Genomic DNA, 64,226 nt, shown 5'->3' with positions numbered 1-64,226 from the left:
GTAGCAGCCACCGCAACACCACCGAGGCAGCCGCGACCGGCGGCCAAGCAGCATCAGCGTAACGCTCCAGCAACAGCAACAACGGTAGCGCCCCGACGGCGTTTGCAGCCCTACATATCGACGAGCATCGGCCACACTTATTTTGTAAGCTTGTTCAATAGTTATTAGTTTTCTTGTAATAAAGTCTTGTGTGTAAATCTCACTTGAGCGTTATACACTTTATTTCATGATCCTTCCCCACTCAGACACAACAGAAAGTAATATTTAATATTCAAATAATAAAGTTATTACCCCGTATAAAAGGGGTATATAACACTTGGTACCCAAGCTAAATCTATTCAGCACACCAAAAAACCTATAAAGAGCTTCGGTTACCTCATGGACTTGAAAATGCGTACTCGACCCATAGCTCGCGCCCGGACTAAAAGTATCAGAACAAAGATTACAACTCCAACTACCATTAGACATTAGTGAGCATCGCATTTTTTAGCATAGTTGAAAGTTCTTTAAAGGAACACATAAACCTAAAATTGAAATTTGTTTAATAGCTTTTTAAGTAGGATTTTCCCTTCCCTTTTTATTGCATTATTCGAAACTCCAAAATGTGTATTTTACACTGAGTTACAGCTTAATACGAGAGAGTTTTTCGTATCCTTTACGTATTAAATTTTTTCTTTTGCGTTTTCTGGAAAGTTATGTTTTTGGTCATCTGTCGTAATTTTAATACATAATATGAGTTTTCTTACTTAAAATGATGGCATTATTAAAAAAAAAAAAAAATTGAAAAACATTTTTTTAAATTTCTTTATTTGAATAATATAAATGTTTGCAACTTAAAATAATACTGATCATAATAGCTACATTTAATATTTTTATTGCCATCACGAACTTTGTCTTTGATCTGCCAAGCAAATATGATATAAATCCTTCTTCTTCAGTTCTTCAAGGACCATATCGCAGCAAAGAAGCGGCAATCGGTAGTGTATAAGTTTCATGAAAGGTTCTATTGTCCAGTCCAGGAAAAATCTTCTCGACATCACCTCGCACAGATGCAACTGACAAGCCTCGCGATATTTAACGGGGAATTTCAATTTATTCGTCCGCGCGATCTCGAAATAATCGTTATACGTGAGTCGCCTCGCCGCCTCTTGGGGTCGCAACTTGATAAGGTCGTAGAGCGACAGACTCGGAGTTATCATCTTATTTTTGGCTCTGCTCGCGAACTTCTCCTCCTCGTACCAAAATTCGTCAACGACCGCTGACGTCTCCAACACCTTCTCCAGAAAGAATTTCATGATCTTATGAGCGTCGGTTCGGTTCAATTCGTATCCTCTTTTCTCGAGACGTTCGATCGTGATCATAGCACTAGATGCGAGTCTCAATTTAAAATTTTGCCGGTTTTCCTGATACTGCGGATTCAATGTCTCGGCGAGGTCATCCGGAAAAATGAAGGTAGACAAATCGGCGCCGTTATCCAAGAGTACGTCGACTACATCCGGCTTGAGACTCGACACAGCGAATTGCAGCGGCGTCCGGCCCTCGTTGTCTCGGGCGTCGACCAGAACCAGCTGATTGACTTCAGCGTTGATCTCGAAGAAGGGCTTCAGCAATTTACCGTCGAAAGTTTCCCGACAAATGATATGAAGAGGTGTAAATCCATTCTCTTTGGGCAAATTTGGATCTGCGCCGTTTCTCAGCAGCAATTCGACCAATTCGCGTTTTCCCTCGAACAGAGCCAAGTGCAACGGTGTACGACCCTCATCGTCCCGGGCGTTGACCTGGACAATCCGACCAACTTCGTTGCATACTTCGAATAGCAACTTTGCCAAGTCACACGAACGTTCATAATCCTCGAAATAATCATAAAAGCAAATGATATGAAGAGGAGTCGATCCATTCTTGTTAGCAATGTTCGGATCGGCGCCATTTCTAAGCAACGATTCGGTCACCCCCTTGAGGTTGTGGGTCACAGCCAAGTGTAACGGCAAGTCATCTGATTTTCCCCCCGTCGAATTGGGATCTTGCCCAAGCGCGATGAATTTCTCGACGGCTTCGACGCAGCCACACGCGCAGGCCACATGAAAATGGGACCTACCGAACTGATCGTCGATGTAATTCAAGTCAAATCTGTTGTAGATATCAAAAAGACGGGCCATGATATTGGCTTTGGCCCAGTATGCGCGATGCACGACTGTGGTACGACGCAACACCGGCTTTCCGTCTGCGTCCACTTTGGGCTCGTCCCTGTAGCCGGTGCGAGCCACGAAGTCGATGAAATTGACCGTACGATAGTGATACGCGGAACGGTAGAGAAGTTCTTCGATTTCATCGGGTTGAAAAATGTCCCGGAGGTTTGGAAGCGAGCCCTCCCAATTGTTGATCACGGGAAGAATTTGATTGAGAAGTTTGTATCCCTTTTTTTCAATGCTGCCGTTGAAATTTTTTCGCAGCAATTTCAATTGCTTCAAACAGTTTTGGTCGTCTTGGGCCATTGTTCACTGCACTGATCACACACGACGCACAAAAGTTTATAGTTTTAAATAATTAATTTTTGTTCACTTTTAATCACTTGTTGTCTAGTGGATGGGATCTTGCTCTGCTGCTTACACTGCGGAGTCGTGGCGTGTACTGAGACGAAACATGTGCTACGGTATCTATTTTATATAGAGTCTAAAAAGAACATGTGCTCGAGCTTCGTTTCATTTGATGTAAAGCAAGTCGCGTCAAGTTTGGACATGCACATGATCGAAAAAGAGAAAGCTGAGATACAAGCTACGCTACAGACCAATTTCGGATCTGGTGTGCATCGACCGCATAACTAAAAAACTGTAATCGATGTGAAAAATTTCATGAAAAAACAAAAGGATCATTTCGGACGTATCTATGTTTATTTAAAAATACCAAAGTTATTTTCCAATTTTTTAACGATTTTCAATCTTTACGATAAGTATCGGGGGAAAAAAAATAAAAACATTTCGATTTAGAATTTCCCAAGGAACTCAACGATATATTTCATTTTGCAAAAAAATAATTGTTTGGTAATAGCAATTTTTTGATAATTTAATTTAAAAAAAATGTATTGACATCAATGGATTGTACTGGGCTAATTATTTTTTTAAGGTACTTACAAATATCTATAGATTATCTTTTTTCTATTCAAATACAATTTTATATGGCAGTGGAGTTTTAAATTATTTACTAGATCTAGAAAAAGCGACAATTATTGAAAATCGACCGAAATTGGGAAACAGTTTGTTTGCGATTGTAGACGATGGCCAAGCCCTTGAAAAGCTCCAAACCGTAATCTAGTGATCCAATAATGTGAAGCAAGAGATTTTTCAATTTGAGAAATATATGGCACCATATACATTTTCTATTCTAAGAGTACCTTTACTGGGTCAAAAAATTAAAAATTAATTAATTAAACAAAAACATTGTTTTTTGTTTACTTTGACGTGAAAAATCATGATTTTGTGAAGCGTAAGCCATATAAATAATTATACCATTGAATTCAGCATTATTTGATCAAAAAATGTTGGAAGAACCTCCTTAAAAACATTTTTTCGATCACTCAAGCAGCCGGCCCCACGCAGATTCACGTTCAGCATCGACTTTTACATAGAAATTCCATGAAATAATTGACGCAACTCTTAATCGGACTTCTCAAGTTTTAGTTCTCTTATAGACAGAATTGCCAAAAATTAATATTATTAGTAACTGATATGTAAGTAATCCAATTAATACATTGTTTTTAACATTTGATTTTTTACTGCGTTAGAATCTGTATTAAAAAAAGGTTGTTGTCAAGCTTGTTATCATGCTGCAGCTCAAAATTGTATTGAAAGTAAATTATAACAAGCAAGAATTTTTTTTTGTATATCACATTCCAACTTGTACAGCTTTGCAGCACCAACTTTCGCCCAGAATTGAAAAAAAAACTGAGGCGTTAAGTTTCATGTATTATCGTTTTGCGACGTTTGGGAAACATTATTCAGCGACAATTATGTAATTCAATAAATAATTGGATTAATCTATTCAACAATAATACATGAGTTGAAATATTTAGTTTACATATTTCTAAGTGAAAGCCATACTCTAACTAAATTCTATACTAAAGCCTTACTCTATACTAAATTCTTGACAGATCGTATGATATTTTGCTCCTTAGAGGACTGAGTTAATAGTAATCTAACTGTGACACAAACTGGAATAAAAGCTCTAAACATTTCTAACTTTGGCAGACTTCTAGCTTTAGAATTTTTTTTGTTTTTGATGTACATTCACAAATGTATTGAGTAATTGGGACTGTAAAAAAATGTAAAAACATTCATCTTGATCCACAGTAATTTGATTAAAATAAATGAGACAAGAGATTTTCAATTGACTTAACGGAGAACTTTTTTTTCATTTTAACAAGTGTCAATTAATAAAATTATATTTCTGCTTTTATACAATAGACTATTTTTGAAAGAAACCTACAGAATTTCAACCATATAAATAAACAAATTTATTCACATATATAATTAAAGACTTTCACTTTCATGTAAATACATCAGTATTAGTTATGACTGAGGGTGAATCAATAATGAACTCAATAAAATATTCAATCAATAACAAATTTTTATTGATAATTTACTTAAACATATGATTCTGGGAACTCGAATGTTACATTACGGCCTGTGAGTTTCTTATAAGCAGCAGCAAAAGTATCAACCTATAAAAAATAAATATTTATTATGAGGATGAGTAAAAAAAATCAAAGCACTTTTCAATTATGAATTGAATAACTGATCATACCTTATGGTCAATATTGGTTTGTTCATTTTTATCCAAATGAACTTTGATGAGCTGTGAGCCATCAAGCTTTACACGTGTCCTCTTGCCAACAATCTCTACTGGGTAAACTAGGTCTTCCAACAGAGCATCATATACTGCTGTCAGGGTACGACTGCAAAAAGTAAAAATAGTTAATAAGCTGCAGAATGAATAATATTCAATAGGAATAAAATAAATGAAAAAATATCTTTCGATTTTAATATGCCATTTTAAATTTAAGAAAGGTACTGCATTAATAAATAGAAAGACTTACTTTCTTGGGCGTTTTTGCTTGTTTGCACTGCGCGTCTTCCTAGTTTGCTTTGGTAAAATGCGTCTGTCTCCAAGAAACATAACATGTCTGTTGTTAAATTTCTTTTCCAACTCACGAACCAGCCTAGTTTGAATTTTTTGTACTTGTTTCAGCTTGGGAACTGGTACATAGATGATTATGCACTATAAGATAATGAAATAATTTGCAAGAATTAATAAAGCTCAATAACTTAATTGATACTAAATAATAAAAATTATAAATATTCACTTTTTTGGTTCCAAGCTCAAGTTCTCTAGCCTTCGTGATGTAGATTTCACGTAGTTGATGTTTCAAATCAGAGTTGGCTTCCAATTCCACAAGAGCTTGAGAAACACTCTTCTCAAACTCATCGGGTTCAGCACCGCCGCTCTTGATGATTTTTGTATTTGTTGCAAGCATCTAAAAATATGCAACAAGTAAGTAAAATTGTCAAACAAGTATATGTCATTTTGAGTTAAGCAGAATATTTTAAGCAGTCTTCACTTCAGTTTGGCAGTGGAGGTTAGGATATAGAATAACATTTTTAAACTCATTGTAAACATTTTAATGGATAATTGTAAGTTTCAACAAAACACAGAACCAAACTTTGAAACTTATTTTGCACTGTAAAATTCAAATAATTGATAACAAGTAATAAACATTTGCTAGGTATGGGTTAGGAAGCACGTGGTGTCGTCGGCTAAAACATAATGAAGTACACAAAACAGTAATCCTTGGCACAATTTCCAATTTCGTTGCGTAATGCAATAAAGAGATATTTTGCAAATTTTCGCACCACTTCCATGTTAAATTTATTTAATAAAAGTTTCATTATCGTATTACCTTTGATGTTTGTTTGAAAGAGAAGCAAGAAAAGAATTTCGGGTAACGCGAGATTACCGAAGTTCAAGTTGTGACAGTATGACCGCTCAGTAACGTGTGGCGCGCGTAAGCGTAGAGAATTCGATTAAAAAAAAATAATTTCTAAAATTAAATGTTGCTGACTAGGAAATGATGGAAAAGTATCTAAAAATCAAATCATCACACCTGCTGCTTTGAGGTTCTTGAGTTGCTATAATGCATGTTAGCAATAAGAGTGACAGAGTCATAGTGAAATTTCACGATTTTCCAAACAAAACAAAACAAATTTTCCAACAACCAAGCTTTAATTTAAAATCGTAAACTTTAGGATTCATCACTTATTTTAAAAATTACATCGTGAAGAAAAAAAAGGTTATTGTCTTTATTTTTTGGAAATTTTAATTTCTCCTATAGAATTGTATTTTTTTTTATTTATTGTTTTTTAATTTGAGATGTGATTTTGAAAGGTACGTATAGGCAAGCTTGAATTCTAGATTAAAAACTTTAGGATTCCTAAATTATTCTAAAAATTACATCGTAAAGAAGACATTTTATTGTTTTTCACAAGATTTAAATATAAATCCTAAAATTGCTCGTATAATACACGCGAAAAAAGTACCCCAATCTTACTTTCTCTTCAATGATTCAAAATAATCATTCTAAAGCCCATTTACTTGATTTTTTGGATAATTCGGTTTAACTCATGTCATTATCGTCTGATCGATTTGAGTATTGTGATTTTCATTATAACGCTGTTCTTTCTGAAAAATATTGAGATAGTTTCAATTATTTATAAAGAATTTTTTTTAAATAATAAATTCTTTTAAAATGTTTCTTGCTGATGAGAATCTGGTAGCTATAACGGAACGTGAACAAAATGAACGCGTTCGAAATTTTATCGGAATAACATTTATTTTAATCATCACGATTCTGCTGGAGTAAAGCAATGTATGCACATTATTTTAGACTGTCCGTTATTTTCCGAATTGCTAAAATCCTCGCTCTCGCCTCTTGAGAGCTCATCTTTTGCGTCCCAGTTGAAGAAAATCACTGTCCAATCTGGATAAGTTAACTCTAGATTACTGGTAGACCCATTCAGTAACCAATACTTATGAGATCCCTCCCAGCGATTGTGCGCACATGATATGCTTAGAAAATCAAGGAAAAACGCATATTAGCATTGTTTGGCTGTGTTTTTCGATATTTTACAGCAAAGATAAGCGTTAACGATCATCTTAGATATGGCGATGGTAAAGTAAAGATTAAGACCTTTAATTTGGTAGTACTAAAATCTATCTTCGTTCATTAGAACCAAAGTTACAGGTGTTTAAAGTTTGATTGAAATATCAAGTATCGAATATTCGATATTCTTATGTCTACACTATCTAGAGTTGATTTATCGAGATCGGAAAGTGATATTCTTTTATTGTAACGCAAAAGATGATCTTTAAAGAGGTGAGAGCGAGGATTTGAGCAATTCGGGAAATAACGGACAGTCTAATGCACAATTTTCGTAGAAAAAAAATATGATGATGCAGCATTGCTTCGTGACCATAAAACGTGTCGAATTGTTACTTTTCCATGTAAGAAATGACTTTTTCGTGCAAGCGATCGGCTTAAAAACAATGAAATCTGAATTTTTTTACCACTCATGAAATTTTGGGCAAGTAGCACTGCAAAAAAAATATTTTTAATTTCAATTTCATACAACGTATTGTGAAAGATATTATCATGCGACTTTTGTCCATTTTTTCGACGTTATTGCTGAATTTAATCAGTCACCAACTTGTACATACCTTAACGCAGAGTAAATTGGATGAAGAAATATTGACGGGCTTTTTGAGGGGCCAAGAGGAATTTGACGAACTTGAAAAAAATAGTGATTTACATCAAGAACTGATACTGCTCATGGGAAATTCAAAAGCGAGGGAGGACTTTTTCAATGATCACGCCTCCGAAATCGTTGATTTGACCGTCAACGTAACAATTCTACCGCACTTGATGCTGAACACTCGAACAAAAACCGAATTTTTGGATTTTTTCATCATGGAGGAGGAAATTGAATCAGTCCAGCATATTCCGAGAGTTTATTTTACTAGAAAGATTGTCAACCTGGTAAGCGCAGTAAAGTTGCTCCTTCTCGTTGATTTTCCTTCATTCGATAAACAGATTGACGCTCTCTTGCAAAAAGCCGCTGAATCTTTTAGGGACGTGAGAAAATTCCTAAACGGCATCGGTCTCATAGTGACGCAAGTTCAAAACGAGCAGCAAATTCAAAAGGTGAAGGACAATTTGAAAAACCTCGTCAAGTCGCCTGAAAGATCCAACAAAATTGCCTCGATCATCGATGCTTTACACGTTAAAAACGAGGGAATGGAGGATTGGAATAGATTGGGATTTGTCGAGAGTCCAAGCAGTAGCTCGTTGGAGATTTATAAAATAAAAAATCTGGAACGCATGATCTACAAGTCGATTGTTTTTACGAGCCATAATAGCAATGATATAATCTACACGCCATGCCAGAACAAGCCAAGAATTTGCGACATTCTGCTCGATCTACTGAGACGAAAATTGTCCGAGGGAATCATTCAGATCGGACAAGATATGCTCAATGTTCACGCATTGGTCGAAAAACAACTGCACGACTTGCAAAAATCTCTAGTGTACTTCTCGCACGCACTGGACAGTTACCACACTTTTTTTAGAACTGAAGAACTATCGAGAAAAGGGATAAAAAATCCTGGACAAGTGATCGAACGAATTGTCGAATACTCAAGAGCTGTGACTGCAGATTTATCCAACAAAAATCTCCAATTATCCGCCGACTATGCGAAATACTTAGTTTTTCTCAAAGGACCCAATGGGCCAGATGACAATTCATGGATTCTCGATCAGTTACTTCCTGTGCACAACTACTTAGAGACATCCAAACAGTGGTACCAATTTTTATTAAATTTAGATAAAAAAATTCTATCCGATTGGATGGTACAGAAAGATATTAGCCCATACAAGAATGTAACGTCGCAGCTGCTCGAAGAAATTGAAAAAGTCAAGCATAAAAAAGATTATGACATTACCGTGAGTTTGAACAATTTATTGAGCTCATTGCCGGAACAACAGGGCACCCAAAAATTTGAAAGCTCGAAAGTGACTCAGTTAGAAGTACCGAAATTAGTAGTATTAAAAAAATTACTGTCCGAGACGTTGATGCATAACGGCCCGAGCGTAAAGTGTGATACCGAATCGAAAAAATTAACAATCAGCGGTTCGTATGTCAAATTGAGCGACGTATCAAAATCCAACTGCGACAAGGCAAAATTCATCGAAGTCTTCGCTTTGAATAAGATATTTATCGATAAAAATTTGATCGAAGACGATATAAAAGTACATTTGGTGATTATCGCCCCATATTGGGATGTAATCGGCCAGGATCGATTAATATTTCTGTTCGGCGAAGAAGTAAATGAAAAACCAGGCCGACCAGCTGGCCATTTTTTGGGTATTGGTAGAATTTTTACGAATTCTTCAGATCTCCTCGTATCTGCAGAAGGTCAAGTTGAAAAATCAGGTACTGTAACAATAATTGGATTGGAGAAATCGAATCCAAACATAAATGTTATGGATCCAGAAGGGCGGATCAGCAATACCAGCATCGCTAGTTCGGAGAAGACCCCAAAATCATTCGGTCGATCCATAAACAGCTATCAATTATTTCTCAGAGGGCATCTGATGGGAAATATACGAGAGTCCCGTTTGGAAAGATTCTCCTGGCTTTTAGCTGATAGCGAAGCCATCATCGATTTGTACGATGTCCCAGGATTAATAGATGAATTTCGACAACTCGAGGATCAATTTTGGCAGCAGAGTCCCAAGATGTCTCTATTGCCATTTCATCGTTCCTTGTTAAATCAAATCAAAGGGTATGCGAAAAAACTTAAGGATTACAAGCAACTGACCCACGATAAAGTAAATGTACTTCGGTTCTTGTACACTGCTGCATTGAGTATAATCGTAAATTTGGAAAATAATGTCGACGCTTATTTGGTCGTTGACTTGGATACCTTTTTAAATTCGATCAAGCATGACGTTGACTCGGTACTAAAATTGAAAAATGCTCAGATTATCTATGGATATACAAGAAATTATCTTCAAGAATTTGAGATAAAAATTAAAGAAGCTCAGCATTATGTTACCGAGGTCATTTCCCCGGAAATACATAATACTATTATGAAATTGGACGAAGCAGTGGTCAAGTTAGTCGATGAAACTGTTGCGTTACAAGAAGCTGCTAAAAAGGAAAAGGAAGAATTAATCAAGAAACAAGAAAGTTTAACAAGTTCCATGATCTTGACCGCGGTATTCGGTGTAATAAAAGTGGCGAGTTTGTTTTTAAACTTCTTAGGTCCAATTGGAATGGCAGTGAGTATGGGCATTATTACACTCACTTCAATGTCCGAATCTTTGCTCGTCGATTCTTCAGGTGTCGATGAAAATGCTTTACTCAAGTTGCCCGGTGCGCTAAAAGAATCTCTGAAGCCAATGACATTCTATCTCAACAACAAGAAGGATCTACTCAACCAACAACTGACTGATGCCCGAAGTATGTTTAATGCCTTATCAGAACAAGAAAAGACCGATATCAAAGGCATCGAAAGGGAAATCAAAAATGCTCAAAATGAATTAATGCATGAAATCGGCCAAGGCAAGACACTCGATCCAGCCTCCGTTGAAAAAATGAATAACTTGAGGAAAAAGATTAAAGATTTATGCTCAGATAAAATAACAGAATTGGAGAAAAAAAAGCCACAAGTCGATTCCAAGGTGTCAAAACAATTAAAACTTGTCGGTCAGGTTCAGAATGCATTGAGCATTGTTGAAACGTCAGTAGACACCTATCAAAAAATCAAATCGCAGCAGAATAAAATCGACGCGGTCGGCGACCTAATTCGTAGAGCTGATCAGAAAATCGAACAACTGAAGCAATACGAGCAAAACATTTACGACATCATCGTTCCCGTTTGTAAAAATGTCGAAGCCAGTATCGATCGGGTGCAGGAACAGCTGGAGGGTAAATCCTCGGGAGCTCTTGTCATTAGCAAGTGGAAGATCCAGGGCGCCTTGAAAGGCGTTATGAATGAGATCAAAAAAATGACAGAAGGTTTCCAAGTGCAAGGAGAGTTTTTGGACATTTTCAATAAGGTCGAAGAAGGTATAAACGTCATGGTCGAGTTGTACAATATCATGGACGAGTACCAATACAAGGCCGAGCTCGGCAAGTTCATCGCCAACATCAACACTCATGCTTCCGCGGCAGTCGTTACGAACAATTACGAACTTAACGAGGCACTCAATGATTTGATGCTTGTGATCCAGAATAATGTCGTAATGCAGAATTACAAAGTAGCCGCCGAGGCTGTTAAGCGTAATGTCTTTCCATTCGCTCATGCCTTTTTCGCGTATTATAATTTGCCGGAGATTCTGAAGACTAACAAGACCGATGTTATAGTGACCTATGTTTTGAGCGAACTCGAACAACTGAAATATGAGCTTTTGAAATCTGACGCCAGGATCGACAAGTACGATCGTTTCGTGCATCAAAATATCGTTTTCAATGGTAGAAAGGGACGATCAAAGCCATTCTATACGTGGAAATACAACGAGCACAAAAATAATATCGGAAAATTATTACACGGACATAGAGTGACGCTAAAAGCTGATATAAAGCACGGATTCAAAGGCAACGCCGTAAAATTCAATAAAATCGGTATCAATTTTTCATCGCCAAATAAAACGATCAATCTGAAATTACGCAAATTGTTGCGAGGCTTCAGTATTACCATGATCCATTTAGGTCACTCATTTTATAGATGTGACGATAGAATATACATGATTCCGAGTGCCAATCAGACTATTGATTACTCGATGATCAAACCTCGTGGAAGCAACGTCCCAGCTACCACCAACAAAGTTTACGACAAAATAGCAAAAAATGAGCCTGTCCTCAGTCCTTATGCCACGTGGCAGATACAATTGAATGGCGCTAAGGATCGTTTCGATGAACTATCAAAGTACGGGGGCGAAACGATCGATTTGGTGCTCGAAGGTACAGGACAATACGTCGACTTGAATCTACCGGAAGTGTGCAACGAACAGCTCGATCGATACTACACACGGTGTAACAATCAAAAGGACGGCATTCAAGTCTACGAAAAAACTCCAGAGTTTAATTTGAAAAGTGTGCAGGGATTGATGGATGATTTCTGGATGCGAAGATGAAATGTTTCTAAAATCCTGCAAATAAATTGATTTTTCGATGCGCTGTTTGTATCTTTTTCATCAATTATTATACTTACAATTGTAAATATTTATTAATAAAAATACGAATTTTTAATTGTATTTTCTTATACTAAATACTTATACTAAATGAAAATTGAATTATTTATACAAATGAACCAATTACCATGAAAGGCCAAAATCCTCTCGACATTATCTAGCATAGATGCACAACGCAAGGCTCGATGGACCTTTTGGAAAGTTTGCGCAATTTATGAGAGATCCAGAAATTGAAGTAGTCCAGATATGCAAGTTGTTTATCTTCTTGTTCGGGTTTCATTTAAACCAAATCGTAGAACGACATACTCGGAATTATGAATGTACAATTCAAACCCAAGCCAAATTTTTCCATTTCACTTCTTCAATCGGTCGTCGAAGTAAGTCTCGGTGGGAAAAACAAAGTTGGACAGATCAGTTCCACGATTCAAGAGTTGATCGACATTTTTCGCCATGATATTCGATACGGCCATTGTCAGTGGCTTCCGACCCCACTCGTCCTTCGCATCGATCTGTATACCATCGATCGGCTTTCTGTCCTCGCAGATCTCGAAAAACTCATCCACCGAGTATAACCTGAAGCTAAACTCGTCGCATACAACGTGCAGAGCGCTTCTTCCTTTCCGATATATATCTCGTTCGTCGATGCAATTCACAACGAACCTCTTGTATATTTAAAAAAGTCAAGTTGCTTTATAGGAGTTACCGAGTTCAAACACTTGATGCAGTGGTGTGGTGCGACGCAACAGTGGCTTTCTCTCTTCGTCAGCTTTGGGCTCGACTTTGTAGCGGCTGCAAGCTACAAACCCAATGAATGGATCTTTAGAACGATTACAGGAATCCGAGAGAATCCGCTCCATTTACTCATTTCGAAAGAGGTATTGGAGATCAGGAATTCCTTTCTGCTATTGTAAGATGATAGGTGCAATTTCTCTGAGAAAATTGAATCGCTGCTCTTCAATCTCCAAATTCAAAATTTTCAGCACGTTTTGAAAAAACGAGAACTTCGTAACGTACATTTTCTCACAAAACACAGTGACTAATAAAATGAACTGTTTTTTTCACTTTCAATAATTTGTTGTCTACGGTCAGCATTAGCTTGAAATTTGAAGGAAATTTGAAGATTGAAGTAAATCGAGACTAATTTGTTAATTTTGTCTCCGAGTAGTAACCATATTTTTCAATACACATTTGTTTAAACAAATTTTGAAAAAATTTAAAAATTGTCTCTTGTGATTAACTCTTTACAATGCATAGTTTCGAGTTCTTCATTTAATTGCGTAAAACAACGCGGAAAGACGATACTTCCAGTGTTGCTAGTGTTTTTCTCATTAATGTTCAGACATTCTCTAATCAAATCTGGTAACTTTTTTCCAAGATTTGTAAGGACAATGAAATTTAATAAATCTTAAGGATTAAGGAATCTTAAGCTTTTTACTATTTCTTACTTATTACACTACATTTTACAATATTTTTGTACATTAAAAACATTTTTTGTAATACCGTTTTTTATGTTATGGGTGCTGGGACGACCGCTCAAAGCCAATAACAGCTCACGATCACTGAAGCATCCGAGATGGTCTTCAAAATTGAAGCAAAATTGTTATTATGACGTTATCTATTCAGTACGATCATTGAAAATCTTCAAAATGTTGATTCCTATAATTAACAAGTACTATAGTTATATGATATTATAATATTGAAGTTCTCAAGGATACTAAGATTGTAAGCCCGATTGAAGTACCATCCAAAATACCGAAAGAACTCGTAGTTCACGCGCCGTCTGCCGTTTAGCCGATGTGTGTATTTGACAGCATTTATACCAACGGAGCATCGCAAAAATACATCCACAAATCACGGCAAAAACGTCAAGTCGATGGCGCTCGAAGTTGCGAGTCGCGCACCGAACAAAAGAATATCATTTGGGAAAACCTGCGAGTTTTATGTCCGCATTTCAGCGGTCTGGTGCGGCATTGATAATACAAGTTGTAGCAAGTGTTGGATATCCGACTGAGTGTACTTGGATATTGTTACAATTCATCGTTCTTGATAAGGTACGATTAAAGTTAAATAATTCTCAAGTTTTTGTTGTTCGTGTGTTTTATCGCTTATTAATGAATTTAGATCAATTTCGTATGATGGAAGCCGAACGTAAAACCATAATTGACGCTTTGTCATCACCCGAAATGAGAGATTTTGCGTTTCGCTTGAACTTGAAATATGAAATAAAAAATGCAGAAGAATCTATAAAAGCCCGGAAAGAAGGAAATGATTTGTACGTCAAGAAAAAGCACACAGACGAAGACCATAAGATGATTCTGTATTTGTATAACAGGAGCATAGCTTACGCTCCTAATGAATCTGAAGAGTTAATGTATGCTTATAGTAATAGAGCATATTTATTAATGCATGTCAAAAAATATAATGAGGCTATTGATAGTATAAATAAAGCCTTGCCATTGGCCGATTCAACCAAGATGAAATTGAAACTACATTGCCAAAAAGTGAAATGTCTTGTGGCTCTTGACTCTTCGATGAAAGATAATGTAATGAAAGAAATTGATGAAATGTTTCAGAATTCTAAATTATCCATAGAGGATACAATTCTCGTATCAAATATCATTAAGAAAACAAAATCTGCAGTTGCATCGATGAAGCAGTACGAACCTAGTAATCAAAAGTTCTTAAAGCAAAAAAAGCAGTGTGATAAAATTGTTGTTGATAGAGAAAAAGTTGATCCATTTGATTTTGTTGAAATAAAACAAACTGAAAATACGGGCAGAGGACTATATGCCAAAACTGATTTTAAAGCAGGAGATTTAGTGTTAGTTGAAAAACCTTGCCTTATTATGCCACATTTTTTCAATCAATATATATTCTGCTCTCACTGTTTAGCAGTTGCATGGACTGGAATCCCATGCGAAACATGTCATGATTATATATTTTGTTCATTAAAATGTAAAAACACAGCCAGGGAAGAATATCATCGCATTGAATGCTCAATCACACCGTATCTTATTCTATGTGACCCAGACATTACCATATGGAATCACATGAGTCTAAAATTTATAATGTCATTAATGAACGAATATGGAACAATTGGAAAGCTGAAGTCCAAACTAAGATTTTCCAAAAATCATAACGGTAAATATGACTGCTAGATATATTTAAATTTTCTGAACTAATTCAATTCATCTGGTTTTTATCATCATCTTTTACAGTTGAAACAAAAAATGAAAAATCTGATGAAAAAATTCATTTATTCAATAAGCTCATGAATTTAACTCATAATCTACCCATGCATCGAAATGTTATTTCAATTAACCATACCGTTAAAACATTGATTTGTATGGCAAAGTATACATCTTTTTTCTCTGAACAATTCAAAGATGTGCATTACGATGATTTTTCAAAGATTGAAGATGTTATTTTTATTGGATCTTTACTTTTAAGATTGACAAAAATTAGTGCTGTTAATGGTCATGAGGTGAGGAACAATTTTTTTCAAGTTTGATTCTTTAAATCTGATAAATCAATCTAGCTTTGCATTTTTTTTCTAATCATTAGATATCGGATATAATTGAAATAAGTAGTGCTCAACTTCATAATCTCTTAACTGGAAAAAGCATTAGAACTAGAGGATTTTGTATGGGACTTATCAGCAGTGTTATCAATCACAGTTGTGCACCGAATATTAAACTATGTTTTTCAGATAATATGAAGTATGTTTATTATGCCTTGGAACCAATTGCTAGGGGAACTCAGGTATGCATTAATATTCATTAATTAAAATATTTTTGAAAGTAGCTTCATATATCAATTATATTGTTATAGCTTTTAGATTCATACTTCAACCCCTTTTATGAATCTGCATCAATGGAAAGAAAAGAAAAAATAGAAAATTTTGTGTGCCAATGCATTGCTTGTAAAGAAGATTGGCCTGCAGTTTTATTACCACATGTACAGAAAGAGTTCATTACTTATAAAATGAAATTTGAGCCAATAATACATTTTACCGAAGTAGGTTTCATAAAAAAAATCTGTTCATTAGCGGATAGAATTGAAGAATGGAGAAAATATAAAATTGATAAAAATTTAATTCAAACTGTTGTTAAAACGATGAACAGAGCAGCTAATATGCTACCACAACCTAGTTTAGCAAGATGTATGTTAATTCAAATTCTATCAAGGATTTATGAACATCTCTACGGTCTTACTGTGCCTTTTGAAAACTTTTGTTCATCGTAAGAATGATTTTGTATGAAACAAAATAATATAATTCTCAAACTTAATTTGGATAATTATAAGCTAAATTTATAAGATTGAATGTAAAACATTCAGATTTTTGTATTCTGTTTAGATACCTAAAGGTTTTTAATTTTATTATGATATTCAAGTAATATTTATATCATTTGAATAGTTCAAATCTGATGTTTTTATAATGACTTATTAAATGTCTTACTTTTTAATGCGCAACTTTTCTGTATGTTGAAAATATTATTGATAGAATAATTAAAATTGTTGTAATTTCAATTTCTAATTCCCAAGTATTACACTTAAATCGTTAATCTCTGATTTTAATTATTTGTAATATATTTCAAAAATGTGGCACCCATGTGCATAAAATGAAATCATTATTATACTTGTAATTGGAATTAATCTTGACTAGCTATAACAATAATTTAACGAACACCCAAAATAGGCAGTTTTACTTTTTATTGTGCTCATCTGCTGAAGTGACAGCATAATGCAGCAATACACGTTTGAATCCATCGATAAAGTAGAACAAGCAGCTGACTTGGCAGTCGTGCCACATGGTCATGGCATTAATGTGTCACAACACTGACCTGTATGTCTGCGTGCATCTGAATGTTTAAAGGTTTGTTTTTCAAAATTAACTTTTATTCATCGCTTTAACTGTTGGGATTGTTGGAACAATTGCTTAAATCTTGAGTTTTAATTACAAAAAAGTGAGTTGCAATACAGTTAGCGCTAGGTACGATGTTTCTTGCTACAAAGCAATTGTCAAGTGTTGTTACTGCATTATTGCAGGCGGTGAAAGTGAAACACGTGTCGACTAGTGAAGTCTTTGTATACATTTTAACGTAAAATTTTCTAATATTTATAAAGTTTTTGACAAATAGAAAACTAGTGAGTATAATAATTTAAAAACAAGTTTCTACTTCGCTTCATAATACAATACTCATAGAAACAAAAATTGTCATTGCTTATCATACGTTTATTTATTGTTTATTATTAAGTATTTTGTAACTACTCTGAAATACAAGTGGTGAGCCTTTTATCGCTGCACTCGGTGACACGAGATATTAGAAAAATATCCAAAACCTCGTAGAACTAAGAACTCACACATGCGTAAACATAAATTACACACATACGCAAACACACTAGCAGAGCACTGCGTGAGCTGTCAACTTCGAGCGTCAGTCAATGAGGCCCCTCACGAACTCCGAAATGTTCACCCTCCCAAATTCCTGCAACTCTTAAACCATGATGCAATTTTCATCAATTATTTTGTCGCCGTTCACAGATGGCTTTGACGAACAAAATAAAAATCGTGAACGTCCAGCCGGACCAGTTCGAGCGGGGTATCTCGCAGGCGCTCGCCGAGCTGCAGGCCAGCAGCGAGCTAAAAACGTCGCTTCGCGATTTGTACATCACGAAAGCTAAGGAGTTCGATCTGGGCACTAAAAAGGTGAGGGTTCAAACCCCTCGTCGAGCTCTGTAATTTCGAGACGCGATAGATTCTTTTTTCTTCGTGTACTTATTTTACTTGTCGATTCTTGAACTCTCGGCGCTTTCGATACTTTCCTTTTACTCATTTTCGTGGCTTTTTCCAGGCGATCATTGTGTACGTGCCGATGCCGAAACTCGAGGAGTTTCGGCGCATCCACCCCCGACTCGTGAGAGAGCTGGATAAGAGGTACTCCGGTAGACACGTCGTGATCGTTGGGGAGCGCAGGATCTTACCGAAACAGACGAGAAAGACGAGCAGTGCCAACAAGCAGAAGAGGCCAAGGAGGTAAATCATACTTTGATTCAATAATTATTTTTTATTTACAAGTTAGAAAATAGTATCTTGTACATTAAAACGATACATCTCTTGTACATTAAAACGATACATCTTGCTGATTGTGCTTACGAAGACTATAAGTAAAATTAATCATTCAGTCAACTTGACTGAACACTCGAATATGACAGATACAATTTATAGTTGAACATTAATTTTTTTTTATCGAACGCATAAAAGTAGTCTAAATAGTTATCGAATCTTTATCAACTCGAAAAAATTTTAATTTTCACAGCCGAACGCTCACCGCCGTCTACGACGCAATCCTCGAGGATCTTGTTCACCCCGCGGAGATCGTGGGCAAAAGGAACCGCGTCAAGCTCGACGGCTCGCAACTCATCAAAGTGTACTTGGACAAGAGGCAGCAAACCAACGTTGAACACAAAGTAAGAGTCATTTCCAACACTTTTATCAATCATTGATCGTTCGAATCGTATTGACTTTGATTCTTTGTATTGTTACAGGTCGATACGTATGCTTCGGTGTACAAAAAGTTGACCGGACAAAATGTCTCTTTTGAATTCCCAGAATCTCATTAGATGTTTCTGTCAATAAATTATTTATAATAAATTTTCTGTGTATCATCATTTTATTGGTACTCATAAAGAAACACTCGGACACGACATTTTTGAAGAGATAGTAATGTTTTTACGGACGATTGATACAATACTCGAATCATCCCTTTTTCTCTCCATCATTTATCGTTGAAACAAGACGAGCGAAAGAAACTAAATTTAGAACCAAGATAATCGAGCGATCCAAAGTTTGAGCAAAATCTCGAATAACGGCGAGTAAGGAATGCGCGTCGCGGTGCAGGTGTCGGCGCGAAAAAATTTCTCGCCCGCGTGCGGGCGCATTGAACGCCGCCGCGGCGGATGAAAAAAAACTCGCCTCGCCGGTTTCTCCCGTTCGGCTGTGTGCCGCGCCAAAACGCGCGATCGCGAGAGTGAGATCCGAGACCGCGAGAGAAAAAGAAATCCAAACGCATATTTCACTTAAAAAGTGGCATGTAAGTACGTGTATATATATAATACAACGCCGCATTCACCGAAACGCAGACACGCACACACAAGCGGGTAATGCAAGTCGCGCGCGACGCATTTACGCACACGCGCACACTCAACATCACTCACTGCATCGCCGGTGAGCCGCGAGAGTATTTTATAGGAGACGGTGCACACCATGCACGCACGCACACACACACACACACACACACATATTTTGCCGCTGCATCGTTTATAAACTTTCGCGCGGTTGCCGATCGTCGTGCGTACAGAGGCGCGAGAGGCCTGCGCCAGTACGAAACGGCGTGTACTTGTGCTCGGTTCGTCATTATCATCATCATCATTGTCGTCGTCGTGGTCGTTAAATGTGCATATGATTTTTGTGTGTGTGCCCTGTGTGTGACGCTAACTCGGTGTGACAGTGCGGCGAGCAATTTCATTTTTAATTTGTAATAAAAAAAAAAAAAAAAAACTCGGAACGACGACGTAAATCGTTGGTAATTTTTTCGAGTGATTAATTTATCGCGTAATTTATAATAAAGTGCGAGTGACTCCGACCGCTCAGCCAGGTAGGTGTTTCGTTAAGTATTCATTAGCTATGATTTACGCGGTTCATTGTTATTAACGACGATTATTTTACTCTTAAAAATCGGTAAAATCGGTATGTTCGTCGTTCGAGTTTCTCGAGTAAAATCGCGCGCGGCACACCTCGCTCTCGGTAAACGTATACATATGTACACAAGATCCACACGCGTATACACACGTACGTGCTGTATTTTCGATCCCGCGCACCGGTTTAACGACCGGTGAAAGCCTCTCTGTTTGCGCTGCACCAAAGCACAGCACAGCACAGCACAAACAAACATAATGTAACGATCACTTTGTCGCGGAGAAGTGCATCGAATTATATTCTCGCGAAATTTCGCTACCTACATATACTTTTTATTATTCTCGCGACGAAAGAGGCGCTTGCACAATAATAGCTCTGCGCTGGAGGCGGCGGCGGCGGCAGCGTCGCAGGATGTCGATATTATTACCTTACAGCCGCCTGCTATTACCAATGCACACGAATCCAGAATGATCACGAACGTCGCGGTTTTCCTTTTTTTTTTCTTTTCTCGTTTCGTCTCGTCTCCTCGTCGCGTGCGTAAGTACATTACGGCCGCATTAGTAGATGGAAATCGGCAATGTCAGACGAAATCGCAATGGGAAGGTGTACCAGCGATTACGTAATCGCAGTTATAAGTGCGCATAAAACGTAATGGGATATAAAACGAAAGCGCGTCGACGACGTTTTGTATCCCATCGAATAACGGCGACAAACGACGCGTACGAGAGCGCGACAATTGCTTAACGGCGCGTAAATCAATTTCGCCTAATTACAAAGATATACACGCGCGCGTGAATCGAAGTATATTAGATCCGCGCGCGCGCACACGCGATCGGCTTAATTGCGACACGTGTTTGTAATGATTCGTGCGTGTGAGTATATACGCGAAAACTCGTCGCGCTTTCCACGCGGCTCGATTAATACAATGCACGATGACGATAAAAAAAAAGTTCTAAAAAAGCCGGGCTAAACGCGCCTGTCGATTTTCACTGGCGCGCTCGACCGTTTCAACGCGCGCGCGCGCGAGTTTGGCAATAATAAAATTAATGATAAACGGCGTAATAGTAGCGCCGTGAGCCGAGCGCGTTCTAATCGCGGGCGTGACCGACGACCCGACTTTGTTTTTTTAATGGACGCGATAAAACAAAGTAAGAGCAACAACAACAAAAATGACATGATGTCATCGATTTTATGCCCCGTTGAGATTCTACATCTATACTGAAAAGTGGAGTAAATGCAAAATTGTGATTATTATCAAACGATATTATCAAACCCACAACAAACTTTCATGCGCATTACTTTTTTCGCTTAAAAGCGCGCGCGCGCGCGTGGCGAATTAGCCGTAATACGCATTACCTTTAAAATGCATTTCAAAAGTATCGTGTCCCGCGCGGCGTGTTTGTCGAGCTCTGTGCGCGCGCCCGCAAAACTCGGTCGTGAATTAGACGTGTATAGATATGGCTGCAGCTCTGCCGCCACCGAGACAGGAATTCAACTATTCACGTGCGCGCGCGTGACCCGAATTTCGCAAATTCCTGCTGTTTTTTTTTGTCATTATGTAACGATCGCATGGCTCCCCCGTTTATAAACAGACATACACACATTTTATTATCGTTAAAACGTGTGCATTAGGTCACGCTAAATCGCAATAGCGCAGTATCGTATCGGAGATATTCCTTTATTTTCTATAAGGTATATTATATACGTTTGGAATTGAAATTGAGGCCGATCGCGACAAAATTCGAGATTATTCATATCAAGTTCACTCTCTCGCCGCGTGCGTCAAATGTATAATGGTTTTATGCTTAAAATCGGTTGCATCATCCTGTATAACGAGTCCCTGCAAACACGCACGCGATCGATCGGTATGACGTTTTTAACTGCGTGCGTAAATGTGCGACACGATACAAAAAGAAAAAAAAGAGGAATCAGGATGTAATGTACAAAAGTCGGCCGGGTTCGTGCTATACCGGTCGTCGTCGCGAATCGGATGTAAAAATCGAGTTCGCTTACATCCCGCGTCAATCCCGAGTCAATGTCCTTCCCGTTCGGTTACGTAATTATGTACGATAATTATATCGTGTATCGCACCGAATGCGACAGGCGGGCTCTTTGCGAAATTTCGCGCCGGCATCTTCTCGGTGCACTTTCGACGCGCTGTATACGTTCGAAAATCCGTCTAAATATTAACGACGCTCTCTGTTTTTCTTTCATTTAGCCGATTTCGCACGATGTATACATTTATTTTTCTGCAGGCCACACGACGACGACGACGAGGCGATGGAGCAGCGGCAGTCGCCGCCGTAAAGTGAGAGCTACTATCCATTACTATACTGCACGAGGTCGTCGTCGCGACGAGTCGCGCAAATACATATATACACACACGCACAAACACGTTGTTGCACCCGACTGCCTATATACGTACAATAATATACCTAGCGCACGATCGACGCGAAAGAAAAAGTAAACATTATGCAGCAGTCTCTGTAATAAAATAATAGCGCAATTGTGCGCGCGATGGCTAAATAAATTCCGCGAATAATGCACGCGAGGAGACGCGTATAATATTTTCAAGTAACGAAAATGCCATAAATATGTATAATTTGAGAATGCGCTCGAGTGCTAAAATGCCCTGGATGTTTATGCGGGGGGACGGTAAAACAAAAAAAAAAGATTGACTCACGCAGACACGCGTTTTACATGTGTTGCAGCGCAGTCCATTCCAATCCATCGCGGTCATCGTCGGGCGCGACGAAAGTATATACAGAAGCGAAGGAAGAAGAAGGAAGAAGACGTGCTATATACATACCACGAGCGAGAGGGAGATTATATTTTGTATAGATAAAATATTTTTTTAAACCACGCGCTTATACAAATAAAGATACATCGTAATCACGGTCTGCGCGCGTGGCGGCGGGCCCCCGCGTTTATAATCTTGGAGCAGCTCGCGGATCCTGGATCCAAGCGAGGCTCGTCGCTCGGCTGCTGCGGCAATAGTCGCGGGGTCAAGAACGGCCAACATGCGCCGCTCGCTCGTGCTCCTCTCGATTCTTCTGTCCGTCGGTAGCATCCGGCACAATGGTGAGTTTCGATCGATCGTTGCACGCGAAATTCATTCGACTCGACGATTTTGCTCTTTTTCTATAATAATTTTCGTAATAATTTACAGTGCGACTGCAGCCGGAGCGAAGGAATCGCATGCTCACGATGCACCGACGATTGGGCAATCTCAACGAGATCGGCCAGAGAGTTTGCTTTGGTGAGTGTATACAGTATGCGTTATTTAACAGGGTAGCTTTAGAATAAACGAATGGGGAAGGTTTATGCAAAAGGTTGCTTATATCTGTCACTTCAGGAGATGAATACACTTGAAAAGATAAATTTTTTTTTCCTTCTTCAAGTTACAATATAAATGAGAAAAGTGACAAATTTCCATTTTAATTTTCATTTCCAAGATGTGGTACGGTACACCCCAAGCGTAATAACGTTCATAGATTTTATTTATTAAGTATATCACATCGACCAGTGGCATCGAAATCGATTCGTTATTTTGGAAACTACGAGAAGACGAGTTTTGATGCACAAACTACTAATGTTTTTGCGTATTCGTCCAAGTATTATTATAGTTCGCATTTGTATCAAATTATATTTTAATATTTTAAACCAATCCATACAACATTTTGAAAGTATATATTACAAATAATTGAAATCATAGTTTAAAAATTTAAAACTAATACTCAGACATAAGAAACTGAAATCACATTAATTTTAATTGATTCATTGAAAATGTTTTTAACAAACGAAGAATAATTAAAATTATTAATAAGTATAACTTTTATTATTAAAACATCAAAGTTTGAAATTTTCAAGTAAGCTACATGTTACTTTTTTACACTAATAAAATTGAAAATTTATAAGTTTCTAAACATTATACAAAAATTAAAATGTTTTATACTTAAGCTTATAAATTAAACTTATAAGGTTTTAGACTTATTTAAAAGTATTGAATTGTTTAAAGCTTAACTGACAAAGGTTGGTAGCAGTATTGGAACGTATATGTTTTTGTATTATAAAAATACATTTTTACGTTGAACAACAATTTTCAAAGGGCATCATAAGATTATACTGTCTCGAATAGATCTCTTCGAGAGTTTTTTGTAACATACATCTAACAACACTAGGGTGGGGTAGTACATCAGCTGCTTTATCTATCATGTTGAGAACATCTTGAAGTAAATCTTTATCAATTCTATTTTTTGCAAAATGAGTTTTTTTTACTAATTGAAAGACTTTATCTATAAAACCTACTTCTGTAAAATATGTTTTTGGATCCAATTTCATTTTATTAGTAATGTATGCTATTTGTGCGTCTGGTAAGAAAAGAGGAGGCCAATCTTCTTTACAAGCATTGCATTGGCAGACAAATTTTGATAGGTGTTTTTTTCTATTCGTTGATGAAGTATCATAAAAAGTTTCAAAATATGAATCTAGAAGCTGTAAAAGTATATATAATATAATATAAATCTAAATTGAAAAATATTCATAACAATGAATGTTAAAAGGTACCTGAGTTCCACTAGCAATTGGTTCCACAGCATAATAAACACACTTCATATCTTCTGATAAACATCTTCTAATATTTGGTGCACAACTATGATTGATAAAACTACTGATATATGCTATGCACAATCCTCTATTTTTTGTGCTGTTTCCATCTAAGATATCATCAAGTTGAGTACTACTTACTCCAATTGAATCCGATATCTAATGATTAGAAACAAAAATGTAAAACTAGATTGATTGCTATAATAGATTTTAAAAATGTTAATTTGATATTCTTTATTTCTTACCTGATAAGCATTAGAAATATATATTCTTGATAATCTCAAAAGTAAAGATCCAATAAAAATAAAATCTTCAATCTTTGAAAAATCATCGTATTGCACATCTTTGAATTGTTCAGAGAAAAAAGATGTATACTTTGCCATACAAATCAATGTTTTAACGGTACAGTTGAGTGAATTATTATTTTGATACGTCAGTAAGTTACAAGACAAACTCATGAGTTTATTGAATAAATCAATTTTTTTATCAGTTTTGTCATTTTTTGTTACAGCTGTAAAACATAATGATGAAAATCAGATGAATGGAAGAAGTTCAAAAAATTTAAATGATTATAAAAGCCATGTTTACCTTCATGATTTTTCGAAATTTTTAGTTTGGACTTAAGCTCTCCAATTGTTCCATATTCGTTCATTAATGATATTATAAATTTTAGACTCATGTGATTCCATATGGTAATGTCTGGGTCACATAGAATAAGATACGGTGTTATTGAGCATTCAATGTGATGATATTCTTCCCAGGCAGTGTTTTTACACTTTAATGAACAAAATATATAATCATGACATGTTTCGCATGGAATTCCAGTCCATGCAACTGCTAAGCAGTGAGAGCAATATATATATTGATTTGAAAAACGTGGCCAAATAAAAACAGGTTTTTCAACTAGAACGATATCTCCTGTTTTAAAATTGGTTTTGGCATATAAACCTCTGCCGATATTTTCTGTTTGTTTTATTTCAACCAAATCAAATGGATCAACTTTTTCTTTATCTGCAATAATTTTTTGGTACTGTTCCTTCTCTTTTAAGAACTTTTGATTACTAGGTTCGTACTGCTTCATCGATGCAACTGCAGATTTTGTTTTCTCAATGATATTTGACACTAGAATTGTATCTTCTATAGATAATTTAGAATTCTGAAACATTTCATCAATTTCTTTCATTACATTATCTTTCATCGAAGAGTCAAGAGCCACAAGACATTTCACTTTTTGGCAATGTAGTTTCAATTTCATCTTGGTTGAATCGGCCAATGGCAAGGCTTTATCTAAACTATCAATAGCCTCATTATATTTGTTGACATGCATTAAGAAATATGCTCTATTACTGTAACCATACATCAACTCTTGAGATTCGCTGGGAGCATAAGCTATGCTCCTGTTATACAAATACAGAATCATCTTATGTTCTTCGTCCGTGTGCTCTTTCTTGACGTACAAATCATTTCCTTCTTTCCGGGCTTTTATAGATTCTTCTACATTTTTTATGTCATATTTCAAGTTCAAGCGAAACGCATAATCTTTTATTTCGGGTTTTGACAACATGTCAATTATGGCTTTACGTTCGGCTTCCATCATACGAAATTGATCTAAATTCATTAATAAGCAATAAAATACACGAACAACTTGAGAATTATTTAACTTTAATCGTACCTTATCAAGAACGATGAATCGTAACAATATCCAAGTACACTCAATGGGATGTCCAACACTTGCTACAACTTGTCGGGCTATGATCGTTATTATCGATGCCGCACCGTATAAACTCGCGCTGAACACACAGTGATCTACTAAACTCGCAGCCACAGGTTTTCCAGACGAGATTCTTTTGTTCTCGCTGCGCGACTCGCAACTTCGAGCGCCAACGACTTGACGTTTTTGCCGCGATTTGTGGATGTGCTTTTGCGATGCTTCCGTTGGTATAAATGCTGTCGAATACACACATCGGCTAAACAGCAGACAGCGCGTGAACTACGAGTTCTTTCGATATTTTGGATGGTATTTAATGTTAAATTGATATCACACCATACTTGTTAATTATATAGGAATCAACATTTCGAGTATTTTCATTGATCGCCTCGAATAAACAATGTCATATAATTAACAATTTTGCTTAAATTTGGCAGACCATCTCGGCTGCTTCAGCGATCGTCAGCCGCTGGCGCTGAAGCGGCCGCCCCAGCACCCGAGCGTCATCAAGACCGAGTTCTATCTGTACACGCGGGCGAATCGCCACGAGCCCGACCAGCTCGAGTACGGCGACAAGCTGCAGTCCATGAAGCAGACGCGCTTCAACGCCAGCAAGCCCCTCAAGGTCGTCATACACGGCTACAAGGGCAGCGGCAAGAACGCCGGCGTCGACGCCTTCCTCGATCTCGAGGACGCCAACGTGATCGTGGTCAATTGGGCCCGGGGCGCCGGCTCGAGCTACGGCCTCGCCGTGTCCAATACCGAGCTCGTCGGCCGCCAGCTCGGCCTAATTCTCGCCGACGCCGTTGACATGGGCGTGCCCCCCAGCCGCATGCACCTCGTCGGCTTCAGTCTCGGCGCCCACGTGGCCGGCTGCGCCTCCGAGGTGCTGAAGAAGCGCGGCCACCTGCCGGGCCGCATCACAGGCCTCGATCCGGCCTCGCCCTTCTTCCGCCACCATCTGTTTCGCGACAAGTCGCGCAAGCTGGACGCCTCGGACGCGCGCCTCGTCGACGTCGTCCACACGGACGGCTCGTCCGACTTCTCCGACGGCTTCGGACTGCTCAAGCCCATCGGCCACATCGACTTCTTTCCCAACGGCGGCAGACAGCAGCCCGGCTGCAAGGACATCAAGCACTCGGTCGTCGTCAGCCATCTCAACGGTAATAATAATATATAAGGCAATTTTTCATCGACGAAAGTAAAGAACGACATCGCTAAAAATGTTGTGAATGTAGGACAATATTGTGGATTGTAATAAGAAGTAAAGAGCTAACTAAACTTTTATTATTGATGAATTCGTTATAAATCTTCAATTGAAGATGATAAAAAGAGATTGTGCTAAGAGTACATTGCCTTTTGAGTCTACGCTCACAAAAGGGTAAAAAATTTAAGATTTCTAACTATTTCGGACTCATGGTATGTTTTTCTACACTTCATCACTATAGCCCAATTGAAGTAATGCGTTTAAATTAAAATGAATTTAAAGAATTAATAGGTACAATTTTAAATGAATGAAAAAACAAAATAAATTGCTATACCAATTTGCAGTTGTTATTTTTTAATCAAGGGCATAAAATTATCAAAGTCTGTACCTGGATTTATACAATTATTTTGACTTAGACACTTGCAGATTTATAGCAAAAAGTTACAGGCCATCTAGTGGCAGAAGCTTCAAGTAGCATTGCACAAAGTAATTAAGAAGAAGTCAATATTTTTTTGACAACTATATTATCATTCAAGTCATTTAAAATGTGCTTCTGCATTTGTATAATAATTATAACATTAGTATCCCCCAAAATAAGCAAATTAATAGTCTTATACGAATTAATATTACGAATACATTCTTAATCAAGTGAAAACCACAGAGAAAATTAATATTTCTTCTTGAAAATTCATTCAGAGGTGTTTCTGGGTGTGTTCTTTCGGAATCTGGTATTAATTTTACTTTATAAATACTATTTTGAAATCAAATTTCTACCTTTTCCTGTGTTCGGAGAGCCCATATAACATCTAAAAAAACATTGGGAATTTTGCAATTCGATTAGGTTTTATAAAATTTAAAATGTTTATAAAAGAATCCAAAAAATTTACACGTATATTCTGAATAATTTCGAACATTCTTTATTCCATAGATTTTGTTCATAACGTTGATAGTAGTCGAGTAAAAAATTCACGAATTTTTATGCTGCAGCTCGGTCTTTGTTCACCATTTTGAAATTGTAAGAACTATAAGATAAAAATTGCCACAGCGAAAGTTCCTTGAAGCTTTATGTTAAAATCTCTCAGTGTTATATCAGCCCTCCGAACCCAGAAAAAGGTAATAAATTGACTTTGAAATAAAATTTCAAGTTGAGAAATCACGTTTTTTATTGGATCTATGCAAAATAATATTGATAATGTTCATCTATGGTTTTCACGTGATTGTAAATTTACTCGCAAAATTAAAATTGTGGGCGTTTAAGGGTTATTCCATTATGGGGCTGTCCAAAGTCTTAAGGTTTTTTACACATTTTTACACTTCTTTACAGTCCTCATACTTAATACGATAGTTTTATACTTTATTTTCATTCATGTCGTACATTTATCGTCTCGCGCGCTCAGAGGACAGCCTGGACATCAACATAGCCTGCAGCCACGTGCGCTCGTGGTTCCTGTTCGAGGAGAGCCTCGTCAGCCAGAAGACGAGCAGCAACAAACACGATCAGGGCTGCAAATTTCACAGCTGGCCGTGCAAGCGGCGCTACGGCAGCTTCCAGGCGGGCTCGTGCTTCCCGCCCGAGGATGCGATCGCGGCGCCCGAGCTCGGCTACGCCGCGGACCGCGGGCCCCAGGGCCTGTACTACCTGGCGACGCGCTCCGAGCCGCCCTACTGCGGACTGCCGCTGCGCGCCGCGGTGAAGATCGCCGACAGCGAGCCGCCGCGGCCCAGGGGCGTGGTCACGCTCGCCCTCGTCAACAACGCCACGAGGACCGTCTTCAAAATCATATGCGAGTGAGTGATAACTCTCGTCTAATTTTTGACGAAAAAAAAGTACATCGATACATGTATCGTCATAAATTGTAAGTTCGGAGTTTCTATCAATGAAAACAATGATTGCTTTCAAATTTTACTTGAAAAAAATCAAGTTGTGATTACGGCTATTACAAATAGTAACTTCATTTAGTTTCAGGGAATATGATTAAAAATTCTTCACGAGCATAATAAAAATTACTATTTTGCTACTATTGCCGAGTGACAAAATTACCTATGTAATGTCCAAGTACTCCATAACATAACATCCGTGTAAAATCAAGGCTCTTGTAATATTTGCAGGCGCCTAATTAAATATCGAAATGTTCACTGTCACTAATTTGATAGTAATTTTTTTTTGAAGAGTAATTCTTTTCGTTAAAAAAAATTGTATCGTTTATCGTCTCGGCAGGCAAAAACATGGAGTTATTGTTTTGGCCATAATTTTCAAACGTCATTGTTTCAGCTATGTGTTGAGTAATTGTTTTCGTATAGGCAACGGCGTTATGATCTCAAAAATTAAAAAAAAATAAAATAAAATATAATAACGAACAACTTTTTTCAACGAGCGACTGCTATAAATAGCTTGTACTTATGTCTCATCGTTCTTATTATTTATTTTTTTTCATCTCCAGCCAATCGACGTTACCGCCACTTTCGAGCCTGAACAATCGCAACGTCGCCCAGCCGACGTTCTACGACATCAAGGCCGCGGATTACGAGGGCTTCTCGACGCTGCTCGATCGGCTCGAGGCCACCGTCAAATTCGACGTGACCGTCGTGGCCGAGGACGAGGCGGCGGCTGCGGGGGCGGCGTTGCCACCCGTCGACGAGGCGATCTACGTCGACCGCATCGCCGTGGAGGATCGTCGTGGCAACAGGTGAGAGACATCCTATATATATGTAATACATAGAAGAAAACAGCACAAAGCGACGAGGATTTTTTTAACTTACTCTTGCGTGACTTTTTTGCAGTTGGAGATTTTGCGGTGAGAATTTGGCCATCGGCAAGAAGGAGCAGACGTTGACTCTGACAAATAGCGCCTGCTAGCCATACAGCCGGCGCATACACGCGCGTATATTTATATATACACCTACGATTATAAGCTTTACACAATTACATGCGTATAAGTAAGAGATGTTATATACGGCGTTTCGACACGCGCACACATATTGTACAGTTACTTTTTTTTCTCTGTTTTCTTTTTCTAAGATAAAGAATTTTTTATTTTTATTTTTTGTACAAATTATATTTTGTGTGTTTTCTTTTGTTTTCTACATAAAAATCTCACTCTTGGACTCGCGCGCCCCATCCTCGACAAAAGAAAAGAAAAAACCGATTACAAGGATTCCACGTTTGTGTAATAGATATACAATAGTAAAATAGTATAGCCAATAAATAAGATTTATAAGATTAAGATTTCATCTTAACGATTCGATCGAACTTTTACAAAGTTGCACATCGTGAATGATACAATTTTAATTTTTTCGTTGTAAAAATTAAAAAAAAAAATAAATAAAGAAGATAATACAATAAATAAAATAACATGAACGTATAAGCCTAAGATACACGATACACCGTACGAGCGCTCGTGTATATTTTTTTCATAAGAATTTCTATAATGGTAATAATAATAAACGTGAAACAATTTCCTAAATTCCACCTCACGATCGTATATATAAAAAAGAACAGTAGAAGGAATTCCTTAAAAATTCGAATATCGCTCGAACGAAGAAAAAAATAAACATAAGAAGATAAAAGACAATACGTAAAACATGCAGAGCAAACTTTGCACGATGTATAAATTCCTAGTACAACATTGACAAAAAAAAAAAACATAAGAAGAATGAAAATTTGCATTGTTTCTGCATACAAGTAACTCCACGCAGCTATATTTACATCTTAGTTATTTATATAACAAGTTTCGTTAAATAAAGAACAAACAAAAAAAAAAAGAAGAACGATTACGCAAAATTACGAAAAACAAGAGAGAGAGAGAGAAAAGAATTAGGGATATATCTGACTATGCGCGTGCTGTTTTTTTTCTCTCTCTCTCTCTTACTCCGCGCGACGACAATATTACATATATCAGAGAGAGAGATAAAGAGAGAAGATCAAGACGAACGCGAACGAATTTAAAAAAATCCAAGAGCGTAAAAGTTCATCGGTTTTATACTCATGAATAATAAATTATAACGTCGCCTCTTTAAATATATAACGAAAAATCTTCTTTTTTCCCCTTCTCCTCTTTTCCCCAATCGCTCTCTGCCTCTCCACCTCCGCTCCCCGTTAATTAATCGCGGCGACTTTCGAGCCTGGGAATTTTTTCCCATTTTTCTATCCACAATTATACATAATTCTCTCTCTCTCTCTCTCTTTTTTATCTCTCATCATTCATGCCTCTTCGCTCATTCGCAACGAGCGTGATTATTACGATCCTGGCTGCTGGTGCAATGCGTGCCGTCGCCGCGATTCTCGATGGTCTTGGCGATCAGCTGCTCGCTAGGCTCCTTGAGATCGTAGGCCCAGCCGAGCTTGGCGAACAGATCGATGATGGTCGTGGTGGAGTTGAAACGGCCGCCGCCGATCTCAGCCGCCCTGTAGTCCTGCGGAAAGGTGTGATGATAGTTGTGCCAGCCCTCGCCGAAGGTCACGTACGAGACGAAGCCGTTCTCCACGGGGCCGATGTTGCGATCGTAGGGCTTGTTGCCGAAGAAGTGGGCGAAGCTGTTGACGCTCCAGGTGGCGTTGAGCACGTAGACGTAGCGACAGAGCTGGAACATGGTGGCGTGATACCAGTCCTCGTCCCAGCAGTAGACCGGCAGGCAGATCGGCACGACGAAGCAGACCATCAGTTTCAGCAGCGTAAAGTGCCTGAGTGTGCGTAAAAAAAGGAAAAAAAAAGATCGTCGTGGTTTATATACGAGAGTTGCGTAACGTCGCGAAAGAGAAAGAGCGACGATTCAGTAAACTGGATTCGACTAGTTTCCGCGTGCGTTAGTTGTTCGCAAAAAAAAAGAAAGAAAGAAAAAGCGCGTTACCTCTCGCAAAAAGCGGCAACGGGATCGGCCTCGATGTCGCTCATGTCGATCAGTTTTCCCTTGCTGATGACGTCGGGATGCTTCTTCATCATGAGCCAGCCGACGTGCGAGAAGAAGAAGCCGCGCTTGCTGTTGTGCGGATCGGCGTCCGTCTCCGAGAACTTGTGATGCACCCGATGGTCCCTCACCCATTCGTGGATCGAGTTCTTGTTACGACGAAAAGAAAAAAAAAGAAGAAGATGTAGCGCAAGGACGACGATGTTTGCTCGTCGTTAGCTCGATATATATATTTTTTTCATGTACATATATTTGTTTGCCAATTATTTTATTTATGTATTATACCTGGCCAGCCGCGACGAAGCAGAACATGAGGATGATTCTGAGAAACGTGTTGGCTTTGTAAGCCTTGTGACTCCAGAAGCGGTGAATGCCACCGGTTATGCCGAAAGCCGCCGCCATGCCGATGAGAAACGCTGCAACGGAGTGAAAAATAAGAAAAAACGCGTCCTCGGATAAGGAAGAAAAATCGGTTTGCGCAATATAACCGATCGTGTACACGTACCCCAGATGAAGGTTTTCCAGTGGGTGAGATAGGGCGCCGTGAGGAAGCCGTAGACGGCGATCATGTGGAAGACGCTGATGAGGATCACGTTGCGCCACTTGATGTCGTCCCGGCGCAGAAACGTCCACCAGTCCTGCTGGCGGCCGTCGACGTATTTCTTCTTCGCTTCGACGCTCTTGTCCACATTCTCGTTCACGTCTGTACTCGGAATTGTCGTCGTCGTGGTTGTCGTCGTCGAAGGACTCGAACGATGGTGATTTTTCTTCAGGTCGTGGGCGATCTCTTTGCGCCTGTTGCAGGACTTTTCCTCCTCGGCAACGATCACGTTGTTCGGTGCCATATTTTTATTATATATACGGTAAAGATCTGCAACGACGTGTGAATTTTTTGCGGGGTATATTAGCGGTCAACGTGCTACGACGAAATGACGAGGAAAGAAAAAAAAAAGAACCGGAGGCGACGACCGCTGACGAGTGAGCGGCGATCAGCGCAAAAAAAATCCGCGACTTTGCACACCTTGGACGACGTAAAAATTCGTTTCGTATGTACTGGTGTCTGTGTGTGTGTGTATGTGTGTAGGTACGCAAATATTTAAGTGTGTGCGTGCACACGAGCGAGTTGTGCCTGTGGCGAAGCTCTCCGATCGAGTGTCGCGTGTCGTCTTGCTGCTTACTCAAATATAATAACAAATATTTTCATGTATCATCAAAATTGCTCAATTTTATTTTCTCGCTCGCGCGCGCTCGCACACTTACACACGGACGAAAAGTTGGCGCAAGAATTATAATATCGCAAAAGTCGCGTATGTCGAGGCGAAAAAAAATTGTTGCACCGCGTACATACGGCGCACGTGGATCCGCGCGTTACAAGCACAGACAGACACAGAGAGAAAGAGAGAGAGATTATAATTTTAACTCAATGTACGAGGAGTCTATATTTAGCCCTACATCGGGAGATATCGAATCGATTAAAAATTATGTTTACCTTGCAACGATATTTCTTTCCACTGGATTTATCGCCGTTCCTTATAAACCCGAACAACGATGCTACTGCTATCACTGTATAAAAAACAATCGAACTTTTTTTACTTTCCACTGCGTTATCACACAATGCGCGAGTACACTTTTTCACTCCTTTTTTTTTTTGCGCGCGTGTACAGGTCGATTGCAGACACACGGACGACAGCGACGACGAGCGATGATGAGCACGCAGGCCACAGCTTAGATCACGCGCGCACTTTCTATCTTGTGTATTATACAGATATATTAAGGAATCAGGCGCCGCTCTCGGGCTCGCACCGATTTCAAATCCCCGGCAACGACTGCTTGTGTAATTAAATATATATGTATACTGCCTCAGTCGAAATCCTCGCTTTAAATTTATATACTACTATAACTACTACTACTACTACTCCTGATTCTCCGCTATTTCTTGTGCGTGTGTATACGAGAGCGCGGATGAGCAGTGTGGTCGTCGTCCAGCGCGTCGAACCACAAGAATCGAAATGTACCGAGGATCGGGCTCGCTGCGACACCTTATTGAAAAATATGCGCTAAATTTTTCCTACTTTTTTTTTCCTCTCTCTCTCTCTCACTCTCTCGCACGATTTTTTGGCAATAAGCCTCGCTCGTGTGTGTGCGTATAGTGTGTACCGAGCCTGCGCGCGCGCGACCTCACGCGTCCTGCGAAAGAGAGAGATGGAAGAGCTTTATAATCGGCAGCTCCGTTAGCGGCGCGCACGTAACACACGACCCCTCCTTCTCGATCCTCTAAATTTTTTTTTCTCGCGTATAGAAATAATAAAAAAAAAAATATTCATAATTTTTTTCTTCTCCTCTCCTGCGCGCGCCTCTTGGCCGCCGGGTATAACGCGCGTGTGACATCGAGCGAATCCGCACCGGGGCTACGTGCTGCCGGCCATGCGTGCACACACGCGGGACTCGATCGGCGACGACGACGACGACGACTCGACCACGAGAACGATCATAATATATTATCACGTATATAACGAAAGATGCCGCGTATCCCGATCATCGTGGTGTTGTCATCGTCGCGTATCTCATATATATAATATGTACTTGTATACGTGCGCCTGCAAAGTTGTCAACAACGAAAAATTTGGTACGGGTGTCCGCGCGCGCGATAAGTACAATACGATTATACGCTATTTACCGCATCGAGTCCAGGCCCCGACTATATTGTATGGGTATCCTTTGTTGTTCTTGCCAATTAGATCTGACTTTTGACGTTTTTGCTAAATAGTACAAAAGTGCGCGGTACGTCGTGTAAAATTGCTTGCGAGTAATCTCCGGACCAACCGACAATGAGCTCCCATTATTGTTAAACGGCTCTGCCGAGTGTAGAAAGAGACGGACTACGCGGACGCGATCGTAAAAAAATTAACTCTTATTTCACAACGTTGCACACGCCTGTGTATAGCTATTATACATAAACGATCCGTTCGTTCGCTCTGTTTTGTTCAATGTTAAAAGTCTCAATCAGATCTGTACTGTGGATCAATAAACGATGATCTCTCTCTCTCGCAGTGGTCCAGCAAAAAAAGATGAGTCAATTTGTGGCCGCAGCTCGCGAAAAATTTAATGCCCGAAAGGTAACGAGCCATTCACGTGATCGTTTACTCATACACGCACAGAGAGTTTTGCACGGCTGCGCGCTTTATTTTTAACGGGTGTATATGTACACTGTACCGCGTGGACTCCTTTTTGGAATAGAGAGTCTCTCGATAGCCGCGTGCGTGTGTGCGAAAAAAAAGAAAGAGGAGCCTTTATAGACATAAATTGACTTCCTAGTCGTCACGTAGGTTTTCTTGTTAACGCAAGGTCATCGCTGCTGCTGTTCGGCGCATCGTGTTATAATAATGCGCGCATGGTGATCGTAGAATAAAAAAATAAAAAATAACCATCACACGTGGCCAGGCGCTGGATTTTTTTTTGCTTTTTTTTTTTAAATATATTTGTATGATGTAAGCCTGAATTAGCATGGGACAGAGAGATATCCTTGCCGCGACGACGATGACTAGCGAATAAAACGTTTATTTATTGTTTTTTTGGGAAAAATTTTGTAAATTTTTTTTTTTTTTTGCCAATTCTCGAGTGTCGGAGTATATAATACGTTTTCGGGTCCTCGAACTTTGGTACACCCATTTGAATTTTCATAGAATGTAACGCGATTATCGAACCGGACCCACACAGTTAAAATTCAAATAAAATCGGCGTTACGCAAATGCGACATTCTAATTATAATCGGCGAGAGACGAAAAAAAAAAAGAAGAAGAAGGAAGAAATCAGCTAGTGTTGCGAAGCGAATTGGAAAGTTATGGGCCGACGTTTGGCAACAACAGGTGATCGTCGTCGTTTAAAATATAATAAGAAAGAAAAAGAAAAAAAAAAACTAAAATAAAGCGTCAAACTCGAAGAAAAGATGTAAGGCGCCAAATTGCCCAACTACGTTTAAGCGTCTTTTCCTCCTTAGATAATAATGGCATTGCGATACGCGCGTATTTATAGATTTTCACGTTACGTCGCGCGAAATACAATGAAACAATTTTTATATACGAGGCCACAATCCCATCTGGTTATGACCAAAAATTAAAATTATAATAACTGTGTAACTTTCGTCGAGCCGCGATGGCGTTCATTTGAATGTACAATTAGGTGAAATCAATTATTGACTCCGATATTACCTGTACTTTTAATTGCGTAACGTCTAACGCCAAAAAATTAAGCAACAACGATACGATTATACTTGAATTTTCTCAATTTTCTTTCTTTCTTGTTTTTTTCTTTTTTTTATGTTTTTTGCATTAAAATTATAATTATTATACAACATCAATCTTTGTGCTGATGCTGCTTGGACTCGTGGGTGCCGTCGCCCCGCCTCTCTATGACCCTCTCGATGACCGATCTCGCGGGCTCCTTGCGATCGTAGGCCCAGCCTAACTTGGCGAAGCCGTCGATCAGCAGCGTGGTCAGATTGAAGCGGCCCCCGCCGATCTCCGCCGCTCTGTAGTCCCAGGGAAAGGTGTGATGGTAGTTGTGCCAGCCCTCGCCCATCGACCAGTACGACACCCAGCGGCTCTCCACCGGAGCGATTTCCCTGCCGATCGATTAAATACCGATTTTTTTTCATTTCATTCCCCGCATTTCGATATCGCGTAAATTCTCGCGTACTTGTCGTAGGGCTTGTTGCCGAACATGTGGGCCCAGCTGTTGACGCTCCAGGTGGCGTTGAGCGACAGCACGTGGCGCACCACCTGGGCCATGGTCGCGTGGTACCAGTCCTCGTTCCAGCAGTAGACCGGCACCAGGATCGGCACCAAGAAGCAGGCCAGAGTCTTCAGCGGCAGGAAGTATTTCTCGCCGAAACGCACCACCGGATCCGCGAGGATGTCGCTCATGTCGATCTTCTGGCCCTTGGCCAGCACCTCCGGGTGCTTTTTCAGCATGAGCCAGCCGACGTGCGAGAAGAAGAAGCCCCGACGACTGTTGTGCGGATCCGCGTCCGTCTCCGAGAACTTGTGGTGCACCCGATGGTCGCGCACCCATTGATAGATGGAATTCTGCGGACGACGAGCGGGGTCGTTTCGTTTACAAGAAAAAATGGCTAAATTGCTACTTTATAGTAAAAGTGTGACTTCCATGAGTAAATAATTTTATAGTAAATTTTATCACAAATCAAAGTCGTCACACTTTTATTATAAATAGTAGTCATTTATAGGCAATTCTCCGTGTAGTATGCACCGGTATACCGCTTTTTCATTTACTTTACCTGTCCAGCGCTGAAGAAACAAATCATCAGGATGGATCTCAGCGCGGTGTTGGCTTTGTAGGAACGATGCGTCCAGAGACGATGCACGCCAGCGGTGACGCCGAACGCGTTGCACAGCGCGACGAAGATCGCTGTATGGAAAAAATGCGCAGTCGATCAACTCGAAATTATTCGCCATCGATTCTCGTCGACGTTTATTTAATTAATTATTATTCATCTATTCACCCCATAGAATCGTCCTCTTGTGCTGCAGCACTTGGGCCGTGACGAGGCCGTAGAGGGCCAGAGCGTGATAGAGCACGATCACCGTGACCATGTCCCACTTGACGTCGTCGCGCAGCACCATCCACTCGTTCTCGAATCTGGCGTTGTACTCGGCGATGACTTTGTCCCGCTCGCGATCGACCTTATCGTCGTCGTCGTCGTCGTCTCGCGGCGTCGCCGTAATTTTGGACCGCTGCTCCTCTTCCATCGTCGTCGTCGCTTCAAGCCCGATGCCGGACAACGGGCACTGCAGCAGGCCGTCCCCCACGTCCGGAGCCATAATTGTGTATATTCACTTGGTCGCCAGCGATTCCTGTATATGCTTTTTATATTGCCTCTTAATTACGATCGACACACTTGCTCACAATGATAACGATATCACGATCGCTCGCGGTTACATTTTCCGAATTCGATCATGATTTCGAGCGTGAGAAAAAAAAAACAACAAAAAAAAGGCAGACGAAACGCGATGAAAAGCGCCGAGGATAGAACGACTGCGAGCAACAACGTAATAATAGCCAAGACTACATGGTCAAGAGCACCTTATAAGCAATTGTGTGTGCGGTGCAAGAGGATTTTCACGGCGTGCGATCGAACGAGGCAGAGAGAGAGAGAGAAAAAATAGTAATGACGCTTTCCGAACAATACCTCGCCACACGCGCACACACACACTCGCATAAGAACGCGTAACTGCAATCGATTGATTTAATGAAAATATCTTATCGCGTAATCTCGCAGCATCCCGCAGCTTAGTAAACATATATAATACGCGTTAACCGCGCGATGCTCATTCACAGACACACGTACACAGCAGCAGCAGCAGCCGCAGCAGCAGCGGAGGCATCGGTAATTATTCAAATGCGAGAAAACTCGCGGCTTTGTTGTAATTTCGCTCTCCGAGTATAGGCGTAATTCGCTTAAGCTCGTGAATATACATATACACAACAAAAACAAAAGAAAACAAGACGACGATAACGATAACAATGCTGATCGACGTACCCGACGTAGACGTGTGCGGACGCGCGGTTGAAAGGATGCGTCCGTTTCCTCACCCCAAAAAAAAAAAAACAAAGCCAACGAACCGAACGGATTGGAAAATTGCACTATTTTCTCTGAGCTGGTTCTCGGCGAAAAGAAGTGGTATACGACATCATAGTGCGACGTCGCTGCTCTATCGGTGGCCTCCTCTTCGACACGACGTCGGGATGCATAATATTCGATCGGGCAATTTGTATTAAATGTCGTTGCGGCCGTTATGATTATTACCGCGCGCGCGCAAGGTCGAGAAACGACGCGTAAACGACTCGTCGTCGACGATCGCTGCGTGGAAAATTCATCGTTTCGTATGGTTTCGAAAGAACGGCCAAAACTTACCGATAAGAAAACGAGCAAATTGACAAGAAAACCCGTTCTCCTCGTAACTCGTATCGTTGATAATTCGACCGTGCGCATCGCTCGCTCGAAAGAAAGCTTATGTTATTACGGTCGTGGTGTATTATAACGTTAATCGACATTGAGACATGTAACGAAAAATATAAGCGGAAGTAATTTGCAGCGCGTGACGCATTAATAAAAGAAAAATCGACAGATATCAATCTTATATTGACCATTATCAAATTATTATTATGAATCGTTAATATATTATTATATCAATTATTATATTATAACAATTATTATATCGATCATTGTTAATTATCGAATCATTATAACGACGTCGAATCGTTACGATACAAAACGAAAATTATATATACTCATTCACGCGCGCTCATTAATCCTATATATACGATTATATTATTGTTGTTACGTCTTCTTCTCCCCACTGTCGCCGCTGCCACCGCCGCCGCCGAGATGCAGCAGCAGGTCAGTCGATGGCGACTTTGCCCTCGTCGCCGAGGCTGCCGTCGCCGCGATTCCTCATCGTTCTGCGCACGGTCTCGTCCGAGGCCACCCGGAGATCGCTGGCCCAGCCACGGGCGGCGCACCACTCGATGAAGCGACTGGTGGCGTCGAAGCGCGGACCGAGGCCGAAGTCCGCCACCCGATAGTCCGACGGGAACACGTGATGGTAATTGTGCCAGCCCTCGCCGAAGCCGATGTAGAACATGAATCGGTTCTCGCACGGAGCTATGTTTCTGAGGAGGAGGGGGAAAATGAGATCGATATGAAAGAGATACGCGACTTTTCTTTCTGTATAATATTTTATACGCGCGCGTCAATACGTACTTGTCGTAAGGCTTGTTGCCGATCAGATGGGCGAAACTGTTGAGGCTCGTGACCGAGTGCAGGCTCCAGAGTATTCTGACGACTTGGAGCACGAAGGAGCTGTACCAGTCCTCGTTCCAGCAGTAGACCGGCACCGCGGTGGCCAGCAAAGTCGCCGACAGGAACAACGGCATGAAATATCTATATATACGTGATCAATTTTTTTATTCCAGCTTAATAGCAGTTTCGTTTACGTATATACCTGTCGCACAGTCGAACGACGGGATCGGCCACGATGTCGCTCATGTCGATCTTTCGACCCTTGGCCAGCACCTGCGGATGCTTCTTCAGCATCATCCAGCCGAGATGGGCGAAGAAGAAGCCCCGACGACTGTCGTGCGGATCGGCGAACGTCTCCGAGAACTTGTGATGCACCCGATGGTCCCGCACCCAGTTGTAGATCTTGTGCTGGCCCGACAGCACGTGGGCCAAGACGAGAAAGAGTCGCAGGCCCGGGCCGGCCTTGTAGGATCGATGGGTGAAGAGTCGATGGGTGCCGGCGGAGACGCCCAGCGAGGCGTAGAAGCCCAGCGACATGGCTGCGCGCGCGGCGGCGGAAACGCATAAGTTTCATCGTTGTTTTATCACCTCCCCCTCCTACTTTCTCAGCTGGTACTCACCCCATAAAAATGTCCGCCACTGTCTCGCGTAGTCGGTGGTCAGCAGGCCGTACAGAGCCAGCAGGTGCACCGAGGCCATGAAGATCGAGTTCAGCCACTTGACGTCGCGCCATTCGAACGACTCGGCGGTGGCCTCGTCTTTGCCGTAATCTACGTCGTCGTCGTCGTGGGCGTCGAATTCCGTCGGTTCTGCCGTGGCTACCGCCGCACTCGAGGCAGCGTCGTCCGATCGATCGGTTTCGACGACGAGATTATTGTTATTCACTGCAGTTTGATCGGTAACGTCCGGAGCCATGACTTTTTTGCTCGGTTTCGGGCGAGACGAAACGTAGTAAGTACGACGCGACGACAAAAGAAGAAAAAAAATGCACAACGAAGTTAAATACAAGGCAAACTCGTTTCGAAATATATATGTATATTGGCTATCGACGCGGTGCGCGACGTTTAAGCCCCTTGGCCGACGTTTGCACTTACGCGGCGACCGCAGACACAGCCGAGGCAAAGGCACCGCGAGCGATAATAATTGCATAAAGAGAAAACAACGCACAGACGAATACATTTTTTTTTCCGTATTATTTCATGTACGAACTGCGTGCACACACTGTGTGCGCGCGATGATTATACTCGATTTTAATTTCTCGCGCGATACGAGATAACAGCTCGAGCCAATGACTCCGAAACACAGCTGCCTCCGCCGCCGCTGCAGTGTCCGGGATGCGATTACGCCGCGGATGATCGTCGATCGACGATGACGCGGTGCGTCAACAGTTCCAACAAAACGAGGATCAGGGAGGCGCCGAGGCCGGCGAGGTACAGGCCGTAGACGAGACCGAGCTGCTCCAGGCCCACCGGCGAGTAGTACTTCTTGATTTTGGCACGACGCGACGAGTCGGTGCGGGCGGCCTCGAGCCAGCGACGCTTCAGCGCGTCTATCAGGCCGTACTCGTGCAGCTTCGTGATGCTGTTGACGACCACGACGACGACGACGACGAGAACAGAAAAAAAAAAAAGAAAGAGAAAGATACGAATTTAATGGGGCTTGTTGATTTCAAGGGGTGAGGGAGTACACGATCGTTTCGAGTTTTTTACTGGACTTGAATCGAACTCGACGAGTCGGAATATTTTACTCGATTTTTTTTGTTGATAATATTGAACTTTTTCATTAGTATCATAGATAGCATACATTTTTTACAATCTATACTTTTGATGCGTGGAAAGGTGCTTATAGATAGAAAAATCCAAACCATTTTCTTTTTTAATTCTATTTATTTGAACGATATTTCTTTCGTGCATTTTTTTATTTTATTAATTATTTATTTGACACATACTCTTAAAAATACAATTTATAAAAGTCCTAAACAACAAATTACAAAAATAAAACTGCCACTTTTTAATAACCACAAAAGTCTTTCACTTTTTGGATGGAACTTTCAAGTATTTTTTGAAGTAATATTCGTAGCGATCGATTTCTTCCTCGCTCAAAACGTCACCAAGATTCGGAAGTTTGCCCTCCCAATCGCTCGCCGAGTCATAAAGCAGCCAGAAAAATTCATCTCGCTCTTTGCCGTTCTGCCAATTGATCGTCGTCGTACTCGAACGACATTTTGCTCGCAACACACAATAATTCGCGATATTTCAACAATTATTTCGTCGCAAAAATTACTCGCTGTACATAGCCGCGATATGACAACGCGAGCCGACCGTATACGTACACTGTATACTACGATACACTACACGAGATACCGCGAAGTATCCCGCGAGTCTTCGAACATCGAAAAGAAAGAAAAACGATTCACGCGACGCGCTATATACTTACCATGCGAGTCGCTGATCGCCGCTCATTAACTCTCGTACGCTCATAATTCGGTGCACGATTTTAGAAAGTAATCAATCCACGAATTAGGCTAACTTGGACGTCATGCGTCATGCGCGTATCTAAGCCAGCCGCGCGCACACGAGTAGACCCCTACTACCCACGGATTGGGCATTTTGATCATTTTTTTCGGAATGCTACAAGTGTAAAATCGTAATCGCAGCGTATTCGGGGCCCGCCATGTGCGCGAGACGCACGCGGCTATAATAGCAACGGTACTACACACGAGGGGACTTATAACCCAGGCTATACCCCGCTGTGTTGGCCATTGACGTCATAGGCGTCTTAAACAAGACAAACGCACGCCATATAAAACAATTCAGTATCTTTTAAAGTTCAGTACATAGTTACCGCGTGTTCGACCAACTATACGCATAGATGACTGAAAATAAGTGTCCAGGTTCTTTGCTATGCCTCGGCATTGTCGTCTCAGTGACAATGCTTGTACTCGGTCTAAATCATATCAATAATAATAATGATGATGCCGGTCCTTACGGGAACAGTACTAACGGTACTTATGGCGGACAAAGATTGATATCGTCCACGGCTTGGAACCACTACGCTTTGAGTGCCGGTCACGATTCCAGCTCCAGCGGCAGTCTGAGCGCCAGTCGCGGTTTGAGTGCCAGTCGCAGTTCCATTTCCAGTCACAGCAGTCACAGCAGTCACGGTTCGAGCAGGGGCGGCGGCCACAGAGGGTAGAACACAGAAAAAGCTGTATATAACGTAATCTGTATTTTGCGAGCGTCGATCCACGATGACGCGACGTTCCGAATTAAAAAATAAAATTATGCGAATTGAAAAGTCTGTAAAAACCTATCAAATACCATGTTTAAGTTTAAAAACTTGTACGATTGAAGCGTTAATCATAAATAATAAATGTAAACATTTGTAATAAAAAGTAATTTTTAAGTAATTTTTTCAAACATAATAAATGAACTGTTGTAATTAATGTTTATTTTATAATTCTGTTGCCACTTTTCAGCTCGCCTCTCGTGTATTAACTGGTACGCGGTAACGCGGTAGTGGGGGCCGGCAGCGAAGGGGAAGCGACATATATAGATATTCTAGCGCGGCTCCGCCGGCCCCCACTACTACTACTTACACCACTGCCGACCGCTGTAAACTAATTTTTCAATATTGTGAACAATTTTGCACCGACACTTGAAAAGTTTAAAGTGTATTTCGATGTAAAATTTCACGAGGAATCGATTGGTGCAATTAGTTTTTCTGTATCTTGCTTCGTTCGCGAGACATCAGCGAAAAACTCTTTCATCCTCGATTTTCACCCTGACGCTGATGTTTTAGGTAAAAAATAACATCGGCAATGAATTCAGCGCACCCAAAAACATAAAGTAGACTAGGTTTCATCTCTCCCCAAAAAAAATGCAATTTCATGTAAGTTTAACTGGACTATATATAAAGAAATTATTTTCAGCCGACTTCGGGCCGCAGATGCCGCCACGTCTAGTCGGCCCCCGCAATTTCGGGCCTTCTTTGCGGGTCTATAGTGACGAATATTGACTAGTTTTATTGGGTATACTGTATACTTTCCTATAAGAAGTAACTGTGATATTTTATTATAATTAGTGTTTTAGTTGGTTCTTTTCGATCGGACGGGGCAACAGAAGACAATTTCAATAAGTGTAAGTTTGGCTCCTAGCAGCAAGATGCCAAGGTCTTAATTACGGCATTATTTTTTCTTTAACAACTCAATTCTTTTCTACTACTTATAACCTACAAGACATAATCTTTTGAATTCGAGTATCTTTTAAATAGTAGAACATACTATATTTCACTCAAGTACTTTTATTCAAGCTTATTATGTCTTACTCGTTACTTTTTTCTACTTGCGGCAAAATTGTTGTTTTTAATAATTGAAGTCCTTGTACTTCTTATTTTGTTAAATTTACAATCTCATGCGCTACACGAGAGACACCATGGCCCACTAGAGATTCAAATCTAATCTAATCTAATTTAATCTAATCTAATCTAGTGGACAGAGCAGATCAGCGTCATGTCAGTTTAATTTTCATTCGGCGCAATCCTACCTCAGAGTGCGCCGTACCGTATACGCTGCCTCAAAGTACGCCGCTCCAAGGTGGCATATTCTGCGGAAAGGAAGTCGAGCCGGCACGATGCAGCTGCTCCGCAGCATCTTGCTGCTATAGAAGCCCACGACGCGGGACAGTCAAAAAGATAGCCACACAGTCAAAATGAAATATTATGTACATAACGGTATTTTTAGGTCGCTGCATACCAAAAGTGTAGTTGACGCAAGGAAATGACTTTTTGTTTTCTAGCTTCAAACGAGACATACTTTTTTCCCGTATAGCTTCAAGCACACGGTGTTTATCTAACTCTCACTTTCTAATTTTAGGTCAGCCGCATGATCCATCTCAGATTTCTAAAATCTAGCTACAATACACGCTAGAGTTGCCGCGCATGGCTTGCCTATATAGGCCAGTGTACGTTGCACCGCTGTGGCGTGAACGTTAAAGAGAGATCGCCACGACTGAAGCAAGTGATGTACGAAATAAAAAAATCAATAAAGTTTTGAGTTTTTCAAGTGTTTGTGCGTGAGTGTGAAAACTGATTCACGATGCCCAAAGTCAAAAAACATTCGCGTAATAATAATGACGATCTAATTAGTGGTGTTAATTGGAAAAAGGCAATAAATAGATACAAATTTCTCGATCGACTTTGTAATAATTTGAGCCGAGATGAGAGCCTGTGTCCTAATATCACAGAAATTCTTACGCCGACGCAAATTGAGGTCCTCCTCAAGGATGCAATGGATTATTGGGATAAACAAGAGAATAGCGGTCAAAGGCAACGATTTCTAAATTTCGTTATTAACAGCGGCTACACAGACCAAATTCAACGTAATAAGGACGACCCGTCATTAACATTGCAACGCCATACAGCACTGCTCCAGGCGGTCAACAAGAAGCACGACGACTGCGTGAGTTTACTTTTTAAAATTTACAACAGATTCGATGTCAATTACACCATGGAAATAGACGGATACTCGCATTTCCATGCGGCCTGTCAGTATGGATGTGACGACGTCGTCAAGGGATTCCTCGAAAAAAAGCACGATGCCAACCTGCTCGGGAAAAAGCAGGATCAAGAAAAAGTAATAGTCAACCGGCCGCTGCACTACGCTCTTGACTACAATCATTCGCCAGGAGAGTGCGACTACAAAAAAAAAGAAGTGATGGAGCAGCTGCTGGATAATGGTGCCAATCCAAATGAGGCCAACGCAGAGGGATCGACTCCTCTACACATTATTTGCAAGACGATCGACGAGGATGATCTGTTGAGCTCGTTTTTCGAAGCGATAGACAAAAATGAGCTACACGTGCACGTTGACGCCCTCGATAATGAGGGCCGCACACCGCTGCAAGTGGCGATCTCGTGTTTCAAGCCGGACGCGGTCGAATATTTACTGGAGAAGCGTAATGCCGATCCGTCAAAAATCGATTATCCCTACACGCGTAACTGGGACGAGGACGATGAATCTCATTTCTTAGCGGTGTCCAGCAGTCTCGCTATCGTCGAAATTCTAGTAAAAAATGGGTACAAAATGAAGCAGAGCGACGTTGAAAAGATCAAGAAGGATTTGCAAAATATCGCTGACATTGACGACAACTGGTACGAATTCGAGGATTTCAGAGTAAAAGCGCAACAGATAATGGTGAAGCCGGATCTGTCACTCTACCGTCTCGTACAATTACCATACGACGAGGCCAAAGAACTGCTCACGTACATGGACTTTTGGGAATTTGCACGCTTAGATAAATTGGATCAGCTGCCTCGAAAGCATCGTAAAACTTGCGCTTTGGCACTGATTAAAACGATGACTCGAAGATTTTTGGATACTTATAGACAGCTAGAATAATGTTTGCGCCGACGAAGAGGAGATTAATCTTAAAACCACACTGTATATAAAACATGCATTGTAAACACATAAATATGAAAAATGTATATTCAATTGTACAAAAGAACGATCATCAAGATATTACTGATTTTTTATATACTTTCAATAAAACAATGAAACTTTTATTAAGAAAAAAAAACAAACAAACAAACAAACAAAAATTATTATTGAAAAAAATTACACTGTTTATTTAATCAATCGAAACATTATCCTAGTCTACATAATTTTTGCGGCTTTCGATACCGCACAAAAAATATACGTTTACTTTTGTCACTAAATTAATAATATCAAGCCATGGTAATTGATGTTTATTTTATAATTCTGTAGTCACTTTTCGAGTCGCTTATGCAGCCTTTCCATTTTATTCCGTAAATTTTACAAATTTTTCTGAATTAAATCAACCTTTCAATAATTTCAAACGTTTTACCACCTGTTTTTCACCATAAACTAATAAACTAATTATTAACATCCATATGGCTATAATATTTTCATGTCAAGTATTATGATTCAACATTTGTTTAATGTCAATATTTCAGATATGCATCATAGAGTAATTTAATAATTTTTCAACTGCATGAGAGCAACTGAAAATTTTTCTTCATATTTCATAAAACATAATTTGATTAAAATATTGTGATGAAGAACTGAATGCCATATTAAAAAATTTATAATAACTGAACATCTGTGGCCAAAGATATGTCTCGAGGCTCCTTAGCTGAAGCTGAGAAATTCTGATTTGCAATTAGGCATTATTACATTAAAAATAAATATTGATGACAGTATAAATGTGTTTCTTAACTACTAGGAAGATTACAAGAGATTTTTTAAATTAATTAATTAATCAATTGTTATACTTCGTATATTATTCGTATTTTTGTTCTACTTTTTAACACAAGTAATTTCGAAATTGCTCAAGTGTTCGTACATGTAAGATATGTGTACGTTAACAATGAATTGCGTACTTTAATAATTAATTTGAAAAATTAACCCTTTCCTATGATGCATATGTAGCTTCATAACGTCAAAATAATTCATTACATCTGTCTAATTAATTATAAAATCTCAAGATGACATTTTCATTGCAAATGGTAACAAAAATCTGCTTTTCATTTTTTTTTTATTTTGATTCTATAAAGTTTATTAATTCTTGATTTTTGGTGTGCATTTCTTTACATATTAAACTTCACACTACTCTAATTACTACTAATTTCATTTTACCAATTCACCTACCATGATGTTATCTACATATAATTTCTTTTATGGTACATTTATTCAGTCTCAATGGAATACATATTTATTGAACTTTAAGATCTTTTGTGCGTCTGCAGATTCTGTGACAATTGTTTTTTCATTGGTAGCGTCTACTACAGGTGGCTATTCAGCCCGTAGATCCTGTGGAAAATAGATATTATCTGGATAACATTTCTTTCTTTGTACTTTTGATTCAACCAGCGTGAAATCCACATTAATTGGATCTAACATCTTTTGTGCATCTGCAGATTCGGTGACAATTATTTTTTCATTGGTAGCATCTACTACCGATGGCCAATCAGCTGGTAAATCCTGTGGAAAATAGATATTATCTGGATATAATTTCCTCTTTGGTACTGTTGATTCAGTCGCTGTGGAATCTACATTGGTTGAATTTAACATCTTTTGTTCATCTGCAGATTCTGTAACAATTGTTTTTTCATCGGTAGCATCTATTGCCAGTGGCGATTCAGCTGGTAGATCTTGTGGAAAATAGATATTGTCTGGATAACATTTTTTTTTTTGCACTGTTGATTCAGTCAGTGTAGAATCTACATTGGTTGGATCTAACATCTTTTGTGCATCTGTACATCCTGTGACAATTGTTTTTTCATCGGTAGCATCTACTACCGATGGCCAATCATCTGGTAGATCTTGTGGAAAATAGATATTATCTGGATATAATTTCCTCTTTGGTACTGTTGATTCAGTCGCTGTGGAATCTACATTGGTTGGATTTAACATCTTTTGTGCATCTGCAGATTCTGTAACAATTGTTTTTTTATTGGTAGCATCTATTGCCAGTGATTCAAGTGATAGATCCTGTGGAAAATAGATATTGTCTGGATAAAATTTTTTTCTTTGCACTGTTGATTCAGCCAGTGTAGAATCTACATTGGTTGGATCTAACATCTTTTGTGCATCTGTACATCCTGTGACAATTGTTTTTTCATCGGTAGCATCTACTACCCGTAGCCAATCAGCTGGTAAATCTTGGAGAAAATAGATATTATCTGGATATAATTTCCTCTCTGGTACTATCTGGTCCTCGTTGGTTAAGGACCGTACCCGTAGCCAATCAGCTGGTAGATCCTCGGGAAAATAGATATTATCTGGATATAATTTCCTCTTTGGTACTATCTGGTCCTCATTGGTTGAATCCACATCATTTTTAGACTTTTTATCATTCATAATTGCTGCCTGAAATTAATTTTGGTAAACATTTACTCAAAGTATTGCATTTTAATTATTACTTTTATGACTATGAGAATTATGAGAAGTTTTACGCTTTTACAATGAAAACAATATAGTCGTTGATGTAATAAACTGAGTCGACTTACCTTTTCAATTGATCCCCGCTTTAACTGGTGAAAATACTATTTTGTAGAGTTATGTAAAAACTTGTCTTCTTAATTTTGATGAAAGTTGTGGATCAATTTGTCTATTCGTCTTAATATTCACCCGATAGCCGTTCGATTCAATTCTATAACGTATTACGAAGCGTCAGAAAAATGAAATACACAAGAGTTCGATCAAATTATAAATTTTGCCTTTACCCGTCACGACCATCGCAGAGAGAAATCGTAGAGAGACTTGATAATTTGAAAATCTTACGCTGGCTGATCGAACGAGTCAATTTTGTACCGCGCACCTTCGCGATGTAAACATAGAAAGTACACAAGTCCCGATCTAATTTTGTTTAGTAGAATATGAAACTTTGTATGCTTGTTTCACTCGAAAAATTGGATAAAATTACATCGGATCTAGTGCAGGTCGATGCAAACGAAATTTTAAATCGGTATACACTGCTAATAATTAGCGTGCAAACGTACGAAACGAACACAAACATCGTCATTGTTTAAAAGTAACTAATGAATTTTCACGACAATCAGAAAGCGAGCAAAACAAAAAAAATGTTTCGATTCTCCGACGAGACTTTTCACGCTTGCAAAAAAGTCAATTACCCGCCGCGTGATAATTCATACGAATATTTTGAGGGGATCAGTATTTCCTAAATTTCTTATATTCTCGCTCCTACCTCTTAGATCACTCGTTCATGACCTAAAAACATTAACCAAACGTATAAGAGGTCGGCGCAAGTGCCTAGACCCTGCCGACAATCGCAAAAAGGTTTTTATTTATAATTTCGCTGATTTCCCAAGATTAGCGATTGCTCTGACTTTCTAAAGTAATTTAAAAGTACCACTCAGGTAGGGCGTATAAAATTGTATCCTTATCATAAAAATATGATCGAAGAATATTCATAAGGGTCATAAAAAATCATTAGCACTCCCAGTACGATATAATAATGTTAAAAATCAAAGAAAAAACGCCGTTTTTTCGACTTTGCTGTTATTTTGCGTATTAACCCTTTAACGCCTGAAATGACCATTTTTGGACAAAATTTATAGCGATAAATTATACCGACTAAAAATTGTTTAAAAAACTTTTCAGACATCATTTCTCACGTAAAATTTAACGTACTTTTCGAATCCGGGGTTAGAATTAAAAAAAAATTATTCAATAAAAAGTTATAAACAATTTTGTAAAAAAAAAACATGAAATTTTGAGAAAAAAATCTCGATTAACTCAACTCGGAAAAAAGGTTCGGTTTATTGTAAAACAGTTATAATTACGAAATTCAAAATGGTGATCATGAATTTGACTCCCAAAGACTTATATGCCATAAAATGATTTCGACAATTTTTAATTCGATAACCATCAACTTTACGAGAAAAAGTTATAGAACAAAAAGGGTTTAGAATTCATCAAAAAACACGCCTGATTTTTTTCAGAACTTTTTGGAACGATTTTTGGATTTCTGGATAACACCATTTTTTCAAAAATCCAAAAATTGTTCCAAAAAATTCTGAAAAAAATCAGGCGTATTTTTTGATAATCACCATTTTAATTTCGTAATTATAACTGTTTTAAAATAAAGTATACAAGCCATTGACCAAATTTGTATGCGTGAGACGCACGAGCGAACCTTTTTTCCGCGTTGAAATTTGAGTTAAACGAGATTTTTTCCTCGAAATTTCATGTTTTTTTTTTTACAAAATTGTTTATAACTTTTTATTTAATAATTTTATTTAAATTCTAACCCCGGATTCGAAAAGTACGTTAAATTTTACGTGAGAAATGATGTCTGAAAAGTTTTTAAAACAATTTTTAGTCGGTGTAATTCATCGCTATAAATTTTGTCCAAAAATGATCATTTCAGGCGTTAAAGGGTTAAATTAAGGGCTTAAAGGCACCCTTAAATTAAAAAAATTTTTAATCAATTTTTGGAAAGGATTTTTCTTTCTTTTTCCACTGCATTTTTTAAAACTTTGAAAATTTCATTTTTCACCGAGATAAAACGCTTTCCGCTAATCTTTTTCGTATACTTTAAATGTTGAATTTTTTCTTCTTTTGAAAAAACCGTGAAATTTCTTTATACTATGCATTCAAAAAAAAGTCATCGTGAAACGAGAACGCATTCAATTATTGTTTGACATTGAAAAATTAAATTTATTTATAAAATAGAAGGCATATATAATGAATCTTAGATTATGTTTACGAAGAAAAGTTATGAAATAAAATTTTTTTTTTCCAAACAGTGCTACAAAAATAAAAATAATGACTGCAAGAGTATAATTTTAGTCTAAGGTCCAGTAAATAAAATTATCTTTGAAATAAATGAAATTAAAGCGATATCGATTAATCGTTCGTTTCGGTAAACATGCTTTCGAGAAAAATGCGTTCAACGTTTTCAACTGACATCGAGCACCGTGTAAGCGCTTTTTTTCGATTCTTTGGTCGAACTTGATGAGATCGTGATACAAACTATCATGAATTTGATAAAAACGAGCCAGAGAGTCTCAGTTGAGCCGAGGGCTTTTTACGGGTGCAACTGGCTCGATGTATTTTTAGATGCAACGCATCGATATGTGAAGGATGCTTGAAGTACAAAGGACCTTTTATTAACATTCCGACTAAACAGAGCAACAGGCTCATCGCCAGATTTCCCCGCAGTTGGAGCTTGAACGTCGCGTAGTGAGTTCGACGTTTTCAAGCGACTGAGATGGAGTCCAGTGAATTTTTCGGCTGTGCCGTCAGGTAAATATCATTTTAAGGGAATAAAATGTTAATAATATTATTGTGAAAAAATGGATTTTATTGAAGTTATCATTGCAGAGTAAAAGAGGAGCCTACTGAAGTGTCGCGTATCGAAAATGATTGTAAAATGATTGACGAGAAACCCGATCTTAATCAAATCCAATGCTTACCATTTTCGACAGAAAATTCAGTAAGTAGAGATATAATTACATGCAAATGAAAACATTTTAATCTAAATTCAATTATTTTACAGACCCAAATGCATCAACAATTTGACGGAAATCGTGCAAGTGCTGAAAAAATTGATGACGATTTTCAATATCATATGCAGAATATAAAAGATAGCGATAGTTATGAAATTCGAGCTGCAATTAAAATAGAAACCGTGAGTGAAGTGAAACAAGAAATCAGTGACGACTTTGCGGTAGAATCGAGTTTTAATCACGACGGTGAACGCAATGAGGATTTGGAAATCATTTTTGAATGCGAAGACGTGAAACTCAATAGGGATTTATTGGTGGTTAATAAAATAGAAACTAGGGATGAAGTTAAACAGGAATTTTTTGATGACGCTGCCGAAAAAATGAATTTGAATCTTGACCGTGAAGTTGTCGAACAAAATAAAAAAAAGAACGGTACTAAAAAATCGATGAATAGCAATAACACCCAATATTGTCGCAAACGAGGGAAAACGTTTGTACGTAAGAAAAATCTCAACCATCGCGTCAATTTGATGCATAGTAATATCACTAATGCATGCAATATTTGCGAAAAAATATTTAAACGAAGAGATGGTCTCAATAAGCACATCGATGCGGTGCATAATAAAATCAATTATACATGCGATATATGTCGAAAGTCATTCACAACTAAAGCTAGTGTCAGAATTCACATCGATTCAGTGCATTATAAAATCACGTATGCGTGTGATATATGCAAAAAGACATTCTCAAGCAAGAGCAATCGTAAAACCCACATTGATTCCGTGCATCATAGAATCACGCATGTAACATGTGATGTATGCCAAAAGACATTCTCAGAAAAGAGCTATCTCAAAAAACACATCGATATTGTGCATAAAAAAATCACTGTTCCATGCAATATATGCGGACAGAAATTCGCCACGAAGGCTTATCTCAACATCCACATTGATATGGCGCACAATGGTATTGAACACGCATGCGACATTTGCAAAATTAAATTTAAATGCAAGACTTATCTGAAAAGGCATGTTAAATCAGCGCATGAAGGTATCACCCATTCATGTGATGTATGCGGCAAGACATTTTCATTTAAGGAAAGTCTCAAATACCACATCGATGCTATTCATAATGATGTTACCTATTCTTGTGACATATGCAGAAAGAAATTCACATCGACGACTTATCTCAAGGTCCACATTGAAAGTATCCATTATAATGTCACTTATACGTGCGATACATGTGGCAAGACATTTTCATTGAAAAATTCTCTCCGAAGACACATCAATGAAAAGCATATCGTAACATCAGATCGTCAGGGTATTATCCATTCGTGTGATATATGTGACAAGACATTTTTAATTAAGAAAAGTCTCGAATACCACATTGATGCTATTCATAATGATGTTGCCCATTCTTGTGACATATGCAAAAAGAAATTCACATCGAAGAGTTATCTCAAAATTCACATTGAAAGTATCCATAATAAAGTCACTTATACGTGCGATACATGTGGCAATACATTTTCAATGGACAGTGCTCTCCGAAGACACATCGATGAAAAGCATATTAATGTCCGCAGACATGCATGTGATAAATGCGGCAAATTATTTAATCAAAAGAGGAGTCTTAAAAGACACGTCAATATGGTACACCACAATATCTCTTACGCATGCGACATATGTGGGGAAAAATTCTCAACAAAAAGAAATCTCAAACTTCATATCAACGCAGTGCATAATAAAATTATGTTGACATGTGATACATGCGGCAAATCATTTACTGTAAAAAGTCATTTAAAAATCCACATCGACTCAATGCATAATCAAATCACTCATGCTCATCTAAATTCAATTGTATTACAGACCCAAATGCATCAAGAATTTGACGGAAATCGTGCAAGTGATGAAAAAATTGATGACGATTTTCAATATCATATGCAGAATATTACAGATAGCGATAATTATGAAACTCAAGCTGAAATTAAAATAGAACCCGTTAGTGAAGTGAAACAAGAAATCAGTGACGACTTTGCCGTAGAATCGAGTTTTACTCGTGACGGTGAACGCAATGAAGATATGGAAATAATTTTTGAATGCGAAGACGTGAAACTCAATAAGGATTTATTGGTGGTTAATAAAATAGAAACTAGGGCTGAAGTTAAACAGGAATTTTTTGATGACGCTGCTAAAAAAATGAGTTTCAATCACGAGTGTGAACTTAACGAACAAAATAAAAAAAAAACAGAAGAATCAAAGGATAGCGATAACGCCCAAAATTATGACAAACGAGGAAAAACATTTTCATGTAAGAATAATCTCAAAAGTCACATTAAATCTGTGCATATCAATATCACTAACACATGCAATATTTGCGGAAAAGTCTTCAAACAAAAAAGAGGTCTCGTTAGACACATCAATTCAGTGCATCATAAAATCATGCATACATGTTGTATATGTCAAAAAACATTCTCAGACAGGAGTAATCTCAAAACCCACATCGATTCTTTGCATCATAAAATCAGGCATGCATGTGATATTTGCGGAAAGAAATTCTCTCTAAAAAGTCATCTTAAAATCCACATCGATTCGGTGCATCATAAAATCAAGCATACATGTGATATTTGTGGAAATACATTTACACAAAAAAGTACTCTCAAAATCCACATTGATACAGTGCACAAAAAAATCACTTCAGCATGCGATATATGCGGAAAGGTATTTACAAGAAAAGATAATCTCAAAACCCACAACGACTCGGTGCACAATGGCAACACACCTACATGTGATATATGTGGAAAAGCATTCGTCTTCAAGTGCAGTCTTAAAAAACACATTGATAACCAGCATAGTGGTGCAATTCGCAGTTGTAAAGTGTGTGGAAAAAAGCTTACACGAAGGAGTAGTCTGAAATTATTCATCGATTTAGTGCATAATCGTATTAAACATCCATGTCACTTGTGTGGAAAGATATTTACACAAAAAGCTAATCTCGAGTTGCACATTGATTCAGCTCATAAAGATCAAAAACGTGACATCTGTGACACATGTATGCGATCGCTGCGATCTGTGAAAGTAATGCCCAACGGAGTGCCGTCTTAAATTCTACATTGATGTATGTTGATGTTTAGATGTCATATTTAAAAATTAATTATTCATGCGAAGGAATTTCAGAAGTAAAATAATATCTATTCTGAATTGTAGCCAGTGAAATGTTGAATCCTTCTAATTGATGTCAATTTTTTTACTAATGTCTATGGGATTATCTAGTTCGAAAAGATTTGCAACAAATTCAATTCAAAACTATATGTATTACTCATGTGTATCGATGTATTATTTATATGTATTACTTATGAATAAAACGAATGTAAAACATTAAACAACATGCGTTACAAAATATAATACAAATCGAATTCAAAATTCTGCAAGTGTGAAAACGATACACGTAGCTCAGATTTGTCAATAAAGATCATTGTAGGTATGAGATGATTTCAGAAAAATAATAAAACTAGGCATCTAGCAGGATAGTCAACCATCAGACACTAGTGTGAAACAAGTGATGCAGGCTCATATCTTTGGCTCTCCCACCACCACCTGCCGACCGCGAAATCGAGTGAATTTTCGCAAAAATGCACTAAGTTTTCGGGCGTTTTTTTAAAATAGTTTTCCATGTCAGATCAAAAAAATAAAATAATACGTTTTGAAGAGTAAACATCTTAGTTTTCAAATTCGTTTAAAAAATTTCAAAAAATTAAGTTTAAAAGATTTTATATGCAAAAAACAAAAATGCTGATTTTACGCAAAAAAAAAAAAAATTACAAATTGAATATTTCGGATAATGTGAGACTATAAGTCTCACAAAAATCAGGTTTTGTCCAGTTTTTCTGCTTGATAAGAGCTACTTTTCAGCGAAATTTGGTTTCCTAAAACCAAAAATTGAATGAGCTGCGAATTTTCGAAAATTGGCGAAAAATCAAGTTTTCCGAACATTTCCATATTTTTTCGGGAAATTCTTATCCGATCGAAACGTAGCAAAATTTGTTGGAAAGGTAACTAAATTTCCAATATTTTTTCTCACGGGAGCCTCAACGTAGCTGTCTTGGTCTCGAAAATATCTTAGTAAAGCCAAAAACTTTACTGCGATTTTTTGTTAACCCTTTAACGCCTGAAATGACCAATTTTGGACAAAATTTATAGCGATGAATTACACTGACAAGAAATTGTTTGAAAAACTTTTCAGATATCATTTCTCGCTTACAATTTAATGTACTTTTCGAATCCGGGATCAGAATTTAAATAAAATTATTAAATAAAAAGTTATAAACAATTTTCTAAAAAAAAAACATGAAAACATGAAATCGTGAAGATGTCGTTTTCTGAAATTGTGCTTTGACTTTATACAATTACTTTAACGTTGTCACTTGCGGATTTACGTTTAATGCTAATTCGCCATCTAGCGACGAAGGCTTAAAGTCGTTGAAAACTAGTCTCAATTTATGGAATCAACTAAATTGACAATTGACGGCTATTTAAAATGAGCTCATTGACGTATAGAACATACACTTTATATGTTATTTGAAAAGTATAGATATTTCAGCCAAAACTCTTGGCATGTTTTCGCGTATCATGTTCTCGAAAATAATGTCATTATATGTATATTATATATACATAAAACGAGGCTCACCCGGAATCGATGGCTCGCTTGTGTCTGCAGCCCTTGGCCAAGCCAGCGACGATCCAGGTCTTGAAGTAGGACTCGCCGGGCACCGGGACGAGCTCGCACGGCGCCAGCTCGGCCATCCTCGCGTACTCGCTCTGCAGCACGGCGTACGGCCTCTCGGACGAACTCGTCGTCGTCGTCGTTGTCGAGTCTGCTGCTGCTGCTGCTGGGAGCCCCCCTGCTTGGCTGCAGGCCAGACTCCACATGTCCTGATGCGTGTCGAGGAAAGCGATGCGCTCGGCCAGCTGGATGCGCGCGTAGACCGGCCTGTAATTCTTCCTGAAGCCGATCTCGACGATCGAGTGTCGCTCGGCGAGTATCGCGTAGTCCGTCTCGTCGAGCAGCTGGTCCAGGCTCGAGAACGGCGCCGGCGAGTAGGTACGCTGCATGAAGATGACGAGCTGCGAGCCGTACGAGACGAGCAGCAGCCACGAGAACAGGCCCGTGCTCAGGGCCAGGAGGCGAGAGGACGACTCCCAGAGGGCCAAGTACAGGGGCTCGCCCTGATTGCAGAGAGCGCCGAAGCCGTAGAACAGATAGTCGGCCGAGCTGGAGCAAGCCAGCACGACCCGCGGCGCTACGTCGTCGCTGGACGACCACCTCGACGCAGCTACGTTGACCGCGACGAGCAGCAGGTAGAAGAGGCCAGCCGCCGCCCAGACCTGCCACGAGAACAGATCGAGCATCCAGAGGCTCTTGAATCGGTAGTAGGGCCGGACGAACAGCCGATAGCGATCCTTCCAGATGGAGCGGGTGAAGTCTACGGCGGCGAGGCGCTCGGCGAACGCCTCCATCTTCGGTATGGCCTCGTAGCGGCCCTGCTGCACCAAGCCCAGCAGATCCGTGAAATTTTTGTCGTTGTTGCTCGACGACGACGACGACGATCGATTGGCCGGCTGGACGACGGTGCCGAGGCTGCGAGTCCTCGATCTCGTCACCACCAGGGTGAAGTTGAGGAGGTCGGCGAGCACGGACCAGACGTCGCCGCAGATCCCCGTGGCGCTTCGTTTGCCCCGCTGAAACTCGAAGTAATCCGGATCCTGCGTGTCGAAAGATCGTTACGTGAGATCTACAGAGAGATTATTTATTTACTTGTTTTTCGTCGTAAACTCTAACTTGGAAATAAACGGCGTGAATCTTGGTGCCGTTGAGATTCGGCCGGACGTTCCAGCGGCTGCTGCTGCCGTTGCCTTCCTCGCGACGATCCTCGCTCGGTGGTTTGAGATCTCGAAACGAGTCGGCGTCGGCGATCGGTACTAAGTCGCGCCGATCCTTGCCGAGATAATAGACGCGCGACGACGACGACGACGACGACCAAGGCAACGTCGCGAAGACGAGAAAAAGTATAATCCCGAAAGTCGAGCACCGATTCATCGTACGTCGTTCTCTGGAATAACTATACGCTCTCGTGTCGACGACGTCGCAGAGAAAGAGAGAGAGAGAAATGCTTTTAAACTAACATAGCGATGCGGAGTGCATCGATATCCGCACAGGATCTAAATTCGAGAGACACGCAAGAACGAAATTACCCGAAATCGCGATAATATGACGTTTCGGTGTAACATCGCGTGGGTAATGTTTCGTTTGCTATATATATTATTGACCAGAGCGTAAATGCCACAATAAGTATATTATACTCATAGTATAATCTATGTTACACGTGTACAAAGCGTGATGGTTTCGATTTTTAACGAGCACGCGGATATTAGTTTTATTAAATTAACGGCATTTATTTTGTGCTTAACGTCTTTTTATTAATTACATTTGCTATGAGTCTATGTCGAATACACAAAATATTACGTTTATCCACAAATTGCGTAGCACGGATAATTATTCTCATTCGCTCGTGATATATATACCATTATTATTTCATTCGTCGATTACGTTTAATAAACCACGACTCGATCCTGCGAGCGATCGTCGACTTACGACCGGCGAGCAGAAAGTGACAGAGAATCTCCGCGAGCAGCACCAGAATCGACAGACTCGCTCCCGCGGCGAGTACCCCGAAAGTCACGTAGACCTGCTGCATGTCGATCGACTGAAAGGGCGGCTGCTCGTCGTCGCCGCCGCTCCAGACGTTGTCGAGCCATCGCTCCCTCAGGCCGTCGAGCAGGCCCGTCTCGAGCATCCTCACGATGCCGAGGTCGAAGCAGCGCTTGTACTTGAAGCCGCGCTTCACCGCCGAGGCGACGAACGACTCGAAGTAGTGCGCCCCGGTGGGCACGAGCCTGCAGAAGTCGCGGCCCAGCGCCTTGTGCCGATCGTCCGCCTCGAAGACGGCGTATCTTTTCTTCCTCTTGGAGGAGGAGGAAGCCGCGGCGGCGCAAGCCTTGGCGTACATGTCCTGGGCCGCCGGGGCGTAGCTCACCCGCGAGAAGTCGCGGGCCGATCGGGCGTAGCGCTGCACGAGGCCGCGAAACTCCTGATTGGTTACAGTAAAACGAGACGAGAGACATACCACAATAAAAATATTTTACCAGCCGTTGCACAAATTTTTTATCAGTGATAACAAGTGAGGTATACGCCTTTAATTTCGATCAAATTTAAATCAATTTTTTATATAGCGATTGAAACTTGATATCTGATTTTGATCAATAATATATATCTGTTGAAGATGTTCGATTCATTCAGCCAATTATTAAAAACAAATTTCTTACGTCCTATTAAGTTGTTAATATTAATTACTGATCGAATATAGGGGCATATACTTAACGCTATGGAAAACTTTGTATCTTTCAAATTTGTTGTTGTAGTTATATTTGTCTGAAATTCACTTGCGGTACTTTTCATTGACTCGATGAAATACCAATTTGATCAACAAACAATTCATCATTCTCAAAGTTCACTGAGAAAAAAAATTCATCGATTCAATGAAATTTTAATTAAATACAATCTATGAAATAATTTCATTGAAATAATCATTTTTTATTTCATCCAACAAAATATTTAGTTGTTTTTACCAAAATTTCATGAAACTAAAGAAAAAAAGATCGTTTCAATGAAATTATTTCATAGATTGTATTTAATTAAATTTTCATTTAATCAATGAATTTTTTTTTCTCAGTGTTGAAATGTAACACTTGACGATCGACGATAAAAAAATTACTTACAAGAGAATGTACTTTATTTAGCCATTTCTGCTAGTACTCAAGATCAAAATTCTTATAAATAAAATCAGAAATTTCAAAGTTCCTTCATAAGCTTTTACGGAAACGTTCGTTACGAGCTCGTGAAATATTTTCTTGGAATGAAATAATACGAAATATATATATATATACCTGGTGCACCATCGAGCCGTTGAAGGCGAGCACGGCGTACTGGCTGCCACGCAGCAGGCCGCGCAGATCCGCGAACGGCGGCACGAAGCGCCGGCTCGTCAGCAGCAGGATGGCGTGCGAGCTGAACGCTATGAGCACGACCCAGGCGAAGAGGCTCGTGCTCAAGTAGACGAGGCGCGACTTGTCGTGCAGCCCCGCGGGCACGCCGCCCTGGCTCGTGGCCACCGCCACCGTGTAGAACACGTGATCCTGCAGGCTGGCGAAGCGATCACGATCGGTCTCGCCGGCGTCGTGTCGCGAGCAGAGCTCGGACAGGTACTCGGCGCAGCCCAGCCCAAGCAGCAGCAGGAAGAAGGCCGACCAGAGGCCGGGCGAGAAGAGATGGATCATCCAGGCCTCGTCGTGGCGCCACTCGGGCCTGATGTAGAGGCGATACCTGATCGACCAGAGGGGCACCGTGTACTCGAGCAGGTCGAGGCGGCCGCGAAACATGCCCGAGCGCGGCACGATCTGCGAGTCGTTGGCCTGCAGCCGGCCGAGGATGCCGTCGTAGCTGCCGTTGTCGCGCTGGCCGCCGAAGTTGCGCTGCTCCATCTTGACGGGCACGAGGCTGTGTGGATACATACGAAAGGAATAGAGTGGATCGATTGTAATTAATTTTTCGTCGTTACGTGAAGTTTAGATAGTCGGCGAGGTTGTTCCAGAGCTCGCCGCAGACGCCCGTGACCCTCGTGTCGTTGTCTATGTACTTCACCAGATTGCCCTCCTGCGCAACGTGGAATCAAACGCAATCCGTGCAATTTTATAAGAGCTATATCTTTTTCGATTAAATCGGTCGATATACGCACTTCGAAATAAACGAGCTTGAGCTCGGCCCCGTGAAAATTGTGAAACTCCAGTCGGCGATGCCACCTCCAGCGGCGCTCGCGAGCCTCGCGGAACGTCGCCAGATCGAAGATCGGCCGAAATTCCTGGCTGGCGTTGCTCCAGATCAGTCCGCCCGCGGCCTCGACCAGTAGTAGAGCTGCGCTTGACGCTGCTTTCTTCTCGTAATTGTCCTTGGAAACGATGCCGAAGAACCACGACGGCTCGAGGTTGAGCGCGACGAGGCTCGCGACCAAGGCGCGCAGTACCACCGATTTCATGATCGCGGGCGGCGATCGATCTAAATAATTAATGCTACTTTGCACGAAAGAGGGTCCGCTCGCAGAGTCCGTCTTCCGAACGCGAACGTTCCTTTTCTCTTTCTCCCTCGCTATTATCATTATTATTGTTATTATTATTATTATTTTAGAAATGCATGCCTGTCGGGCCATGAATCGATCCCTCTCTCTCTCTCTCTGCAATCGTTATCCAATTTTTTCATCGGCAGCTTTCTGTTAAAGTGCAACGGCGTGCATTTATAGGCGCGTAGCGACATTATCGCGACGCGTGAATCGCGATGCGCTTATCGGGCGAATTTTACCTAATGGTTGTATGCAAAGTCTATCGTGAAAAATGATTGATACGTGTGATAAGAAAAAAAAACTATATATATGGGTCAGATTCAGAATTTTTCAAATAAACCTGCGGGCGAGGTTCACGGATTTTCCTGAAATTTTGGTATGTTATAGTACATGATAAAAAAGTGCCAAAACCAAAATTTTGGACCCCCTCCCCCCTCCTACCCCCCTCCTCCCCTATAGACGTCCATTTTCCATCGAAATTTTTTCTGAGGCCTGAAGCTATTAAAAAATCTGAAAAAATTCAAAATTGTTGATTTTTCCTTGTGAAAATGAAATTTTTCGGAAAATCGCACTGCGCCATGAGAAAGCTGAGGAAAGTTCCTATCGAAAGCATATCTTTATTTATTTTTTGAGTCTAATTACGAGCGAATTTCGATTGTAGTGAGCCGTGCAACGCTAAAAACCTCAAGACCGCTCTGAAAACTGAAAACGGAGAACAGGGGAGTCAAAATACGTTTGTATAGGATTGTAATTCGGCTCAAAAAATAAATGAAGATGCTTTCGATAGGAAATTTCCTCAGCTTTCTCATGGGGCAGTTAGATTTTCCGAAAAATTTCATTTTCACAAGGAAAAATCAACAATTATTCAAAAATTTCACTTTTTCCGTACTGAATTTTTCGACATATTTAGCCCTCTAAGTTTGATGGCGATTTTCGCGGTGAAAATTGGATACTTCAGAAAATCGAATAGTACCATCGGAAAGCTGAAGAAATTTCCTATCGAATACATCAGTCAGTTAAATTTTTCAGATGAGTTTTGATACTTTTTCAACGACTTGTAAATCGAGCAATAAGTCGTATTTGCGTGAAAAGATGACTTTTCGGCGTCTAAAACACAAAAGTGCCCGAAAAAAAATTAACTATTTTCAAATTTCATGTTCACGCGTTTTTTTCACTTCTGGAGGTCCTATGAACAATTTGCGGGGGTCAGGGCCGCTAGGCACGCAAAAAAAAATTTCACCTTTTTTTGTTAACGAAACGGAATTTTATTTTGAGATTTGACCACATGTGCGTGACGCGACCTGCGAAACATTGATCTCGTTGATATCGTTTCGTTTCTGTGTTACATCGATATCAGGCTAGGTGTGTGTATCGCGCAGAAACTGTAACTCGTTTAATGCGAACGTGTTTACAGTTTCGTAATCGTGTATTTTTTTTTCGATGCTCCGCGCGAGAGACGGCGCACGAGGTCAAGCACCCGCGCGACGATTCACGTTCAACTTATCTCCTCGCCTTATACATTTTTTGTATCGGTATACAATTAGTTCATGCGTGCGCGAACACGAATTAAAGCGACTTTGTAAATGCATATCATGACGAATAATATAGGAGCGAATATTTTTGCGAATATTTTTAATTAACTCATATCCATGGATTACAGAGACCTTATCATTCCTTTTTGGTGATAATTATGTGGACGAATGTGATTTTTTTATTTGTAGATTGCCGATCGACACGTAAGATAATACCACAAGAGCCTATACCTACTATAAAAATTATTTATAAATTTAAAGTACATATATTTACCATAATTTCCTTTCACAGTTATATTTACTTGGAAATTACAATAGTTACTCTTTAAATCAATGATTTTAATGAGAATAATGTAGTACCAATACTAACATTAAAGAAGCTGAACTAACATTAAAATTGAAGTGAACATTTACTTGACAAATGTGGGAGTTTTTATTTAGTGAAGACGTGAATACTACTGTTATTTTATGAAATTTAATTGCATTCCTGGGTGTACAGACAATTCAAAATGTTTGAAATGTTCAAAACTTGAATATATTGAGAACTACGTTTTTTGTCAATCACAACACTTAATATCCATGAAATAGCCGAGCTATCACTTTTTTTAAGAGGATAAAAAAGGAAAATTAATATTTCAATAAACATCTCTTTTAAAGATAATTGAAAATTGTGAAATTTCACCATAACTGCGTTATTCTTATTGCTGATATGTACTAAAGCAATTGAAGCACTTCAAAGCAGCACATGAAAAGATTTGATTTTTAAGATACATTTCTTTAACGTTTCTTTGTTAGCTGCATTTGATTTTATAATTATTATTATTTAAAATTTGAATTCTCTGCACTTACGCTCGCGACGCGTTACTGTACGGTCATTGTCAGAATTTAAATTTCAGTATTTACACCGTAGGCGGCAGCCACTGTCTCGGTTTCTTCCTTTTCTCTCTTTTCAACACACATCTAAGGTATGGTAATCGAATTTTTAATGAAAAATAAATAAAATTTAGTGCTGAAGCAGTGTGAAAATTTGAAAACAGAAAAATAAGTTTCGAAGTTAAAGTCTATGTTTTGTTAAAACTTATTAACTCCAATTAATTTGTTAGCAATGAATTTAAAATCATCATACAACATCCTAACCTTTCCTGCAATACTGAATAGTGCAATAGTGTTTAAAATATTCTGCTTGATATTGACATGTGTGTGTTTGAAAAGTATACTTACCTGTTGCATATTTTT

The 64,226-nt window shown here is 39.5% G+C and overlaps 10 protein-coding genes across 15 annotated transcripts in view; 4 read left to right on the top strand and 6 right to left on the bottom strand.

The window, feature by feature from the left end:
- Positions 1–4,600: 4,600 nt before the first annotated feature.
- On the bottom strand, positions 4,601–6,034 carry LOC106655817 (40S ribosomal protein S7-like). The gene is made up of 5 exons (XM_014376380.2): positions 5,951–6,034; positions 5,357–5,527; positions 5,090–5,271; positions 4,798–4,948; positions 4,601–4,714 (listed from the first exon to the last, which is right to left on the bottom strand). Exons 2-5 carry the CDS (start codon positions 5,525–5,527, stop codon positions 4,637–4,639), a joined length of 582 nt encoding a protein of 193 aa, XP_014231866.2. The 5' UTR covers positions 5,951–6,034; the 3' UTR covers positions 4,601–4,636.
- Positions 6,035–14,484: 8,450 nt separating this feature from the next.
- LOC111694188 (histone-lysine N-methyltransferase ASHR1-like) lies at positions 14,485–16,546 on the top strand. The gene is made up of 5 exons (XM_023461290.1): positions 14,485–14,999; positions 15,081–15,442; positions 15,688–15,785; positions 15,866–16,063; positions 16,133–16,546. The coding sequence occupies exons 1-5, from the start codon at positions 14,485–14,487 to the stop codon at positions 16,544–16,546; spliced, it is 1,587 nt and encodes a 528-aa protein (XP_023317058.1).
- Positions 16,547–17,111: 565 nt separating this feature from the next.
- Positions 17,112–18,940, top strand: LOC106655820 (40S ribosomal protein S7-like). The gene is made up of 5 exons (XM_023461126.1): positions 17,112–17,177; positions 17,847–18,011; positions 18,157–18,338; positions 18,622–18,772; positions 18,851–18,940. Exons 2-5 carry the CDS (start codon positions 17,847–17,849, stop codon positions 18,923–18,925), a joined length of 573 nt encoding a protein of 190 aa, XP_023316894.1. The 5' UTR covers positions 17,112–17,177; the 3' UTR covers positions 18,926–18,940.
- Positions 18,941–23,012: 4,072 nt separating this feature from the next.
- LOC106655799 (pancreatic lipase-related protein 2-like) lies at positions 23,013–30,531 on the top strand. Its single transcript, XM_014376357.2, has 6 exons — positions 23,013–23,081; positions 23,170–23,259; positions 26,751–27,476; positions 28,918–29,308; positions 29,962–30,207; positions 30,302–30,531. Exons 1-6 carry the CDS (start codon positions 23,021–23,023, stop codon positions 30,375–30,377), a joined length of 1,590 nt encoding a protein of 529 aa, XP_014231843.1. The 5' UTR covers positions 23,013–23,020; the 3' UTR covers positions 30,378–30,531.
- Positions 30,532–30,554: 23 nt separating this feature from the next.
- LOC106655876 (acyl-CoA Delta(11) desaturase-like) lies at positions 30,555–34,451 on the bottom strand. Of its 2 annotated transcripts, XM_014376461.2 has the most exons (5): positions 33,915–34,451; positions 32,931–33,296; positions 32,711–32,841; positions 32,369–32,574; positions 30,555–32,201 (listed from the first exon to the last, which is right to left on the bottom strand). In XM_014376461.2, the coding sequence occupies exons 2-5, from the start codon at positions 33,268–33,270 to the stop codon at positions 31,736–31,738; spliced, it is 1,143 nt and encodes a 380-aa protein (XP_014231947.1). In that variant the 5' UTR covers positions 33,271–33,296; positions 33,915–34,451; the 3' UTR covers positions 30,555–31,735. The 2 variants fall into 2 exon arrangements, with proteins under 2 accessions (XP_014231947.1, XP_023316857.1); XM_023461089.1 differs by lacking the exon at positions 33,915–34,451 and having other exon boundaries at positions 32,931–33,545.
- A 2,208-nt stretch (positions 34,452–36,659) lies between these two features.
- LOC106655813 (stearoyl-CoA desaturase 5-like) lies at positions 36,660–39,416 on the bottom strand. 4 transcript variants are annotated; one of them, XM_014376375.2, is made up of 5 exons: positions 39,357–39,416; positions 37,944–38,304; positions 37,719–37,849; positions 37,121–37,509; positions 36,660–37,046 (listed from the first exon to the last, which is right to left on the bottom strand). In XM_014376375.2, exons 2-5 carry the CDS (start codon positions 38,260–38,262, stop codon positions 36,779–36,781), a joined length of 1,107 nt encoding a protein of 368 aa, XP_014231861.1. In that variant the 5' UTR covers positions 38,263–38,304; positions 39,357–39,416; the 3' UTR covers positions 36,660–36,778. The 4 variants fall into 4 exon arrangements, with proteins under 4 accessions (XP_014231861.1, XP_014231859.1, XP_014231860.1 ...); XM_014376373.2 differs by lacking the exon at positions 39,357–39,416 and adding an exon at positions 38,982–39,206; XM_014376374.2 differs by lacking the exon at positions 39,357–39,416 and adding an exon at positions 38,982–39,206 and having other exon boundaries at positions 37,944–38,295.
- A 301-nt stretch (positions 39,417–39,717) lies between these two features.
- Positions 39,718–41,393, bottom strand: LOC106655850 (acyl-CoA Delta(11) desaturase-like). Its single transcript, XM_014376431.2, has 4 exons — positions 40,865–41,393; positions 40,447–40,783; positions 40,206–40,385; positions 39,718–40,114 (listed from the first exon to the last, which is right to left on the bottom strand). The coding sequence occupies exons 1-4, from the start codon at positions 41,391–41,393 to the stop codon at positions 39,844–39,846; spliced, it is 1,317 nt and encodes a 438-aa protein (XP_014231917.2). The 3' UTR covers positions 39,718–39,843.
- Positions 41,394–47,827: 6,434 nt separating this feature from the next.
- Positions 47,828–49,605, bottom strand: LOC106655831. Of its 2 annotated transcripts, XM_023461122.1 has the most exons (3): positions 49,488–49,605; positions 49,272–49,414; positions 47,828–49,131 (listed from the first exon to the last, which is right to left on the bottom strand). In XM_023461122.1, exon 3 carries the CDS (start codon positions 49,120–49,122, stop codon positions 48,055–48,057), a length of 1,068 nt encoding a protein of 355 aa, XP_023316890.1. In that variant the 5' UTR covers positions 49,123–49,131; positions 49,272–49,414; positions 49,488–49,605; the 3' UTR covers positions 47,828–48,054. The 2 variants fall into 2 exon arrangements, with proteins under 2 accessions (XP_023316890.1, XP_023316880.1); XM_023461112.1 differs by having other exon boundaries at positions 49,272–49,599.
- A 7,306-nt stretch (positions 49,606–56,911) lies between these two features.
- LOC106655802 lies at positions 56,912–61,377 on the bottom strand. The gene is made up of 7 exons (XM_014376359.1): positions 61,081–61,377; positions 60,904–60,998; positions 60,233–60,842; positions 58,881–59,376; positions 58,044–58,177; positions 57,134–57,991; positions 56,912–57,046 (listed from the first exon to the last, which is right to left on the bottom strand). The coding sequence occupies exons 1-7, from the start codon at positions 61,375–61,377 to the stop codon at positions 56,912–56,914; spliced, it is 2,625 nt and encodes an 874-aa protein (XP_014231845.1).
- A 2,545-nt stretch (positions 61,378–63,922) lies between these two features.
- The window catches only part of LOC106655814 (40S ribosomal protein S7-like), a 1,239-nt gene continuing 935 nt past the window's right edge, over positions 63,923–64,226 (top strand). Inside the window, exon 1 of the mRNA XM_014376376.2 lies at positions 63,923–63,955. The gene's annotated coding sequence lies outside the window, so the exon portion shown is untranslated. The remainder of the gene's footprint in view (positions 63,956–64,226) is intronic.

This window comes from Trichogramma pretiosum, unplaced genomic scaffold, assembly GCF_000599845.2.
Source record: "Trichogramma pretiosum strain Unisexual culture from Peru unplaced genomic scaffold, Tpre_2.0 scaffold49, whole genome shotgun sequence".
Taxonomy (NCBI): domain Eukaryota; kingdom Metazoa; phylum Arthropoda; class Insecta; order Hymenoptera; family Trichogrammatidae; genus Trichogramma; species Trichogramma pretiosum.
This window is presented reverse-complemented; position numbering and strand designations above follow the sequence as displayed.

Excerpts from the sequence above, each read along its gene's own strand:
- LOC106655802 (XM_014376359.1), bottom strand. The coding sequence starts at position 61,377 with ATGAAATCGGTGGTACTGCGCGCCTTGGTCGCGAGCCTCGTCGCGCTC. Across the intron at positions 60,843-60,903 it reads GCCGACTATCTAAACTTCAC|CCTCGTGCCCGTCAAGATGG; the intron begins GTAACGACGAAA and ends GTATCCACACAG. Across the intron at positions 58,178-58,880 it reads TCACTTTCTGCTCGCCGGTC|ATCTCAAACCACCGAGCGAG; the intron begins GTAAGTCGACGA and ends ACTCGTTTCGAG.
- LOC106655831 (XM_023461122.1), bottom strand. The coding sequence starts at position 49,122 with ATGAATGATAAAAAGTCTAAAAATGATGTGGATTCAACCAATGAGGAC.
- LOC106655820 (XM_023461126.1), top strand. The coding sequence starts at position 17,847 with ATGGCTTTGACGAACAAAATAAAAATCGTGAACGTCCAGCCGGACCAG. Across the intron at positions 18,339-18,621 it reads AAGCAGAAGAGGCCAAGGAG|CCGAACGCTCACCGCCGTCT; the intron begins GTAAATCATACT and ends TAATTTTCACAG. Across the intron at positions 18,773-18,850 it reads AAACCAACGTTGAACACAAA|GTCGATACGTATGCTTCGGT; the intron begins GTAAGAGTCATT and ends GTATTGTTACAG.
- LOC106655876 (XM_014376461.2), bottom strand. The coding sequence starts at position 33,270 with ATGGCACCGAACAACGTGATCGTTGCCGAGGAGGAAAAGTCCTGCAAC. Across the intron at positions 32,575-32,710 it reads GCTTCGTCGCGGCTGGCCAG|AACTCGATCCACGAATGGGT; the intron begins GTATAATACATA and ends CGTCGTAACAAG. Across the intron at positions 32,202-32,368 it reads GTTGCCGCTTTTTGCGAGAG|GCACTTTACGCTGCTGAAAC; the intron begins GTAACGCGCTTT and ends ACGCACACTCAG.
- LOC106655850 (XM_014376431.2), bottom strand. The coding sequence starts at position 41,393 with ATGCAATTATTATCGCTCGCGGTGCCTTTGCCTCGGCTGTGTCTGCGG. Across the intron at positions 40,784-40,864 it reads GTGGCGGACATTTTTATGGG|CCATGTCGCTGGGCTTCTAC; the intron begins GTGAGTACCAGC and ends CCGCGCGCGCAG. Across the intron at positions 40,115-40,205 it reads GGCAACAAGCCTTACGACAA|AAACATAGCTCCGTGCGAGA; the intron begins GTACGTATTGAC and ends CCTCCTCCTCAG.
- LOC106655817 (XM_014376380.2), bottom strand. The coding sequence starts at position 5,527 with ATGCTTGCAACAAATACAAAAATCATCAAGAGCGGCGGTGCTGAACCC. Across the intron at positions 5,272-5,356 it reads TTGAGCTTGGAACCAAAAAA|TGCATAATCATCTATGTACC; the intron begins GTGAATATTTAT and ends ATTATCTTATAG. Across the intron at positions 4,949-5,089 it reads AAGCAAAAACGCCCAAGAAA|TCGTACCCTGACAGCAGTAT; the intron begins GTAAGTCTTTCT and ends TACTTTTTGCAG.
- LOC106655799 (XM_014376357.2), top strand. The coding sequence starts at position 23,021 with ATGCGCCGCTCGCTCGTGCTCCTCTCGATTCTTCTGTCCGTCGGTAGC. Across the intron at positions 27,477-28,917 it reads CGTCGTCAGCCATCTCAACG|AGGACAGCCTGGACATCAAC; the intron begins GTAATAATAATA and ends TCGCGCGCTCAG. Across the intron at positions 29,309-29,961 it reads GTCTTCAAAATCATATGCGA|CCAATCGACGTTACCGCCAC; the intron begins GTGAGTGATAAC and ends TTTCATCTCCAG.
- LOC106655813 (XM_014376375.2), bottom strand. The coding sequence starts at position 38,262 with ATGGCTCCGGACGTGGGGGACGGCCTGCTGCAGTGCCCGTTGTCCGGC. Across the intron at positions 37,510-37,718 it reads GTTTCTTCAGCGCTGGACAG|AATTCCATCTATCAATGGGT; the intron begins GTAAAGTAAATG and ends CGTCGTCCGCAG. Across the intron at positions 37,047-37,120 it reads GGCAACAAGCCCTACGACAA|GGAAATCGCTCCGGTGGAGA; the intron begins GTACGCGAGAAT and ends ATCGATCGGCAG.
- LOC111694188 (XM_023461290.1), top strand. The coding sequence starts at position 14,485 with ATGAGAGATTTTGCGTTTCGCTTGAACTTGAAATATGAAATAAAAAAT. Across the intron at positions 15,000-15,080 it reads TTCTTAAAGCAAAAAAAGCA|AGGACTATATGCCAAAACTG; the intron begins GTGTGATAAAAT and ends AAATACGGGCAG. Across the intron at positions 15,443-15,687 it reads ATTTTCCAAAAATCATAACG|ATGTGCATTACGATGATTTT; the intron begins GTAAATATGACT and ends AACAATTCAAAG.